Source organism: Ruditapes philippinarum, unplaced genomic scaffold (assembly GCF_026571515.1).
Source record: "Ruditapes philippinarum isolate M1 unplaced genomic scaffold, ASM2657151v2 ctg4819_1_1_1_1, whole genome shotgun sequence".
Classification (NCBI taxonomy): domain Eukaryota; kingdom Metazoa; phylum Mollusca; class Bivalvia; order Venerida; family Veneridae; genus Ruditapes; species Ruditapes philippinarum.
In genome coordinates, this window is record NW_026852608.1 from 28027 (window position 1) to 100115 (window position 72089).

Sequence of the window (72089 nt, forward strand, 5' to 3'; positions counted from 1 at the left end):
ACTGTTAATAAATTCAATTTGTCAAATATTTAAGTAACAGTATGTGTAAATAACATCAACACATGTATATAATTCAGTCCTAATTAAATATCCTGTATCTATATCTTATATAGACTTCACATAAAGTAATACCGCGACTGCCGTTTAATTTCTATTCAAAATGTGGAAACGTAAATATAAAGTTTGGTCGAGTCAGTGACCGTAATAATGTGAAACAAAAATTATAAAGTTCTTATCAATTATTCTTAGACAATAATTGATTAAATGTAAAATAATAATCTAAAGACTATGTTTTATTTTGCCTTAAAAATAAGTAAAATCTGCCGTTCAGAAGAACACGACAATAATGTAGACTAACCGAAAGTTAAATGAAAACTGACTGAAGTTGATCGTTTTCTGGCCTATTTATACCAAATCTGAGAAAACGAACATAAGAAGGTTCGAAAAATGTTCAACTGTACGTTTTGGTCGGTTGACAATGTTCGACGTTCGAAAACTGAACATTTGACGTTCGGAAACGATCAATTCCATACACAAAGAACGCTGTCAACCAACCGAACGTCCGAACATCAACAATTCTTAGCTAAAGTTCTATGAAACTTTACATAAAAATACGATAAATTGATACATATAATATTTATAAAAATGACTAGTACCATGGATTGACTATAAGTTTGTTGCTTTTGATGAAACATAACTTTGAAACGGTTTGTTTACTGAGTTTAGGCAGCAATTGCTATTGACAACGGAAGTCACACAACCCATAATGCATCAGCGAACAACAACAACATCTGTCAAAGTTTACCGAGTAAAATTACGATAAATGCTACTTTCTAGCTAAATGTACGCTGATTATAAGAAAATATGTAAACAATTAATGAAATAAATCATTACTCTTTATAATTCTGACATAATTTATAGTTGTCAGTCTCTCAAATTAACACAAAAAGCGTTTATCGGTATATGCAAAATGTAAACAATGCCGATAATGACATACGACCTGAGTATATAAGTGAGATTATATCAATATATCCTTTCAAAGATGCCGTAATGTAAGTCTAGGTTTAGGTGGTAAAGAAATGAAAAAATGTCAATACTTGGATCTTTAGATATATTACCTTGTTGAAAGATATTGTCATTAAGGCCAAATGGAAAAGGGGTTTGTAAACTTTTAATCTATTTCAACTCAGCTAAGTGTCTGGCTTCTACTTTAAAATTAGACAATGTATCAGAATCGTAAATAATTTGGTCCACTGGTTGAATTGTTACATGTTTAAGAGAATGGCCAACTTTTCTAAAGTGTTGATATAAAAGAGTAGTAAATTTGCTACGATTTCTCATTTTATAGTAGTGTTCTCGGAATCTAATTTTAAGAGAGCGTCCTGTTTGCCCAACATACTTAATACCGCAACCAGGAGCATTTCATGTTAACACATAAATAAAATGCTTTGACTTTCAGTCTATATCAGAGTTAAAAATTGTATTAAATGTTCTGCCATTAACTGTAGAGGTAATAGTAGACCTGTGCGATAAAAAGTTACAACATCAGCACCTCTTAGAATTACACTTGTTTATAGAAGGGTACACTCTAGACCTATAAGGAAAATTGGTCTGTTTGATATTGTATTTCTTTAAAATTGTATGTTTAATTGGTAAGATTCTGATACGGAGTGAATATCTGAAAATGTTAGAATGACAATTAAAAGACTGCGGTATATAAATCGAATTAACTGATAACAAATTTAAAGCGGAGAGAACGACATAGGGTGTATTTCTTGTAATACTGTAATGCTGATGTGAATTAATAGATCTAGAGTGTAATCGAAGAGGAGAAAGAGATCTTCTTTTATTTAAATTGAAACTATTCATGATTGGGTATGCAATAAATGGCTTTCTCCTAAATATGGTGCATCAATTGAAGAACTGAGAGTCTGAATCAAATACAAAACTAAAACAGATTATAAAAACAAAATAAAATTATTAACGCACCAGTGAACGCAGAACTTTCAAAAGGGTATAGAAAAAAAATCAATAGAATAATTGGGAAATGTAGGCAGGGCATGAAAGAGGGCAACAAACAATGAACGCTGAACAATCCCTTGTGGATGAAAATATAACAACATTGATTGATTGATTAACCCTAACGTTTACGGTTTCATAAAACATATTTTTTAATTTTCTATTGTATACATTTAAGGAAAACCCCAGACCACTGGGGTGGGACATGCTTGACACATTGGTAATAATTTGAAAAATCATAGTGGATAACTTACTCCTAAACAATATTCCATGCCAAATATCATAGCTCTAGCTTTTGTGGTTTAAAAGAGGATTTTGAAGATTCTATACTTTGGACTACTATTATAGTGTAAGTTAGGAATAATTCAGACAAGACCCCTGGGTTGGGCAAAATACGCAGTAATACAATTTTCTAAGTTATCAAAATTTAAAGTTATAAAAACTGATCTTTTAATAAGAGAGGAGAGCCATCCATTACAATATAATAGTCAGTGAGATGCAATATAAATATGTGTGAAGATATATTGTTTGAGACCTACCCAACCCCTTTAATATCAGTGAAATGATTTTTGTAATTCAAGGTTCTTCTATGTAATGATACATACCAATTAAATAAGATCTGGCAGCTTTACATTAAGATAATACAATCATGTAAATAACTTTTCCTATGTTAGTGATCCCAGTGGCAGGACTAATATTGATATTTATATAAATTGCCTTTAAATCAATATTTTATATGTATCATTTACAATTTCTTGTTTTACAGTGTTTAATCGTAATTAAGTTAACATAAGTTTAAATGAATAAAATTTTATTATTTCAAAATAATAAAGACATGACCCTTCAAATGCATTACCTTCGCTTTGAAGAGTATTCAAATACTAGTAGGCTAGACCTACTGTCAACTTTATGGGAACTTAGGGCTGTGAGTTCAAATTTCAAAAGAGTCAACATTATTCCTTTCTTTTTTCTTCTTCTAACATAATTTATGTATCTTTCATATCCCTTTTCTTACCAAACATTAATTGGAAATTATTTTCATAAGAATAATATTGTAGATTACTTAATGATTCCTTATTTTTGAACAAGGGCCCTTCTGACATCATAGCTTCAGTTTAGAAAAGCGGCCATAACTTGATTTCCGTACGATAAAGTTGTTTGAATTTTGCAGGTGTCCAATAAGGTATATATCTGACCTATGTTGTCAATTTTCCAGTTCTTTAAAGTGCCCGTTAGGGTGGTCATACCTTATAACATATTAACCTGTTTTCCCCTAAATAATTACAATCTTAACAGAAAATATAATGTAAAGTTTGGTAAAAAACATAATTAAATCATAGATTTTGGGAAATTAAGGGAGGTTACATAACAAATATATTGGGAGGCAACATGTTAATAAATTCAAACAATGCAATCTCAAGTGGAGATATATACACTTATATAAGAATTTAAATGAGTCCATGTGGTCTTAAACCAAAAAGCCCGAACCTGCGGTCTGCACATCATCTTTGTAATAAATATATTTCTGCCAAGTAAATGTAATTTTCTACTTTAGGTTCGAAAGATACTAAACAATCTTTAAAATAGTACATTATGACTAAGTGTAACTTTGACCTTGACCAGAAGAAGGTCAATACGCGCTCGACACATTGTCTAATAACGGTTAACATTTTTGCCAAGTCGTTTCAATTTTGTTTCACCAGATGAAAAGATAGAGAATACCGGATTCAAAAATCCTATATAAGTCCATATAAATCAAATTATTTCAGAGGCGATGCAAATTTTGAAACCAAGAAGCCCGAATCTGTGTTTTCCACACAATCTTATTATATGTAATATTTCTGCCAAAAAGTTTAAATTTCTTTCTTTCTATTAAAAAGATAAAGGGCGGGCACGATCTTCTAAAATTGATACAAAATGATTAAGTTACTGAAGATAGTTAATAGTTGCTTTGAAGCTTGTTGCTAAGGAAAGTCAATACTTGTGCAAATCATATATTGCTAGGTAAAGGCAAAGGTTGCTATGGAGGTTACTGGTTGTTAATGAAAGTCAATGATTGCTACTGAATTCAATGGCTGCTAGTAAGCAAGTGGTTGCTATGAAAGTCACCGATTGTTTTTGAAAGACCCGGTTGCTATGGAACTAACTGTTGATATACAAAAAAGAAAAGAAAAATACATGAACAAAAGATTTTTAATTCAATGGTCAACATGATAATGATACATGCCAAATATAACTATTGCCAGATTTAACTATTTACATAAAAAGGAATTCAATAACCCCTTGGTGCGGGACAAATGTAGACATAAGGGCTATGAATGAAATTAGAGAAACACTAGACAATATTTCATGCCAAAATACTTATTTTAAGCCAATATTGTTTTAGAATAGATATTTTTAAAGAATTTTCTACAAACATATAAGAAAAATCCATGACCCCGGAAGAGGGCCAAATAAGACTTCAGGGTAATAATTTGTACGAACTTGGTAGAGGTCCACTTGATAATGTGAATCCCCACAAATCTCAGGTCTAGCTCTTATTGTTTGCAGATATTTTTTTAAAGTTTTTACTTTATACATAATTATAAGGAAAATTCATAACACTTCGAGTCAAGTCTAGTTTAGACTAAAGGATCATAATTTGAAGTAGAGGTTTGCTAGCAAATCTGCATTCCAAATATCTAAGTTTTAGCCATCGTGGATTTAGAGAAGTAGAATTTTGAAGAATTTCTGCATATTATCAGGAAATTCCATAAAACTCGTGAGCATGGCAAATTTAGACCTCAATGGCTTTTTTTTTAAAAAATTGGTAGACGTCCACAAAAGAATCTGTCATGCCATATTTATCTTATTTAGCCTTCATGGTTAATCATAACTATTATTTTACTATGTACTATTTACATATAACGGAAATATATGACAACGGGGCAGGGTAAATTTTGTCCGAAGGGCTATAATTAAGATAGTTTGTGAAAAAGTCCACTTGGTATTGTTACATTCTAAAAATCTAAGATCTACCTGTTGCAATTTTCAAGAAAAATATTGTTACAGTATATTATATTTAAAGCAAAGCTTTAACCCTATGGAGCGGACCCAAAGGATAGAATTTGGACCTTTCTCATAATGTTTCATTAGATGATGCTACACGCAAATATCTTAGCTCTAGGCCTTGCACTTTCAGATAAGAAGATTTTTAAAACTTATTATAGCCCATATGACTAACGTTCAATAGAGCAGAACCATTTTAACAATTCCAGGGAAATTTCATGAAAAATTCAGCTAAAACTGAAGCTGAGAAGGCCAACCATGTCTTATTTGACCATTAGAGTGTCAAAAATTCTGCCACACATGAATGTATAAAATTCATTTAAGACAGGAACCGTGGTCTTCTAATTATACAAGTCCTGCGCAAGTAAGACAGATATATTGTAGACAAGGGGTGGACGTTCGGACGGATACCGGACGACTTACGATCAAAAAGGTCACATGAGCATTTGCGTAAGGTAACTTCACTTAAACTATTGACATGTTGTGGGGGTGTATAGTAACTAGACAAAATGTGTTGTTGTTTCCAGATTCGACCTTTACTGATCAACAATCATATATAGTGTAAACAACAATACAATGTTAAGTCGGAAGTGACGTTAACGTAAGCGCGGAACGTCACGTTATGCAAGGCGCTATAAATGACGTTACCAATTCCCGACATACTCGGGGCGCGAAATGTTATTTAAAGTTTAGTAATAAATCCATTATTTGAACACTACAGTTGCTATAGTGCCTCATATAAAGTATTATTAATTAAGAGACAGTGTCATAAATATTGAATACAGTCTCTTATTCATGTATCACCTTTCCTTGGAAATTTTAGATTAATACATTTCGAGGGGGTAAAGTTTAACAATTGCGCGATTTGTGAGTCCATTTTGAGTTCGAATTTTAGCACTTCGAATAAGTCTATCTTTTCCTGGCACGAGTTCTTCAACCACAGCAAGTTTCCATAATAAGCGGGGAACATCGTCGGGGACTAATACAACGTCTCCAACGGATAGCGTCTGGTCATTTTTGCCAGTAGTCTGATGACGTTCTCGTAAAGCTGTCAGGTATTCGTGACGCCATCTATCCCGGAAGTGGTTAATTAACTTCGTTTGTATCGTAGCCTGTTTGATAACTGACGATCGGTCACTTGGGTAGGGAATGTACGTGTAAGGACATCCTCATAAGGGAGTTTGGTTATTCGTCTGCCACAAAGTAAGTGTGATGGTGTAAGTTCTTCCGGTTCATCTGAATTACAAGAACAAACATATGTCAACGGCCTATCGTTAATCATGGCCTCGATTTCTGTGATTACAGTCTGTAAAGTTTCGTAGGTTACAAAGGAACGTCTTATTGTTGTTTTCGTCAGACCTATGAGACGTTCCCACATTCCACCAAACCAAGGGCGCGTTAAGGTATCATCTTCCACTCAATTCTTCTGTTGTTGAGATCTTCTCTAACTGTGAGTTAGTGAAACAAATCTCTTAGTTGTTTTGAGGCTGATATGAAGGTGTTAGCGTTGTCTGATATCATGACATAAGGGACAGATTTTCTGCTACAGAAACGTCGGAAAGCTTGAAGGATAGGTTTGAAAAAAGTTCTAGGTGAACTGCTCTCGTAGTAGCACATGTAAACAATCATAAGTAAGCTTTTATGTCTCTTTTGTTACTATCCCGAACCAGTAATGCTCCAGAGAAGTCTACTCCTGTATAAGTAAAGGGTTTTTACGTCAGAAACTTTACACTTTGGTAATGGAGGTGGGTCAGGTGCTGAATAAGGTTTCCCAATAACCTTTACACAACATGTACATTTACGTAATATGTTTTTTACAGTTTGACGAATCGAAGGAATCCAGTACTTCTGTCTAAGTTGAACTAACGCCGGCATGCAATAATCTGGAATGTGCGTCGTTGACACTTAACTTTGTAAAAGGATGCTTAGCTGGTAGTAGGTACGGGAATTTGGTCAGCTCGTCTAATGGAGCATTGTGGATACGACCACGACACTTTAAGATGCCATTGTCTAAGAATAACTGAAGTTGTCTACATAATGGAAGTTTGTTTCTTTTTGATTTTGTATCTTCTTTTTCTGCTTGATATTTGGACATCTGGCAACTCCGTATGCGCATCTCCTCAGCTCTGCGTAGTTCGTCTGTAGTTAACAAATCTAATCTTCCAGTATGACTCCCGCCTCGACACTTGATTATAAAACGCAGGACATAAGCTGTAAATCTGAGCAGCTTTGTTAACGAACTGATTCTTGACATGTCTATAAAACTGATGTTGCTTAATGGTAAAATTGTATCTTTTGGCTTGGTTGTTGGGTCAATAAACGTTGTCAAGGTAACGTAAGTATCTTTTTCTTGCCAAACTGGTCAACTGTAGGGTGTGGTAAACCATGTAGGTCCATGAAACCATAGATTACTGTTCTTGAAGTGAGTCACAGAGATTCCCCTCGTAAGTAAATCGGCAGGGTTTTCTTTCGTCGGACAATAATTCCATTTCCGGTTTTCGGACAGCGCGTGGATTTCAATCACTCTGTTCCTTACAAATCGTGGAAGGGTTTTAGGCGTCTGAAGCTAAGAAAGCACAATCTGACTATCTGACTAAAGGTATATCTGTGCTATGCTGGTGTTGTGCTGCAGATGTTTACTGAGTCGGGATCCAATTACTGCCGCCATTAGCTCTAACCTAGGTAACGTTAACTTCTTCAATGGAGCAACCCGAATTTTAGCCATTAACAGAGAAGATTGGTTGTTTCTACAGATGCAAGCCGTAGCACCATACGATACCAAGCTAGCGTCGCAGAATATGTGAATGCACGTGTTACTTGATGCGTTTAATGTATTTTCGAAGTAGTATCTAGGCAACGTAGTTTTTGTCACGGAATTCAAATCTGTTATTAAACTACGCCATTTTTCTTGAATACTGTCAGGTAATGACATATCCCATTCAAACTTCTGTTGCCATAACTCCTGTAGAAGTAATGTAGCTCTGATGGTAACTGGACTTAGTAAACCCAAGGGATCATAGATTCGAGATGTATGCTGCAATATTTCTCTCTTTGTTACAATCTGGGTATTTGGTATGTTTCTGACCGGATACAGTAAAACGTCACTATTTGTGTCCCATTTCATTCCAAGTATCTTAGGATTTGTGCATTACCTACTACTGAATCGTTGATTGCCTGATTTTGAAGCATTTTATTGTTTGAACTCCAAGACCTAAGGTTAAAACCTGCAGATGACATTAGCTCACGTGACTCGCTGTAGAATTGTAGAAGTTGTTCTTCCTGTTGGAAACTTGATATCACGTTATCAACGTATAGATCTTGACGTAGGTATTCGCTAGCTTTCTTGTCGTTGTTAAATTCAAGGTGCTTAAGTATAGTTGCGCAGAGAATAAAAGGGGACGACGTAGCCCCAAAAAGGACTGCTCGGAATCTATATGTTGTCAATTCGCTGTTGGGGTTACTAGGATCACTCAACCATAGAAATCGCGTCACATCTCTGTCGTTCTCTCAAGAGTGATGTTGAGGAAAGCTTTCTCAATATCGGTTGCTATGGCGTATTTATTTATTCGAAAACGAATAAGAATTCCAGTTAAATCATTCAGTTCAGGTGGTGTCGACATCAAGCAATCGTTCAGACTAGGCTGGTCACGTGACTTACAACTGCAGTCATACACGATGCGGATAGGTGTCGTGTTCGAGTCCTTCTTTACATAATGATGTGGTATATAATGTACAGGGTTTGATGTGGTAACATTTGCATCTCTTTTTCAATAAAACCGCATTTTAACTGATCTATGATTTGTCCATAGTTTATAAGTATATCCGGTTCTGTTGAAAGCCGTTTAATTGTGTTTTCTGTACGCTTTCTGCAAATTTCGTAATTTGTAGGAAGAACGGAATGATCTTCTTTCCAGGGCAGTTTTGCAACATAACGTCCATTTGTACGTGATACAGTTTTCTTTATACTCGTTAAGTATACCGGAAGTAGATTTCTCAGTATCATCTTCTAATATCTCCATAGATTCTTACTTCCAGAATCTCTCAAGTTATGTGGCATAAGGTGGCGCTGTTATAACATTAAACATATAGCTAACAGACGACGCATTTTTAACTTCCGGAAGGGGTCCTGACAGTAAATAACCGAGCTTTGATTTCACTGCCGTAGGTCCGTTGCCCCTAACAACCTTATTCTGCACGATCTGCCAAAAATAGTAGGCTCCAATCAAGAGTGATATCTCGAAATCGTCGTCAGTGTCGGTAATAGGATGTGCAAGTTTAAGACCTTCGATATATTTCAGACATTTCACATTTCTCTGCAAGTTAGGTAATGGTACAACAATGGTTGGTACAATAAGTACGTCAAGTGGTATGATCTCTCTATGTTCGACGTGTAGAAACACTCTGCCTGTGGGTATATGACGACACTGTTCTGATTTGCCACCAAAAGATGCTAATGATATAGTGTCCGAACCGTTGGGCTTTAATTTCAGTTTCTCAGCAAGCTCTTCCGTAATAAATGACCTTTGAGCACCTTCGTCAAATAATATGTTTGTATTAGTTATGGTATGGTCTTGGGAGCTTACTTGAGCGATAGCAGTCTTGAGTAGAATGTTCGATCTTTGATGCGTAGTTAAATGAAGAATAGCAGTTCCTGCATTTCCTGTTTGACCGGAAGTAGAGCTTATAAATGAGGTTGCATGTGGATTCAAATCGAAATTCGATGGTTGGTCACAAATACTAGAATGGTGCTTTTGCTGGCATTTCTTGCACTGAAACTTAGAACGACACTCTGAAACTTGGTGTTTTTCCCAGACAATTATACCACATACGTTTAGATTTAATGATAGTTAGTTTTTCTTCACGTGTTTTAACTTTTTCACAATCAAGCGACTTGTGGTCACCTTCACAGAACAAACATAATTTCTTACCATTATCATTATCTCTTGTGTGCGAAAATTTCTTAGATGGGTATTTTTTTCTTTCCGGTTCCGGTGAATAATGATGCCGTCGGCAAGTGTGATTCTCTTATTTCGTCAGTTATGCCCATTTCTAGGATGTTTATTTCTCTGGCGATAGAAGTTCTCAAATCTTGTATGTGCCATCGTACATTTCCGTGTTCTCGAGCTAAATTTCGTCGTACTTCGGAGGGAAGTTTTTTCATGATTATGGGTATCAATAAATCACCATAGGAACCCTGACTCTCACCTAAAGATTCTAAACCCCGGATGTAGTTTTCCATTTTGTCGTGAAACCTGCGTAGACTCGTTACACTGTTGTCTGGAATCGGCAAATCTAAAAGCGACTGCATGTAACTATCAATTATTTTATGAGACTGTCCGAATCTTTCTTGTAACAAATCTATTGCATTCTGGTAATTTCCGTTAGTTAATGGAAAACCTGCTATGGCGGTATATGCAGTATCTTGTAGTAAGGAACGTAAATAGTTGAACTTTTGGACATCAGACAGTGTTTGGTTCAAATGTACAGCAGCCTCATACGAGTCCCAGAATGACTGCCATTTTTCAACATCTCCATCAAACGTAGGCAAACTCAGTTAAGGTAGTAATTATCAGACGACACCCTTTGGTTATGAATAGAAAAGTTCTCACTTGATAAAGTTCTAGCACTACCGTTAATGTCGTGTGAATTACGGATCACGCTGCCGCAGCCAGTGTTATTAGATTTGGTAATATCTTCCTTCAGTTTTCGTAGTTTCAATCGTAAATCAATTGAATATTAGTCACTCTCTACCAATTCTATTTCCAAATCGTCAATATCTGCATGATTAACAATCTTATCGTTGAGATTCTTGATAATCTCGGCTTTTTCTTCCATGATTTCGAGTAGGGCTGACTTCTCCGAAAGTGACAACTCGTCGTTAAATTTCTCCAGTTGTCTAGAAATAAGACGTCGCTGGCCCTCTCTAGTAGAAATAAGCTTCTGTAAATTCATTGTGATTGTAGAATTTCTCACGGCACCAACAATGTGGGGGTGTATAGTAACTAGACAAAATGCGTTGTAGTTTCCAGATTCGACCTTTACTGATCAACAATCATATATAGTGTAAACAACAATACAATGTTAAGTCGGAAGTGACGTTAACGTAAGCGCGGAACGTCACGTTATGCAAGGCGCTATAAATGACGTTATCAATTCCCGACACATGTATTACCAAGTTCCTTTTTCGCATTGTCAATAATTATCTGCATTGCTTCTAAATCAATGTCTGTCTGAAGATTTATTGGCTTGCCAACTTCTTCCGATAATGCGTCTTGCAATGCAGAAAAAGGATTTCTTGCTGCGTCGCCACTTCCAAACAAATCTAAAGCAGTTTTGAGACTATCTAATCCAGAACATTTGACGGCAACCTTTACGGTTTTGCTACATCCTAAAACAATGACCAACAACAATTAAAGAGGTGTGTTGCGATGGTGATGTCGCTCAAGATAGTGTAACTACTGCAGGGAACAAATCTTACATGAGCGAAAAAAAATGTTTAAATTACTTTGGTAAATTAAGGTACAATTAAAAATAAAGATAAAATAAGATATTTTAAAAGTTAATTCCTTTTGCTAAGCTCTGGTGGCCATTTCGATCAGCAAACCGAAACCATTATTTGTTTTATTTATTTACCTCAAAAGATAACCTTTGAATAGGATATGGTTCAAAATATAGTTCTGTTAATAAAGTGTAGCTCTAGCAGCATATGCTGAAGACCGATTTGTACGAATCGTGGCCGTGTAATTATCACATAAATGGCAGTAATACCGTGATAATCCATGTATTGTCTTATAAATACCCCAAGTGACTTGAAATTAAACCCTTTTTTTCAAAAAAGAAAACTTATCTTCATTTCACATTTTTTTCTGTAAAAAAAAAAAAAAACCACAAAAATTAAATTTCAAAAAAAGTTAAGAACCCCGGTTTAAAAAATTTAAATTTTTTTCTTTTTTAAATACTGCTTCTTGTTTTAAATTAAAAAAGAAAAAGCAAAGAAAAGGGGTTAGAATCTATTTCCCCTTTTATATTTATTTTAAGAATGAAAATTTTAAAAAAAAAAAAAAAATTTTCAATATCAAAAATTTAGTAAAGTCTCTATTTAACATGCCCAAAATTTCCCTTTTCTCTTGTCACAGTTATTTAGACAGCTTTCTTCGGGCTTTTTGGGCTATCTTTCGCAAATAAAAGCTCTTCAAAATTTTAAAAATTTTTCTTTTTGTTTTTAAATTTGCTTCCTGTTTTTTTATTAAAAATTTCCCATGTCAAATCCAAAATTGTTTTTTTTTCACTATGTTGTTAAAGAACTTTTCTTACCAATTTTTTTGGGGTTTTAACGTTTTTAAATTTTTGGGTTTATTAAAAATACAGATTGACATCCTAAAAAATAATATTTTGCCCTCCTTACCAGTTTTGGTTTAAATTTTTTGCCCCTTCCGGTTTTCCCCAAATTAGGTTGAAAACCCGTTTTTAAAAATTTTTTTTTTTTATTTTATGGGCCTTTTTCTTCCGTGTTTTTTTTGTCGGTTAAAATTGTTTGGTACCATCCCTTCAAAAAATGTTTTTGTTAAAGTATATTTTTCTTTGTTCCTTAAATTTCCCCAGTAAACGGTCAGTTAAAAACTTGCTGAAAACCCCAATCTTTTTTTAGTTAGTTCTAAAAGACACCCGGGGTATTTCATCTAAAAGGTTGTTGATAGGGCTATCAAAAAAGTCTTCAGAGCAATTTAAAACTTAAATGTTGGCTTTGATCGGGGGAAAAATTTGACCGGGGGACGTCTTCAACCCCCCAAATTTATCTTCTATCCTTTAAAAGTTGTTATGCCTTCCCAAAAAGTCTTTGGGTTTGTAATGATTTTAAAAGACTAGGATTCTTTTTCACTGACAAAAGGAAACCCCCCCTTTTTCTCATCAACTGCTTTGTTTTTAAAACCTCAATTTTACAAACCCAAAAACCCGCTGCCAAAATTTTGAAATTTGAAATTTTTGTATAAAAATTTAACAAAACCCTTTCCCTAAATTAAAAAAAATTTCTAAAAAAAATTTTGTTCGTTTTTGGTGTTTAAAAAATTTGGGGAGGTTTGGTTTTTTGTTTGGTCCCTTTTTAAGTTTTGAAAAAATCCCCCTTGTAGTGTTTGATTTTTTTTTAAAACCAAAAAATGTTTTTTTTTTGTTTTGGCAAAATTTTTTAAATTTTATAAAAATTTAAAAAATTTGATGTTTACAGTTTGAAAATTTTAAACGTTTTTGTTAAAGGCCTCCCCTGAGGGTGTTAGGAAAGTCCCCAAAAAAATAAATTTTTTACGACTCAAAAATTTTTTTTCCGCGTGTTTGGGGAAATTTAAAAGAATCAGTTTATAAAAAATATGTGTTTTTTGGTTGGCCTTCGATTAAAAAAATATTTTCTCCAATTTTTGGGGGGAAACTTTTAAAAGGCCCTTTTAGGTTTTCAAATTATTTTAAAAAACGGGGCAAAGGGTTTACCAAAAAAAACGGGTTTTTTGGGATTCCCGGAGGGGCGGGTGGTATGTGGCTCGTTGGTTTTGTTTTCGTTTTTTCTTTTAAAAAAATACTAAAATAGGGAAATTTTACTTGTTTTTATGTAATATCAAAATAAGTGGTTAAAAGGGAAAGTGTATGGGACGGGCCCCATTCAAGATAGCCCACGAAAAGTCACTTATTTTTCCCCGGTGCCCTTTTTGCCTTTGAAACAAATTTTGGGAAAGGGGGTTCCTTTTTCCCGTAAAATTGGGGGTTTGCCTAATGACCTCGCCCGTGTTTTGTGCGACATAAACCCCACCCCCCCCCAACAGAAAAAACCCAAAGGGAAAAAGACATGCTTTTTTAAAACCCTAATTTTTTTAAGGGTTTAAAGTTTATTTAAAAGGGTATTCAAATTTTAAAAACTTTAAAAAGTAGAGTTTAAAAACAATTTTTACCTTGTGCTCGTTTGTTAAAAATTCCCCTCCAAATGTTTTATTCCTTTTTGAAAAATCGAAATTGAAAATTTTTTAAAAACTCCAAAATTCTCTTAAAAAGTATTTTATTTTGGTTTTAAAATTTTTATAAAAAAATTTACAGTATCTTAAAAAAATTTTAAAAGGGAAAAAAATTGTATTCTTATCTCGTTTTTTCTAGGGAAAAAGCCCCTTTGGCGTTGCCCCTTTGGGGGGGTTTTTTTTTTTTTAAAAATCCCTGTCTTTGAAAAGTTTTATACGTTTTTTTAAAATTACAAATTTAAAAAAATTTCTAAAAAAGAAATAAACCCAATTTTTTAAAAAATTGGGTTTTAACGACTCCAGGGTCTTATTTTTTGGGGTTTTAACAAACCAAAAAGAGTTTTTTAAAACAAAAAAATGAAAAACCTTTGTGGCCCAAAAAAGAAGTTCAATATCTGTTTGCCCCTGGGAAAATCCCCCTTTAAAAATCCCCTACCTCTATTAAAAAACCCCAAAAATGCTTATGTATTCCCCCCCTTTTTCGGGATATTTGCCTGTCGGTTTTTTAAAAATTTAAACTTTTTTTTTTAGATGATTACTTTTTTTCTGAACTCAGGGCCCCGTGCCCCCTGAAGTTAAACGGTTTTAAAAATTTTTTTTACAAGAAAATTTTTATTTTTGTGTTTCCCGGGTGCCTTTTCCCCTGGCGTAGCGATACCAAACTGTTATTTTTCATTTTATGTTTAAAAAGTTTTAAACCCTTTTGGTTACCTGGTTTTTTCCCTTTTAAAAACCCTTTTTTTGGAAAAACTTTGGGTGAGTTTACAAAAAATACTTTTTTAAAAAGGGGGAAAGACTCTGTAGGGAAAGCTTTGGTTTTTAAGGGCCCACGGCCCAAAATTTAAAATTTTCGTATTTATTGTGTTGCTTTTTAAAACGTAGGTTGGTTTTTGAGAAAAAAATAGAATTTTCCCTGTTTCCTGTTTTTCCCAAAAATTTCCGGGTTTCGTATTTAAGTCAATCTCCATATTTCGTATATAGTCATACCCGATGAATAGTGGGTAACTTCTGTACATGTCTGGGAAAACCAACGTTCATTTTTGCTCAAAAGCTAAATGTGAAAAATGCATTTTCTAACGTAATTTGTTGTTAGAAGGGTTGGTTTAAAGTGTAAAGTTGTTGTTTATTTTAGGTATTAATTTTGTGATTTGTGTGAGAATTTGTTTACATTTTTTTGGACACCAAAATTACTGTCAGACCTCAGTGGAGGTCCTTTAAACTCATTTTTTTTTTTTCCAAATTTATTCGGGACAATTAGAATATTAATCTTGTATGACTTCAATTTAAGTGATTATGGGGGGAAAAAAAGGATAAAAAAAAACCAAACACAACTAAATGGGCAACATTTATTGTTTCTTTCAAGGAGCTCTACTGAGGGAAAAATAACTTTAAACCATTTGCAATTATTTGCATAGATAAACACTTCAAATTACTTATCTAAAAGATTATTACAAAATATAATTCCAAAATTTTTAAATTTAAAAACAATTTATGTGCAAATTTTTGCCAATGTAATCGCTTTCCCGTAAAAATTCACTTACAAATTTTTTGAAAAAGGGGGGAAAAATGACTGAAAATTTTTTAAAATGGTTTGGGTTTAGACCCCACCTTAAATACAGCTTTAAAAAAAAACACCCCGTTCTGAAAAAGATGTATTTTCCATTAAACCCAAAAGAAAGTTTTTTGGCTGGGAACCGAAATTTTTAAAAATTCTTGCCTTTTTAAACCCTTTAAGAGTGTTAATGAAAAGAAAATTTAAAAGAAAAAGAAAAATCCCATTCCCCTATTTAAAAAAATGATGTAAACTTTCAATTTTTTCTTTTGGCGTCCCGTATTGAAGGTAATTTGGTTTTTGTGTTTTTGAGCCCCAAAAAGAAAGTTTTAAAAAGGTTTTTTTTATTATTTTTTTTTTTAAAAACAAAAACAGTTTTTCCGTCAAAATTCACAATGGGCTCATTTTACAATAAATCAGTTGCAGCCATTAAAAAATGAATAATTTTTCGGAGGTTTTTTGGGTTTAAAACCCTTTTTTGTTTTGGGTTTTATTTTTTCCCCGGAAAATTTGGAAAAACATTATTCTCATTTTCCCGGGAAATTAAAAGTTCGTTTTATTTAAAATGTTGGGACTTTTTATTCTAAACCAAAATTTTTAAAAAAAATTTACTGGGGTTTGGGGTAAAAGAAAAGTGATTAAAATTTTTTTTTCTTTCCTAAAATTAAAAACCCGATAAATTTAAAATTTACAAACTAGATATTTTGAATTTGGAAGAAATCGAAGGCTTGATTTGACGTAACAAAATAGTATTTCATTTTGTTTTACCAATTGGCTTGAAAGAATGAAAACAATGCTAAATTGGTTTTAAGTCGAATTTTGTCACATTATTATTTTGTTTCTTTTTGAGACCATTCATGGTGCAACCCCTGGAAAGTCATTGGTTTTATTGAAGAATGTTATAACTATTGATATTACTTGTACTACTTTTTTACTCAAAAGTTCCTGTACTACAAATTTTTAATTTATGCGACCCCTTTGTCGACATTCCCTTGATTTTCAAAAGTTCTATAAAAAGAATAAAAAATTTTTAAAATTTTAAATGTTAAATGTAATTTAATATTTTCTTGAAATCCAAAGGGGTAAGGAAAAATCAAAGTTTATTTTTAGTTTTTCTGCCCGTTTTGTTTTAAATGTTTTTATTTTCCCAAATGAAAAGGGCAGACGACCCAACCCGAAACTGGGGGAAATTTTAAAAATTCCCGGTTATCCAAAAAGTCTTTTTTAAAAGGGAATTTTTTTTGAGAGGGGTAACTTTTGAAAAAAGTGTTGTCCTTGTTAAGTGGGTTTTTAAAAAAACAAATTAAACTAAAAATTTTAAGAAGGAAACCAAATTATTCCAAAAGGAAAAAAATTTTAAAAAAAAAACCCAAATTTTTAAATATACCCTTTTTTACGCTTTAAAAATAACAAAAGAAAAATTTAGGGGAAATTTCAAGTTCAAAAAAAAACAATTTCTTCTAGAAGTTCGGGTTTGTAAAGAAATTTTTCTTTTTAAAATTTTAAAAATATGGGAAAAAGGGAAATTGGGTTAAAAATTTGGTTTAAGAATGGTAATTTGGTTTGGGGTTTGTTTAACCCCTTATATTATGATCGGGGGTTTGGGGAAATAAATGCCCTTTTGAAATGAAAAAGTTTGAGTTTAAAAATTTTAATATTTTTGGAAAAAATCTAAATTCAAGGGGAATTTCTGGGGGAAAAGTTCAGGGTTAAAGATTGCCTTTCCCAAAGTCGAGTGATTAAATTTATTATGAAAGTTTAGGGTCATTTAAAAATGAAATGTGCTGAAAGGGTTTACCCCCCAAAGTCCTTTACCAAAAAAGTCTAAAAAAAGGGGGTTTTTGGGGGATTTAAAATTTAAATGGGACAAAAAATAAAATAAAAAAAATCATCTTTGGTTTAAAAAAGACAAATTGTACAGGTTTTATAAAAATTTTATTGTCAAAAGATGTTCGTTTCAGTTAAAAAACTTCAATTTTTTTCCCAAAGAAATAAAAAAGTTAAATTTTTCCTTCAAAATGTGGCCCTTTCCTTTAAACTAGCCCTAAGGGAAAAAATGGGTTTGAAAATTGGGCCAGGGGGTGAAAGGTTTGGGGAAAATTTTAAAAAAAATTTCCCAAAATATAGGAAAATTAAAAAGGGAGAAAAGCATTTTTCGTATTGTTGTATGTAAATTTGAAGAATTTAAAAAAGGGGGTTTTTTTGTCAAATGCAAAACAAATTTTTTGAAAATTGACCTTCATTCTTTTTTGTAAACCCAATTTCCCTTTAAATTTTGCCTACCCTTTGTGTTTTAAAAAAATTTTACATTAAAAATTGAAAATTTTTGTAATGTTTTTACTTCGTTGCCTTTTTGCCGGGACCGGCACAAAATAAAATAGATTCGGGACAAACCTTTTTGAGGTGAAAATTTTAGTAAATTTTGAAAAAAAATATTCCAGAAATATGGATTTTAAAAGGGGAAGAAAATTTGTCTTTTTAAATTATGTATGGAAAATTTTAAAACTTTTAAAAAGGGGGATAAATTTTTTTTAAAAACAAAGCCGATTTTGCTTGGGCCCCATATCTGAAATTTTGCGCTTCATACATATTTTAAGGGTTTTAAAAATACCCCTTTTTTAGTTTCAGTAAAATTTTAAAAAAGGGTTAAAAATTTAAAAATGTTTTCTAAGTCAATTTTTTACCTTTAAATGTGACCTTTCCGCGTGCAAAACGGGACCCCGGGGTTTTCCTTTAATTTAAACCCCTTTTTGGGGAACATTTTGAGCCAAAAAAAGAAAATTTTTTTCCAATTAAATTAAATACAAGGCCCAAAAATTTTTCAAATTTTTTTATTTTTTTTGATATTTTCCTTCCCCCTTTTTCTTGATTGAGTGAACAAAAAAACATTTTGGTTTTCACCATTCCTTTTAAGGGCCCAATTTTGGGCCCAAATTGAAGAAAAAACTTCAGTAAGTGTAGGTTAAAAGAGGGGGCACAACTACTGGCAAAAATGTAATTGGGGTTTTAAAATTTTGGGCCCCTTCCTTTTTGACCCTTTTTCCCTTTTTGGTGACGCCCTGGGCCCGGGGTTTTGCCCTTGCCTTTTTGAGGTGGGAAAATTAAACCAAATTTGTAGAAAAACTTTTAAATTTGGGGGATTACAAACGGCAAACTTTGTCTAAAATTTTATGTTTGTATTTTGACCCCTTAAAATTTTTGACATTGACTTGGTGAAAATGGGTTTCTGCAAAACTCCCTTTTTGGGTGAAATTTAAACCCTTTTTAAGAAAAATTTTCTTAGTGTAGGACTTACAAGCGGACACGAATACTGTTTTAATTTTATTTTTTGGGATTTGACTTTTTTTCCTTGCCCTTTAGTGAACCCTTGGGGAAAAAGGCCCCTGGTTTTATTTCCTTTTTTTAAGTAAAAATTTGAGCCAAGTTTGGAAAAAAAATTTTCCCTTTTGTAAAAAAATTTTAGTTTTGCACCCTCCCCCTTTAGGTGAAAATTTAGCCAAAATTTTAAAAAATCCCTTTAATTTTTTAAAGGGTTTATAGAGCGGATACGGACGGCGGACCCACCCCGGAGGAGCGACAAAGCAATCAAATTTTAGCCCCCCCCCCCCATTTTGTGGTGGGGGTTAAAAAAAAATCATTTTTTTCATTTTGGGGGAAAAAAATTTTTTAAATTTTTAAAGGGGGGGGGGTATTAAATTTTGATATTTATCCGTTTTTAAAATATGTGTGGGGTTTATGGGTCAGAAAATTTTTAAGTTTGAACTAAAAATCTTTTAAAAATAAAAAACTTAAAATTTAAAAAACGTAAAAAGAAAAACGCTTTGACGGGGCGGCCCCCCTTGGGGGGGTGGGCAGCCCCTTTAAAATTTTTTTGTAAGGGGGAAAAAGATGTGTTTAATGTCCCTATGCCCTCTATGAAAATTTTTAAATTTCATTTAAAAAAGTTTATACTTTTTTTAATTTTCAATTAAAACAAATATTTTTACTTGCCCCTTTTTAACCCTAAATTTTTTCCATAGCAACCCTATCTTTCAAAACAGGAAAAAAAAGATAAAATTAGACGTTATGCTATTTCAAGTTTTTTTAAAAATTATTTTTACTTTTTTCGTTTTCCCCGGACCCGTTTTGTATTACAAATTTCCCAAATTTTTTGGTCGTTTTGTTTTCCCTAAGAACCTTTTTCAACATGAAAAAAAAAAATAAAAACGTGCCGTATCTCCAGACTGTCATCTTCCCTTATTTTTTTTGTTTCATTAAAAAGTTTTTGTACTTTTTTCGTTATCGCTTTATCCCGTTTTTTGTGTTAAATTTGCCCAAATTTTCGTCTTTTTTTCCAAAAAACCAAAATTTTTAAAATATGAAGCAATAAAAATGCCCGTTTCAAAAAAAATTTTCAAAACTTTATTGTTTGCGGGGTTCAATTTTTTGGGGTAGGCGGAAATGACGGACAAAAAGGGGGAAATTTTAAAAAGGAAAATTTAAAAATGTGGGTCCTCTTTTTTTTTTTCTATTATTCTTTTTTTCCCACAAAAGAAAATTGGCCCATAAAAACATACGGAAGTTAATGGCATTAAAGGGGGCCCATTTCCCCTTTTGGAAAACCGCTTGTAAATGGGGTTTTTTTACAGTGATTATCCGAAAACCCAAATCAAAATTTTGGTATGTTGCTCGTTTTTTAATTTAAATTTTTTTTGGAAAAGGGGCCAAAAAGGCCCTTATTTTACCTGCCCGCAACCCAACCCAATTTTCTAGGGCAAGCATCCTGGGAAATTTCATGCGTTGAGTAAAAAAAGGGCCCCTAGAGTGTTAAAAAGTTTTTCTTTTAAATTTTAGGTTTTGACCCAGTTTTTTCCCCGGGGGCCCAAACCCTTTTCCCGAAAACTCAAAAAACCTTTGTCCCTTCCCGGTATTTGGATTTAAAAAAGTTCATAGAAAGGGGAAAAAAAAGTATTTTTTTTTTAGCTCCCTTTGACCAGATTTTACCATTGAGGGGCCCATGTTTTAAACCCCATCCAGCTTCCCGACATCATTTTTGAACAATTTTTATATGACGGGGTCAAAAAAGTGCCCTGAGTGTTAAGAAAGGTTTTTATATTTTTGGGGGTGTGAACTGGTATGATCGGCGGGTTTTTATGATGTTTTTGATTTAAAATGTTAAAAAGTACGATATGGTCTTCTTAGGGAAAAACCCCTTGGGGAAAGGCCAAAACCCTTTTGGTTTTTACATTTTATTTTCTTCATTTGGGGTCAAAAATAAAATCAAAGGGAAAAAAAAAGTAAAGGGCAAATTTTTAAAAGTTGTGAAAGATTTTAATTTTTTAGGGTTTTCATTTTTTTTTATAAAGGGAATTTTTTTCATCAAAAGAAAAACTTAGTAGTGGAAAACTTTTAAAATCAAAGTTTTGTTTTATTTGTTAAAAAATTTTTTTTAAAACCCAAAATTTAATGTCTTATGTGTGGGTTTCTTTGGTTTTTCAGGTATGGGTTTGAAAATTTGGGGACTGAAAAATTAATTTTTAATTGGAAAAATCCATAATTTTTTTTTTTAAAGTTTTCTTAATTAAAGTTGAACAATACTTGTTTCCCCTTTTTGAGTTGGGGCGTTTCCCCTGTAGTGATTTGTTACGTAAAAAATTACGTTTTGGGAAGTTTAAAAAAATGATAATTTTTTTAAAAAATTCCCGGGTTTCTTCCAAAAAGTCAAAATGCTTTTCCCCCAAATTCCCCGTAAAATCGGGGGAATTTTTAAAGTTCCGTTCAAAAAAATTTTTTTCTTTATCTTTGGGGTTTTAAACCCCCCTTTGGTCAAAATTTGTGTTACCCAGATCCGGGTTTTGTCGAAAAAAATTTTTTGGGCCCCTCAATTAAAAATACAACCCTATTTTTTATCTTAAAATTTGTGAAGTGGGAAAAAAAGGCCCCCTGATCAAAATCGGCAAAATCAGGTTTTTTATTTTTCCCTTTTTTATTTTAAACTGCCGGGCTCAAAGTTTTATTTCATTTTTAAAAATGGGTTTTTAAAAATTTCAAAAATTTTTGCCCCGTTTCCCCCGTCTGACAGGGGTTAATCAAATTTTCGCCAGGATTGAAAGTGTGTTTTCAAAGTAAAAAAAAGAAATTTGTTTTTTGATAATTTATATATTCGGTTTTTATTTTGTTTTGGGCCGGGGTTAAAACATTCAAAAATTTAAAATTGTTGAAATGGAATTTTTTATTTTTGCTTTTTTTGAAAGAATTGTTCATTAAAAAAGTGTTTTTTCTGAAAAATTGCAAATTTTTTGTATTGCTACGAATGTTTTGGTTTTTGTTTTTATAAATTTTTTTAATTTTATTAAAATTTTTAAAAAATTTTTTGTCATTTTAAAAATTTTTGTTGGGAAGGGTTTTCAATTTATTGGGAGGGATTGCCGCCCTTAAAAATAAAATACTTTTTTGCGCATTCAAACAGGCACATGGGTTTTACAGGGGCGAATGTCCCTTAAGGCGGCAGATCCCGTTTTCTCGAATTTGTTTTTCTCGAAATAAAATGCCCCTCCCTTTGGGTTTCGGAAATTACGAAAATAAAATGGTTTTTTGTTGGTTAAAAGGGCCCCCGCAAATTTTGTTTTTTAAGTGTTAAAAAGTTACTTGTTTTGGTTTTTCTGGTGGGGTTTTAAAGGAAAATTTTCGTTTTGCCAAAAATATTCCTATCATTTTTAAAGTTGGTTTTGCATTTTTTAAAAAGAAAATGAAGGGTACGTGAAAAACTGCCTTGTTTTGTTTTTCTCAAGAATTTTTTAAACTTAATTTTGGGTTTTGGGAAAATTATGCCCCTTAAAAAAAGATATTTTTTGTAAAAAATATGAAAAAATAAATTAACTGTCCAGGTAAAAATTTGGGAAAAAGAAAGACTAGATTTTTTGACAAAAAAAAATGCGCATTAAAACGAAAATTAATTTTAAGGGGGGATAAGTTTTACTTTAAAAAAAAAAAAAACTTTTTTAAAAAAAAGGTTAAAAAATGCACAAATTTTTAAAAATTTTTAACAAATATATCATGTTATGTATTGGGGAAAATTTAAAGGGAAAAAAAAATATCAATTTTTTTAAATGTCGCCAAAAAAAGTTCTTCATGCTTTTTTAAAAATCACTGGCGATTTTGTTTTGGGGACATTTTTAGAATTTGGAAATTTCCTTTTTTCCAAAATTTTTTTTGATAGGAATTTTTTCCCAAATTTTTTTACAAAAAAAATCCTTTGAGATATTATAAAAACTACTTTAAAATTTTTTTTTCAAATCATTCGGGTTTTTTTTGTTTTTCATTCATTTTGCTTTTTGAAAACCCGGTTTTTAAAAAGGGTTTTTACAATAGAAATTAAAAATAGCCAAAAACCGTCGAAAAATTAAAATTAAAAACGATTGAAATTTTTTTACGTATTAAATTAAAAGAAAGTCAATCAAAGCTGTACAAATTATTTCGGGTTTTAAAAAACCGAACCATAATTAGACGCTATCAAAATTTAAAGGGGAAAATTGTTTTGATATGAATATAATTTACTCTTGATTAAAAAATTTTACGCTATTGCGCCCGGTTTTTAATGTACATTTTCTTCTGTTTTGGCGTTTTAAAATTTCCCTTTACTATTATAAAGTCATCTGGCCCCAAAACTGATAATACAAAGATGGTTAGAATAAAAAATGAAAGCATAAAATCTTAAAAAAGAAAGCCCCACTCATCTTATCAATTGAAGATTGTCTTCTTATGAGTCATGTGGATTGAGAAGGAAAGTATAAAATAAAAAAACAACAAAGGCAAATGAAAATGTTACTTATTCCTTACTCACTCAAAATGGACAAAATGCCTCTTAAAGTCGTTGATTAATTCATGTCACAATTATGATAAACATGCATCCTGTCGGAGGTCACCCCCGCCCATCGCCACCCATCCCTCCCCCCCCCCAAAAAAAAAAAAACATGGCCAATTTGCAACTGATCATTTAAACTATAATGTGGGGATAACGCAAGAAATAAAAAAAGTAAACCTGATTGTTTTAAACATTGTAGTAACCCTATCCGAATCACAGGTCAATTCTAACGACCAGTGTGCTCTGTTTGACATATGTTTCCTTGAGAAATGCTGTAAGTGTCTTATCCGAGGAACTTAAGTTGTACAGTTAAAATACCCCTAGTATCGTTGAAAAAAAAATTAGGAAAATTTTTTGGGAAAAACGCGGTTCCCGTACTTTAATTATTTGGGCCAGGCGTAAAGCCTCAGTTATATAAAATTTTTTACTAAAAATTTTGGGCACTTTCGGGAAATTAATTTTTGGGTGGCAATTTTCCCAAAAGTAAGTTATCTTTTATTTTGTGGGGGGGGGAGGGGTTGTTGTTTTTCCCCCCTCTTGTACAAATGTTGGAAAAACTTCATTAGTCTTCCCGCCAAAAGTTTTGGGCATTTTCTAAAAACGGTATTTTATAGGGTTTTGGGCCCGGGTTTTTAGTCCAACGTGCTTTAAAACGGTTTTTAAACCCATCCGTTTTTCAAAAAAATGGAGCATGATTAATTAACCCCCTTTCCCGTAAATTTTGTTTAAATTCAAAAAAAGCTTTGCGCTGTCTAAAATGCGCTTTGGGGGGAAAATTTTTTTCAGTTTCCTTAAAAACAAGTTTGAATTTAAACTAGGGCCGGCCCTTTTTTATTTTTTTTTTATTCATTTAAGCTACGTACTTTTCTGTTGGCATTTTATATTAATAAACGTAGAGCTATTTTGTTGATATAAATTAATTTGTAATCACGGAATAAGGGACTTATTTAACTGAGAAATAAAAACTGTTTAAAAGTTGATTTGAATTAGTGTTATATCAAAACTTGTGCTGTTGTAATAAATTCCACTAGACACAACGCGAAGTACACAATTGTTGTGCTATACGATGACTGGTTTGCCTTTTTTAGATTCTTGATAATAATAGCGCAGACCAGCTTACAATATGTGTTATTAAAAATTGCTGAAATTAAAAGTCCATTTTTAAGATGAAATGTTTAATTTTGGTTTGTTACTCAGACTCACTATATGTTTTGAAGCGACCTTTAACTTAATGTTGGGAAAGACCACATATACCATTTGAAAAGACCACAAACACTATTGGAAAACTACCATATATACCATTGGAAAAATTGCACATATACCAAGTCAATGCATAACTAGAAGAACTTTGAGGAACTGTATCGAAAACAAGGGTCTCAGCAACTTACAAAATAAGTTCTTCACATGAAATAAATACAGGTCGTTTGCTAAATTCTAACAGATTGCGGAGACGGGCTAAAAATACGTTGCACGAAATTAGTTAGTGATTGTGAATGAAAGTTTTGAGGTGAACAACTAAAGAATACAAAAAATATATGAATATATACCTTGATGGCAATATTGCACAGCTTGGTCTAGTTGGGTAAGTCGTATGTTTATGTTTTCATTGAATTCATCAGTTTGATCTAATGTTCTCAAGGTTTCCACGGCACTATTGATATCAAGGGCATCGTTTGACAAACGTTCTATTGTTTCCTTGAATCTTTCACGTTCATTTTCTGTAAAGTCATGACTCAATGTCAATATTGCCATTGACAATTTACTCCAGATTGAATTGAATCGTCTTGCGTCAAGTGATGCAGTTTTTGGATGAGCAAAGAAGTCATTTCTAAATTTCTTGATAGTGTTTACAGCTTTAGATTCAGATGATCCTTTTGTGGTATAAAATTCATTTAATAAATAAACTAGTATAGAAATGTCACATTTGTTTAAGTCTGGTGGTTCTTTAGATACTGGATACAATAACTCTAGCTGTTTCTTTGTAATGTGTTCAGCACTTTGAATTTTAACCTTGACTTGTGATAAAAAGTTTCCAAAAGTTACTTTTTTCTTTTCAAGATCATGTTTTAACATCCCCCGTAATACATCTGTCCCACCTTCTATCAAAAGGAGGACAAAACGAATGTAAAACTCGTTTTCAGTGGTGATCATCTCTAAAGTTGAACTCCGGATGCTGTAAAACAAATGAAAAATCAAGATTGCAATGAACATTTTACGATTTTTCTTTTCCACTCATCATAACAATAAGAAACAAATTTAGGCAAAAATTTATCATTCTAATATAATAAATATACTGACATCTATTGAGAATTTTCACATTTTTCTTCTTTAGGTGATTCCGCTTTGTCAGCCATGTTTGTTTTCATTAAAGTCTGTCTAAAGTGAAAGTAGGCCAAAATTCATATAACAACAAAGCTCTTATTGTAAAATGATGAACCTTTGAAAGTACACTTCCAGGTTTATATTTTAAGGACAATTATAAACAAAAATAAAAATGATAACAATAAGAATATTTACCTTGAATGTGCTACATTTCTGAAGACCGAAAACATTCTGTTGCAAAGTTTTATGCACATTTCATGAATGGCAAAATCCTTTTTAAAGTCTGTTTTAGTGCCCACAAAAGCTATTTTTTTGCAGAAAATACAAAAAAACTTTAAAAAACATAAATCTTAGGAAAGTAGTTTATCTGACCTTGAAAGAACATGGCCACCATGACATTTGTAAAAAGGTAGTACCATGAAAATAAACATCATTTTATTTTTTGTTTAAAATAGTCTTTAAAACATAGAACTGAAAGTGTACTTGCAAATGGCTCATCATAATTATAACAATGTGAGCTTTTTTGTTATAAGAATTTTGGCCTACTTTCACTTTGGACAGACTTTGTGAAAACAAACATGGCTGACAAAGCAGAATCACCTTAAGAAAGGGCAATTAAGAAATATATAAAAGTAGCAAAATTTAAAGAAAGTAGTATTTTGCCTCCCATACAAAATTCTTTTTCAATATTACTCTACTTGCCAAAAAAGAAGCACGTGAAAAAGATGGTTCGGATAACTGGACAATGAGTAATGTTTTAGACACAATAAAAGTACACTTAAAATTCAAGAGCTTTTGAGAAATAAAAAGTAAACGATTTCCGTTGCTATATGGGCTGTTAACGTGAAAAAAATATGAAATTTGAACAGCTTAATTGACTAAAGCAAGGTCACGAAACAAAATGGCGGCGACCATATTGATTTATTTAAACCAAATTTTAAGTGTAATTGATATCTGATCATTAAACCACATCTAAAATGATTTCTTCATTTCTTTTAAGTTTCAACCATTTGTTGTTGTTGTGATATTTAGAAGATTATTCGACTCAAAAAAAAATATAAAATCATTTCCTTACTTGTTTATTGAGATTTACATCTTATCCATTCAAAATAATCTTACGTTTGACTATGATCTTGTGTCTACCCGTTCCGGTTATATGCATACTGTGTTCACAGGGACTCGAAAGCTTCCGCGGAAATCTTATTTTCATCATTATGAAAAAGCAACGTATGTTATAAAATGTATGCCTGAAGTACATAAAATACATAAATGATACAAAATAGTTGGTTGCCTACTAATTTCTTTTTATTAGGATAAAAGAAAAAATAATTAGGCTTTATTATTACTTATGTTTAAAATCGTTTTAAAAACATCTGTAAAACAATTCATTTTTGATACCCCGTCTATTTCACGTTCATTCGTATCAATTTGTATTTTACCTGGCCGCCGGAATTAACAATGGACCAGAATATCAGCGTACCTTAGGCGACTATTCATTTTATATTTCTATATCATCTCATCGTTCGTTGGTGGTAGCACTATGCGGTTCCAAGGCTTTTCCCTTCAAAATGACGCTTTGGAGGACCACATATACTCTCGTGTGCATCGGTTTTTGTTTGAAGGGACGGTAGAGTCTTCAATTAGCTGCTAAGGGAGCGTCGACTACACCTCAAGAAAAATCCTCCGCAACAAGTATGCTTATAAAATAGCTGATACAATGCTCTAGTAATTATCATGTGGTGGCTAATTGATTCTAAGACTTTTTATTTTTTGTTTTTACCAAAAATAAAATAAAATAAAAATATATGCAAAAGTTTGACAATGTCTTATCTTCATGTTTCTTGAGGCGAAAAAGCGAAAAATATCATTTATAAAAACAAGACAGTATTAATATTGCATGTATAATTGGTTAAGATTATAAACTACACCATAACATTAGTATTTAAAAATTACATATTGATTAAAAATGTATATAATTCTACATGTAGCCCTAGCATACATCTTAATACTACTTCAAAAATATTTTTACAATGATAATATTGGAAGAAAAAAAGAATGACAAGCCTTAAATTCAAGATAAGAAGACGTTTTAATAAAGTTGTTCGCAGAACTAAATACATATAAGTTTCTTTATTCGAAGTTCAAACACATCACAAGCCCATGTGAATTTACACAGTGAAATAAAAACGACTTAAATGAATTTTACTACGGTAATGTTAAAATACGTGAACAAACTTGTTTGAAAATGGAATGCATTAAATATTCAGTCATGAAATTACCTAACGAATTTCCGCCTTACACAATCGCAGAAGAATGCGCAAGTTATCTGCTTAAGGGTATGTTCTATTGTGCAAATTGTATTTAAAGTTTTTAATCATTAATCTCAATGTTGAAGTATCGTGTATTGCAAGTTAACATAACATCAAGGGATGATATCCGTAAGTAAAATATGTTACGATTTCTCTAGCAGCATTGTAACTATTATGACTTTTGACTGATTTGCCAAGTATGCAGACGATCCTGGGGGTAAGTGGGGCTGACTGAATTATTTAAAGAAAAATGAGACTTTATTTTATAGATCTAGATTTTTTTTAATCTTTTTTTTGCAAAGCCTATTTTTAGATTGGAGTTTCCATATTCCGTGTCTATTTAAGATCGGAATTTCTACTGCTAAATTAAGCTAAAATATTGCATTTTTGTATATATAATGTCCTTAGCGTACTATTTATAATGACTTGTCAAAATGTCGACACACGACAACGAGAAGTGACATCCCGATATACGATACGACGGTAATTCATGCGAAGCGACCATGGGCAATGCAAAACCAAATATCGAATGTCGCGTTTAAAAAGAGTGGCATTATTCAAATGTCAATTTGCATTGTTGCAATTTCGTTGCTTTTTTTTCTGACGGTCTGACGGTCGCACATACACCACATCGCCAAAAGTGAAAAATGGAGACTAAATCGACCTCACCACAGGCGTGCTGAACAATTCAAAAATCCTAGAGCTGACCACAAAGGATAATACTTCAAAGCATAAGCAAGATACAGCGCCCAGACACAGATTTTGATTTTCTTGACATTTGACTTCCTGTGACCTCGACCTTCATACGCTAGACGACTCAACTCAAAATAGAGAACATTTGTGATAAGTTGTATTAATATCCATCCATGTATATAGAAGTTATACACTAAAATGAATGTTTTATTGTCATTTGACTTCGACACCTAAGTGTGACCTTGACCTTTGCCCATTACACTAAGGACCTGAATGTTTTGAATTATTTTTAATTCTTCAATGATGGTCAAGATATATACCGGACAAATCCGGATGACGGACTGACGCACGGATACATCGCCTTCAGGCCCCTTCCCCTACTCCCTTTTACTTGGTAGGTATAATGATTATTTATCTTCCATAAGTTCCTTCTCGTTTTTTATAATTTCCTATTTTGAAGTAATTAAAGGAAGAAATTGCTTATTGTCCTCTATCTCGTGATCTACGTGGGACACGATAAAAACCAATACATACCTGTATAGTGAAATAAAATACCTACACAATGATGTATAAATGTGCATGTTAGGCTAAGTGTAAGACATACAATTTGCCATTTAAATACACACAGTCATTGACCACTGTAGTAAAAATGGTTGGTAGAAGCGTAGACAAAACAGATGAAATACGGGCTTACATCAAAGCTCGCTCAAACCTGGGTTGCTCTTTGGAGCAGTTGATGACTGAACTCAATAGAAAAGAAGTATTTGCAGATAAGGCCATTTCCTACAGAATTGTCCATGTATGACTTATCCACTCGACGCATCTGATCCTACTAAGCCTTTTCTTGTAGTAGTACCGTAAGGAAAGGGTTACAGCCCTATGCCAGAAATGTCACAGGATTTAAAGTCTACAATTAGAAGGGAAAACCGAGCGGTTAACTCTGAAACTTGGAGATATGTATGATAATATCATCTTTTTAACAGGAACATTTTGCATTTCTGTCATAATAATAATTTGTTCAGTTTGCGGGGTAAACTTTTTCTCTCACGTGTTTATTTATCGCATAGCAATGTTTTTTTTTCAAATTATCTTTATTAAGTAGTACTTCAGCAAAATTGGTAAATGCAGATTTTGCAGTACTAATCAAAGATTCTCTAAAAAATTGCAAATGTGCTAGAGAATTATAATGTCCCGGTCTTAAGCCTATCGATATATTGAAGAAGTCAGAGGATGTATAACAAAGTTTTAAACCAGATTTTACGAATAATCACATTTTAATTAAGTTATACCACAGCGTATTCTGAAGCCACAGGTGACTTTATATCAAATTTTCATTATAGGTTATTGGAATATTTTGATTACTTTTATGTATTTTTAATTGCCCAGCATGATAAATGATTGTGATATTATCTCTAACGATTGCAACAGTTGCGTAACTTTGTGTTTTTAATGCGTAGCCACGATTGATGTCGACCTCGCGTAAGTAAATAGTTTTTTGTTACTTTAGCGGTAAGTACTCAAGTATAAAAAAGAGAAATAAAAAAGTTTTACATTGGTTCGATAGATAAATTATTCGACTACATATTGCATAATTCCTTTTTATTTATTTTTATGGTATAAAACACTGCGAGGCAAAAACTCTGGCATAGAAACCTTCGTTGGGAGTTGCTACCCTTGTCTATATATTAATATATAGTGTAATGGGAATGGACTTAGAATTCATTTCAGACTTAGGATAAATGTTTTCTACCATCAAACATATATCTCAGTAAGAGTTTAAAAAAATTAAAAAGATTCAAAGATTTAAGTAACACTGTTACATTGGTCTGTACGATTGACTGATTCACAATATTTCTACTGCGTGACTAATGCAGTAAGAGGTATTTTTTGCAAATTTTGACCTCTTTTTATTACTAACGGGGATTGCAAGTCCCATTTGTAATGTGTAAATTACTTTCTTTGTTCACTTCACAATGTTTTACTTTTTATTATATTCCACAAATTTCATTTATAGTATGATTTTCGGCTCAATGTCTGCAAAATACCAGAGTATTCCGGACGGACACACCTACACCAGTGGACACACGGTCAGAGCCCCTTACAATCCCGGAATATTGGGTTCTGCGCCATTGATGTTGTGTGTCACAGGGGCTAGCTGGAACTTTTGAGATATGAGCTGAAATGATCATTTATATTACGATTTCTTCGGCTCAACGTCGGCAAAATACGGGAGTATTCGCGACAGACAAACCTACACCAGCGGATACATGAATACACCATGCACGACAACACACATATGTAATTTGTCGTCGGTTTTTTTCTCTCTATTATTTCAGCCAGATGTGATAAGTAATTTTAAACTACATTATGGAATAAACCAATGTTCTTTTGCACAGGTTTTACTGTGTCTTCTCTGGCTAGCCGATTCAGCCGGAACCGGGTTCCGGGTAGCCGGAGAGGCCGGAACAGCCGGACTAGACGAAAATATGTTCCGGCTGCTCCGGCTGTTCCGGTTGTCTGGCTAACTTGACGAATATGACATTTGCATATGTTTGCAGCGAGTTTTGAATTTTATATTTATCTATACATTCAGTGTCATGTGCCACTGAAATGAAAGAAATGTTTTACAATGCCTATCTGACAAATGTCTGAAAATTATAGATCAGATTATGACGATTATGTCTTTCCTCTTACAGGAAATTGGCAATTCAGAAGTAAACTTTTTGATGGATTGACTGATAAGCGCATCCATTTATACGCCCCTCAAATTTGTTTGTGGCAGTATCAAAAATTCTTAATAAAACATAAGGTTTTACACGCGTGCAACAATATAAAGAAAATTTTCCTATTTTCTTATTCTAGTATTAGCACATAAAAACTTTTTCTTACCATGTCTGCTAATTGCAATGCTATCGAGGGACATTTCATGTATTACTTTATTTAATTTTTCAACACAGACATACATGAACGTAGATCTCTAGATTTAAACCCTGAACATAAATAGAAAAAAAATATAGTGAACCAATTAAGTGTGTATCGTCAGTTTAGAATTTAAGATACAAAGATACTGTGGAATTAGATATATTTCAAAGTAATGACATACATTGTTAAATACAAAACAAAATCAAAATTCAATATTCTGTTTATCGCAATACCATCGTATAGGATTTCAACGGAAAATCAGTTTAAATATTACAATGTCTTTTTTCAATAGTTTACTGAGGCATGACAAAATCAGATCAAACATCGAAGCAAAGTATATAAAGACGCAAAGTGGAGGATAAATCTTTTTAAAGTAACCGAACAAATTTGAATAATCATGTTAAATAGCTGTCAGACCCATACAATATCAGATAGTATCGATAATCAATGACAATATATTGTTCGTATAGCCATAAAGATATATATTTATTGATTCAGAAAGATCTTCACAATATACACGTAATTATTTGACATGGTATTTATAAGGTAATTCAATTGGATATTTCGTGTCTATCTTAATGTTTTAAAAATTTATGATTTTTTTGTTTGGACACTGTAAATCACTTTTTATTCGTGTGATTTTTATTTTCTGTAATGATCTTAATTTTGTCCAATTAAGTGACAGGTTTTGGTTTCATTTACCAATATTGTTTACTACATTTTTCGTTTGACTATTCCACGCCTGCCAGCATCCAAATTATTTTAGATTAATCAATTTGTGCTGTTAAAAATATTTTAATGTAACTTCATTGTTATTGAAGTTATCAAATTCAACTTCAAATATACATGTATGTTCTTTAACATTTACCATCATAATTGACATTCAGTGTAATAGTAATATTTTCAAAATTATCTCCCCCTGAAGTAAGTAGTAATGTACCGATTTTATTTCATAGGAGGTTTTTACTTAAAACGTTAAATATATATCATTATTATCAACCACATCATAAGTGACCAGAAGGGATTAAATGAAGATTGTTAATTGTTGTTTTCCCTTCGAGCATAGAAATGTCTGTTCAACGTTTATTGACATGGTCACATGCATGTTATTTGGAGCAAAAATATTGAACATTTAAGTACTGATACAGAAATATATTAGATATATATTTAAGTCATGATATAAAGTTTTTTGTCTTCCTTACTGTGTCCAGTATTTAATTAGTCAAACATGTTGTCTATTCTGGCAGCTCTTGTAAGTTCCTCTGATAACAGATGTATGGCATATTGGGGGAAGTAATTGATCACCTGTGCCTCTGAGTGAGCTCTTATTTTGTCATTTTGTACTTTTATACACTTGCTTGGAAAAACAGTCCTATCATGATTGTGAGGGGCAATACAGGATACTTATATAACCTGTCACAAATGCTCATCATTATACCCCCACCAACAATGTTTAGTGAGATGAAAGGAGTCAGTTTGTCGGACGGTCGGTCTGTCGGTCGCACCACTTCTTAGTTTCCGGACAAAAACTAGAGTTTGGAACTAGTTATTGTAATCAAACTCGGTATATAGCAACCTTATGTGAAAACGCCTGTTGGTATTGCATTTGGACCCTATGAGGTCATCGTCAAGGTCACTGTTACTAAAAATAGAAAAATGGTTTCTGGATAATAGTTAAAGTTGGAATGAGATATTGTAATCAGATTTGATGTAAAGCAAGCTTATATGAAGACCCTGATTGGTATTACATTTGGACCCCTGGGGTCAAGGTCAAGGTCGTTATTACTAAAAAAAAAGAAAAAAGTTTTCCGTACGATATCTACTGTAGAATTCCTAATAAATGCCCCTTCCCTAATAAAGGCCTCCAGGCTTTATGATATAGAACAAAGCTATACATCAGTGCTGAACTCATGGGTAAATCCATAATTTTATTCAAATCCTTCAGCATCCATTTTGTATTGTAGTAAACACAAAAATGTTATTGCATTTGGACCCTCTGGGGTCAAGGTAACCATAACTAAAAATAGAAAATGTTTTTTGAATAATAGCTAGAGTTGGGAATGATATATTGTATATTGTAATCGGATTTGGTGTATAGCGAGCTTATATGAAGATCATGGTTGGTATTGCATTTGGACCCTCTGGTGTCAAGGTCAATGTCATTATTACTAAAAAAACAAAAAATGTTTTCCGGACGATATCTAGAGCTAATAATGAGATATTGTAAGCAAACTTTGTGTATAGCAAGCTTATATAAAGACCCTGGTTGGTATTACATTTGGACCCCCTGATGTCAAGGTCACCATTACGACAAATAGAAAAATATTTTTCGACAATTACTAGAATTAGGAATGAGATATTGCAATCAAACTTGGTGTAAAGCAAGTTTATGTGGAGACCCCGGTAGGTATTACATTTGGACACCCTGGTGTCGTGGTCACTGTTACTTAAAATAGAAAAATGGTTTCCGTACAATAAATATAGTTCGTTCTGAATAAAAAATTGTAATCAAACTTGATCTATTGCAAGTTTATATGAAGATCTTGGTTGGGAAAATAATTCTTTGTACACAGTTGATACTTCATTTACATAAGGTTGAGTTCATTTTTTTTCAGACAACTTATTTTTCAAAAAGTCAAAGTTGCTGGTGGGAGTATTTATCACCTTCAGTGATAGTTATAGTTTCGAGTCAGAGTGGCTCAGGAGCGTGAGTTTTTACAGGATAAATAAAGGTAATATAATAATATGCAAGGTCACAAGGGTTGTTGAAATGTCCTGGTTGCATTGTGATTTGTTAAAAGCGTACATCCTACATGCAAATGTGAATTTTAGTATTATATCACAAATGTTCAAGACTTTTCAGGATCCCTTCTTCCCTTTACCATGTTCAACACCATTAAACATTGAATTGCACCCATGAACCAGGTCTCTAGAACATATGTCAAGGTCCAACTTAGCGGTCAAAGGGAAACGCTATTGTCAGGTGTCTTTCTTTGACAAAACATCACCTTTTTGAACAGCAATTCAAATATGGCCTTGTTTATCGAGTTATTTAAATTTGCTGAAATTGTGATTACTTTGTAATAAACACATATTTTAGTATTTGATTCATACTATGACAAAATAACACTATTGACAAAAAAGTCATTATGTTTTCCCTTGACAATGAATATCAAATTGTTTATTTTCAATGGATTGGATTCATTCTTGTTCAGACAAACACATATAACAAAACTGACTTAGTAATTCAAATATGACATTGACTGTGATGTTAAATGTATTTAATTTCACTAAACTGTGTATAATTTTGCTTAAAACTGTTTTAAATTTACATTTTGTAAGTTTTGTTATTATTATTTTTAACAGCTTCAGCTTACAACGGCAAAATACCACCAGATTTATAATTGTTTAACTTTGACTTTATTTCAATAACCCTGACTGTCAAGTTTCTGATTTTTGCTGAAATTGCCATGATTGTTTTGTTGATAGACAGATTTGATTCCATTTCTAACAAAATAACGTTAATGAAAACATCAAAATGTTGAAGAATTGAATTTTTACCTTTATCCATACATAACGTACTGACAAGTTCAAATTTGAAATTTTAATTAAATACCATGTATATAATTATATATTTACATGAACACGTACGGTATTCCTGTACAACACTTTAAATGTATGCCGATGTTTATTTACACATAATACCATTTATGTTAATAATCACAAATCTGTGCTTTGAAAATGTTTTATCTTGTTTTGTTACTTATAGTGAAAGGGATTGCTTCGAACTGGTGCATTAACCTCTTGAATGTATAATATGTATATGACGAGAGACATATACTCTTTATGGAAAAAATTATAATTGTTACTTGTAATTTGAAATACCCAAGGGTCATTGATTTTCCTTACATGTATAGTAAAAACAAATAAAATTCTTCTATTATACCATAGAGGTTTTAGCTTGGATATTTGATATGAAATATTGTCTGGTGGAACTCTATGAAAATTGTTAAATTTATAGCCCTTGTGTCAAATTTGAGGAACATAAATTTTCATTGACTCCTATAGCAACCATTGACTTCCAATAGCAACCATACATTTCATTGACTTCCAATAGCAACCATACATTTCCATTGCACCAGTGACTTCCAAAGGAACCAGTGAATCTCCATGGCAGTCATTGACTTCCAATGCAACCATTAACTTGAATAACAATAAATGATTTACGAAGCAAACATTGACTTTCCATGGCAACAACTGACCTCTTTAACAATCGTTGACTTCAATTTCAGCCACTTACTTTCCATAGCAACCAGTCACTTACTACAGCAAATATTGACATTCCATAGCAACCAGTGAATTTTTATAGCAACCATAGACTTCTAAAGCAACCAGTGACTTCCCATAGGAACCAGTGAGACGCATAGCAACTATTACCTTTCCAAAATCGTCTTAAGTGTTGAGAATTGAGTACCGCTCAAGCCGGTGCTAGGGGCGTGAGGGATGTTGCAATTATTCATTATCCCTCATGAACAGACTCAATCAAACCGAGTCTGCAATTCTTATGTTATTTTGTTGTGATTAATGCTTCCGAGGGATCACTTTGTTTCCAGAATTTTGTACTTCACAACAGCAGGTGTCAAGTGCCGTGTGGCAGCCGTAAAAAGTTGCCCCGTACTTCACTTCAGTGTTGTTATATTTTCTGGTCCTTCGGGATCATTGATGCCAACCTATATAGTGATGAGAATTGAGTAGCGCTCAAGCCGGTGCTAGGGGGCGTGAGGAATGTTGCAATTATTCATTATCCCTCATGTTCAGACTCAATCAAACCGAGTCTGCAATTCTTATGTAATTTTGTTGTGATTAATGCTTTCCGAGGAATCACTTTGTTTCCAGGATTTTGTACTTCACAAAAGCAGGTGTCAAGTGCCGTGTGGCAGCCGTAAAAAATTGCCCCGTACTTCACTTCAGTGTTGTTATATTTTCTGGTCCTTCGGGATCATTGATGCCAACACTATAAAGTGTTGAGAATTGAATACCGCTCAAGCCGGTGCTAGGGGGCGTGAAGGATGTTACATATATTCATTATCCCTCATGTTCAGACTCAATCAAACCGAGTCTGCAATTCTTATGTTATTTTGTTGTGATTAATGCTTCCGAGGAATCACTTTGTTTCCAGAATTTAGAACCAAATGACTTGCAATATCAGCCATTGACTTTCCATAGGAACCATTTACTTTCCATAGCAACCATTGCCTTCAATAGAAAAGAGTGACTTCTATAAAAACCAGTGACTTCCCATTACAACTAGTAATTCACATAGCAAGAAACTGACTTAAAATTGCATCCAGTGACTTTCTAATGCAACCAGTTGTGACATTCCATAGCAATCATTTTCAGTTCCATAGCAACCTGAGACTTCTTTTACCACCATTGACTTCCCATAGCAACCATTTACAACAATAACAACCACTGAATTTCCAAAGCAACCATATAAATTCATTGCAAACGGTGACTTTATACTGCAAACATTTATCACACTTTATTCAGATTTTTATACTTCACAACAGCTGGCGTCAAGTGCTGTAAGGCAATTGTGAAAGTTGCCCTTTACTTTACTTCAGTGTTGTTTTATTCTTCTGGTCCTTCAAGATCATTGATTCCAACACTTGTTAGTATCAAAAAATGAGTACCACTATGGCTGGTGCCAGGGGGCGGGCGTGAGGGATGTTGCAATTTTTCATTATCCCTCATGTACAGACTCATTCGAGTCTGCAATTTCCATGTAAATTTGTCATAATAAGTGCTTCCGAGGGATCACACTTTTTCTAGATTTCCATAGCAAATGGGGCATTCAAATAGAAGTTAGTAACTTTCATAGCAACTATATGTGGGTTATTTCGGATAAAGCAATAGAGTTGTTTCCTTTCAAAGAATCTTATGGAATGGTTTGAGGTCATAACCTCAAGCAAGATTGTTTGCTTTGCAGGTATATTTATGAAATGATCTGAGCACATTATAAGGACATTTTAATTCACACCATTAATATAATGATGTTTAGAAAAATAACTGTAACTCTATTTCAAAATTTTATACAGCTATATAATACAGTCAATAGTTTTAGCAGTTGCGTCCTTTTTTATTTTAGAATATATAAAGTATTGGTTATGTTATTGATAGTCAACACAGAACGTAAACACCACATGAAACAATGCTGTTATACCCCCGAAACGAAGTTTGTGGGGGGGGGGAGGGGGCAGGTGATAGGAGTCACCTGGTGGTCGGTCAATGTTCGGAGCATAACATGAAGACTGATGATTGGAATTAAATACAACTCCATACAATGGTCAAGCGCATTGAGAAGAAGTGCAGTGCACAAGCACCATAACTCTATCTTGACTAATTACTGAGTTGTTTCCCTTTGTTACATTTACTAGTCCGGAGCATAACTTGAAAAGTACTGTTTGGAATTCAAATCAACTTCATACAATGGTCAAGGTAAAGTGTACTGCACAAGAACCACAACTCTATCTAAATTATTGATAGAGTAATTGCCCTTTGTTACTTTTTCATTCCTCTTTTTTGTTCGGTCCATAACTTGAAGACTAATAGTAATAGTTGGAATTCAATATAACTTCATACAATGATCAAGCACATTAAGAGGAAGTGCAGTGCGCAAGAACCATAACACCATCTTGCTTAATTAAAGATTTATTGCCCTTTGTTACTTATCCTTGTCCGGAGCATAATTTGAAAACTACTGGTTGGAATTCAATACAACTTTATACAATGGTCAAGCACATGAAGAGGAAGTGCAGTGCACAAGAACCATAACTCCATTTTGACAAATTACAGAGTTATTGCCCTTTGATACTTTTCCTTGTCCGGAGCATAACTTAAAAAGTACTAGTTGGAATTCAATACAGTTTGTTACAATGGTTAATTTATTGAGAGGAAGGGCAGTACACAAAAACCATTACTCTTTCTTGACTGATTTAAGAGTCTTTGCCCTTTGTTACTTTTTCTTGTCCAGTGCATAATTTGGATAAACATGGTCGGAATTCAATGAAACTTCAATAAAACTTCATTTAATGTTCAAGGACAGGAAGATGACATGAAGTGCACAAGAACCATTACTTTATCTTGACTAATTACAGAGTTATTGTCCTTTGTTACTTTTACTTGTCCAGTGCATAACTTAGAAACTAGTAGTTGGAATTCAATACAACTTCATACCATGGTCAAGTGCAATGAGAGGAAGTGCAGTATACAATATCCATAACTCCATCTTCAGTATTTGTAGAGTTATTGCCATTTTTTCCTTTTCCATGTCCGATGCATAACAAAAAACTAATGTTTAGAATTCAAACAATGATCAAGTGCAATGAGAGGAAGGGCAGTGCTCAAGAAGCGTAACTCTTTCTGGACTTTTTCATAGTAATTCAATTAAACTTCACCAACTATCTTTAATTGCCTACAACCATAACTCTATTTCAATTCTTTTACAATGAATTTTGTTACTAGTAACTTCCTCATTTCCGAAGCAGTCTTGCGGGGGAGTATTAATCACATTTAGTGATAGTTCTAGTTTTTAATTAATTTCAGGCTAAAATCTTTTGTTTTGCAAAATAAAACGATTTTACGTCAAAGGCAAGTCTAAGTTTATTTATTTATAAAACTGTTTTCAGTTATCAGTTTTAGGACAACACAAGGGGCCTGGGCCTTTTCAAGCCTTGATATTTCTGTTTAGATCAAACAAACAAACAAAATGATTATCATTATGATAATTTTATTGTGATACAAGTATATATACGTATTTTTTTAAATACATAAATTAAATATTTACATTCAATTTATTGTAACATAAAGATGTGAATCACTTTAAACTATTGACAGTTCTTCAAAGAATAGATTAATTTATAAAATTCTCCGACTAGTTAAAAAACACACTTAAGTAAAAAATAATTCATAGCAACCAATATGTAACTTAAAATGTTTAAATGTAGTAAAAGTCAATTCAACTCCCCATACAACGCATATATTGTTTATGTAACAATCAAAAAGGTCAGCTTTTTATCTAACTTATCACTTTGTCCTTGAACAATATTAGGGAAATTTAAATTAACTTTTCTAATCTCATATCCTATCTATTGTTGAGGGGCAGCTATTGCCAAGTGGTAAATGCTTTCATCGTTGTTACTTTAAGTCCCGTCAGAAACATTGAATTATTTCATATGGGGAAGCTATCCAGCAAGCTGAAGAAACGTCGGTAATTTAACTGAGATACCCACTCGTACCGTAAATAATGCATGGATGTCTCAAATATAGTAGAAAAGTCGCCATATAAACATAACAGTGCCCTTGTATCCGATCATGCCACCTGCAAATATTGTTATTTTCATCACGTATATTCTCATATCTATATTTCTTTTAACTTCCGATATATCTGATTCTTTCATCATAAGTCATGTATATATTAAACGTTTATTTGAATTTTTCTTAAACTTCCATAATAAATGACAATCTATAAAAAAATATCTGATCACACCACCTTGCAAATATTGATATTGTCTTCATATATATCATCATGATTAAAATCCTTTTTTCCAATATAAATGATTCTGTCGATGATGTTTGACAGTAATTGTTTCTGTTTTCCTTTGAAAAATATTATACTGATCTCACTATAAACGCCAAGTGTACTATTACTTAACATTTGTAAACTTTTAAAGTATTCTTATATTTTGCTTCACCACTTGCACTACTGATGTACAGATGTTGATTTTTCTTATTCAAACACGTTGCATGCGGAAACTTCAATCCATCTCCTGGTCCCAGTATCACCATAGCTTCACTCAGGTCTGACGTCATCTTGTACACGATGTCCTGATTTCTATTACAGACGTAGACTGATCCAGACGGAGAGGTGATAATACCTTGCGGGAGATCTAACTCACCTTGAAACAATGCTAACATATTACCATTCATATCAAGGGACATATCTTTGTTAGTTTTCCATTCGGATACATAGATCACGCTCTCATCATGACTCACGGCAATATCACGAGCTAATGTACAATGTTTGAGTATCTCATTATCAGGTTTGATGGTCTTGATAATTGCCCCTGTCAGCTGTAGTATCTGAAACTTTACAGGTTGCCACAATGAAACATATAACTGATTGTTGATCATCTTCACATCTACACAGTTACCATTTGTTTTTATTGAACGACCTAGTGTCAGTTTTTTACTTACTTTCACTAGCTGTATCTGATAACTGTTTTTTCATACAACAGCGATCTGGTCATTTGATATCGTTGTAATTCCAAGGTGTTCGCATTGTAATGATAAGACGTCCTTGATTATTTTTTTGTTGATATCAACGAGTTTTAAGCATTGATTGTAATAATCACATAGAACAAGTCCATTGTCAGAGACTAACGTCATGCCTGTAATATAGCAGTCCTTTCCGTCAGTATCTGATTTAACGTTGATATCTTGGATGAAAGTAAACTCTTCGTTCTTGTTTACTCCGCTAGTAATATTCTCTTTTACCGTTATTTTTGAAATAGAAGATGCAATATCTTGATCTACTGCAACAAGTGTCTCGTCCTTAACAATCACGTGATGCCTTGTAAATTTATTTCTATGATGGCCTTTGAAACAATCACTACAAAGACAGTCGCAGCAATCTTCACAGTAACCAACTGCCTTGATATCGTCACCAGCAACTTTACACGGATTGCAGAATTTAGGAGATTTTCTCGGCATGTCATCTTTGCTCAGCAAAACGTGATATTTTGATGTTTTGCTTCTTGAATGACTACGAAAGCACGTACTGCAAAGATATTCGTTACAATCAGTACAAAACCCCTCAGCCTCGGCATGATCTCCGGCAGTTATACAAGGATCGCACTCGTAATACTCCTCCGAACTTTTGTAAACTGATGACACCCCTGATTTCTTGTCACTTAACGTTACCTCCTCAGAGCTTAGATAAATAGACGCCACGGAACTTTTTATTCCCCGCATTCGTGATGTAGAGTGTTCAATTTCTTCTTTTGGTTTTTTTTCCTCTTACTTGTTCCGCCATTTTATTATAACTGAATAAATTTTACACAAAAAGAATTAATTCATTAATACTTAAAAGCCGTCGTTTTTTATACAAATGTTACTATTATTGCGTTTATGTATTAGAAATTATAGACAAAGAGTCTTCTTATTTGCACATTTATATTTCACATATGTTCTCTTCCTGTTTGATTTTTAGTTTTCTTAACGTACCATTCGGCACGTTGCTATAGTAATTATCAAAACCTTCAAGATAAAAGAACTACTTTGATTCTTCAGTCTACACAAGTACAGATCTATTGCATTGGTCCTGCTTGATATCGGTCAACGATAAAAGGCTTTACATTTTTAAAGAAAGAAAGCCGTGTTAAATAAATGTATATAAATTGAGCAATAGATGATAAGAATGAACTCGGTATGTTATTTTGTTTTAAACAGGCCTGAATTTATAAATAATTTTTGTCCCTTCCCGTGTCTCCTTCACCATTTTGGGTAATGTAAGTAGATTTTGTTATCCATATTTTTTTCTATCTAAGATTATAATTAAAAATAAATGTGAATGTTAGTATCGGATTAAAGTTTAGTTTGTATATTAACTTTGAAAAAACAGATAAGACAGATATGTGCATATCATGGACAGACATTACTTCTATGATCTATAAAATAGAGAGAAATAAAGAATCCCTGAAAAACGCACAAAGCGAAAACCTTGAAAATACTGCAGTTTCGGTTTGGTTGAGCCGTCCACGCTCCCCAGCACCGGCCTTAGCAGAATTCAACAACAGAATTTATCATGTAAGGGATAAAACACATGTAAGTAATTCTTGTTTGGACAGCTGTGATTTTTGGATAGGTGGGAGGGGAAAACATTATCTTATTTAACAGAAAACATATGGTACCGCAGAAAGTTTAATACTAGTACGATAACGTTTATATGGCTTATAGTAAAAATTGATTAAAGCATTATAGAGGTCCTTACACATGTATGAACATAAAGCACTAATTTGTTATTCCTTTCATTGTCTGGTTACACCAATATTGACAAATAGGGGTGTCTATAAGTCTTATATTAAAGCATACTATTTATTCATCGCCTAAATCTTAATAATTACTCCTTTTTATCAGTTCGGTGTAATAACCTTGTGGTGGATCGAATGTTTACTTCGTGAGTGTATAGACCCTGTCTCGATACCTCGAAAAGGCATTTTTGTTTTGCTTTTTATATAATTTACAGTTACTTGTGAATTTCTTTCACACTATACTAACTGTACAAACATTCGCTTTCAACAGATTAGAGACAACATAGTTAATTGTGATTAGGCTGATAAATCAGAAAATTTAGATGATCCAAAATTGATTAAAATGTAGCAAAATTGAATACAGTCTGAATTCAGAATTGAGTTTCGAATAAGAACATTAAAATTGATAATACTGTTCAATCTGTTCAATGACTGTTAAATTCGACAAATACATTCAGCTTTTTTAACCGTCATCATCTATTTTGCAATAAAAAAGCTTTATGTATAACTGAACAACTCACAACCAATTATATTATAATGGTACGACATAATCGTGTTCGACTAATACTGTCCTAGGATGATAACTTAAGCCTTTGTTTACCTAACAAAGAATATCAATAACACTTCAAAAAGTAGATAAGGTAGATTGAAATCTCATAATACAAAATCAACATAAAATTACATGTTATCTCATGTCTTGTTAGCGCAATCGTAACAGGGATGAGTGATACCCATACAAGTATAAGTCCGACTCCTAGTAAGACTTAACTATTTTTCTTCAATTCAGTCAATTGATTTGAAAAGATTTTGATTAGTTCTGTTAAAAACAGATTTAAAAAATTGAAGAGCGTCATGGATAAGCGATACTGCGTTAGAAGAAGGTTTAGAACGTTTCATTAGTCATGTGAGTGACAACGAAGGTACCGATACCGATAATGCTTCAGAAGTGGGCCAAATAACACGGGTACTCAATAAGAAACACCTATATAATATGCATAAACATATACCTAAATATCGAGAATATCAGACAAATTGAATTTCTATATTCAGTATATGTACTGTATTATCGTTAAAAAATGAATTGTACAAATAAAAAATAAAGAAGTAAAAGATATATAAGCAAAATCATCATAAAAAGAAAACAAGAAAAAATATTTAAAAGAAGAAGAAGAAGATTCCCAGATGCAAACCTATGCAGTAAAATGAGAGATGATTTTCAATTATTCAACAATATCTGAACTACTTTTCATTGTTTTTGTTGTATGTGTTTTTTTGTCTTTGTTTTGTTTGTTTTCTGTTCATACAAACATTAAAACAGGTCCACAGCACAAACCGGCACTGGCATTCGGCACATTTGTCTTGACAAAAAGGTCAAATTATCAAAGAAACTTCTGTTAATCATCTCCGTAACAGAATAAGAATACATTGAATTTTGTAAGACATCGAAGAGCGTCATTTTAATTTCAAATTTTCTGAAATTTTCCTTTTTGTAAGCTGTCCAAATGTACACAAAAGCACGTGCCTCGGTTTCCCATATCGTACCTTTGACAGCAAATTTATTTTTTTCAAGCCTGATGTCAAAATATGTTGCATTTTATTACGACATTGTCACGTGCTTGAACATGGAACTTGTTTTCTGCCATTTTCACAACGTTCAAAAACATCCATAAATATCATTTTATAAACACTTATGTGACGCGTTTCAAATTCTTAATCTTAATCTTTGTCAATCAATGTAATACTACAACCTACTAGATAAATAATAATAATCCTAACATATTGATCACTCTTCTTTGTAAAATAGCCCCACATTATTACTCTCCCTTCCTTATAAAAAAGTCCCATATTATTACTCTCCCTTCCTTGTAAAATACTCCTGCATTATAACTATCCCTTCCTTGTAAAATAGTCCTGCATTATAACTCTTTCTTCATTGTTAAATAGCCCCACATTATTATTCTCCCTTCCATGTAAATAATAGTCTTTGTAAATTGTAAATCACTGAAACATTGTACAAAAATTAAAAAAAAATAATTAAAACATGTTCTTCTTAATTTCCCGATCAAATTGCTGAAATAGACATAATCCAAAGTGCTCGATGCAGCATTTAAAACAATTAAGATATGAATCCAAGACTAAAATATTGCTAAAGAAATTGAAGATAAAAGCTGTCACAGTCCTTCAAAAAAAATTAACAATCGATTTATAAGATTATTTGAACATGGTTAATAGTCTTTAGATAAAAGTATTTGATTTAAAACAGTTTCACTGGTTACAGTTAAGGGAAATAATAATAATAAAGACAACAAATTCATCAAAAATCTACGGTTGGAGTTTCCATTGTTTTATTTTGTTCTTTTTCTTTGATGATAACGTTATGATATAAGCAGAATGATAATTTTTGTATACTTTTACTCGTGTTTATACTATGTTAAAATGCTTCATGCCTTCTTTTAGATTTTTTAAATATACGTTTGATATTGCTTATAACTTACTAATGTTCCCTATGATTTATTTAGCCATCAACAGTCATGTGTACATTTCATTAAATAGTGATAAATGCATGCATTCAAGGCATTTGACAATATACAGAACTACACTTTTTTGTCAAACCTATATTTATAGGAACGAAATGTTTGTTTAATAGCATGCCTACTTAGTTTGTACCTGAGAAGAATCGCACACAAACTAATGTAAAAGTTTTCTTGTTTACCAACGGTCAGTTTCATTTGAAAAATAAAGAATGAATTCTGTGTTTCTAAGAATTTGTTGACAAATAAAGAGATGAATTTTGTATTCCTAAGACTTTATAAGAAACTAAATAAATGAATTATGGGAAAATGTCTTTAAAATAAAAAAATATCAAGCATATTTTTTTTTCAAATATTCAGCATAGTATCTATATTCTAAGCATTAGACGTTATTCTTTTATAACAGATGTTTGAATTTAATGCGTCAGTATATTTTTGTTTTTGACTCGCACTGAGACATTATATTCACACATCTGCAAATACAATAAAAAGTAATTGTTCATTATTTTGATAAATATTTAATGGAAAAGTGGCCAATATTTAAATATTGGATACTTTTTAGCAAATATTGTATAGCTTTTCATCTGTCAGTACAATAAATACATTAATGTACAATTACAAGAAAAGATGTACGATGACGTCACAAACATGAGATGTCATACGCTCCACGTACGGTGTTACGTTTAAGGTTGGAGACCCCTGATTGACACTATAAGAAACTGTAAAATTGACAACATATATCCTTACAGGAGACCTGTATGCAATATAAAAACAAAATTTACAGTCTTGTTTATCAGTTATGGACTTTTTCTGAACTAAAATTTTGCTGCCAGAAGGGCTTTTTCAGAAATGCGGAAATTCTAAATAATCTTTAATATCATCATAATGAAAAATGTTTTCCTATTGATACATCCTATAAATACATTTACTAGAACCTCGTAATTGTAATTGCAATACTAGAAATAATCTCGATGTTGTAATTGTAATACTAATAAGTTGTAGTCGTAGTTGTAAAATATTTACTTTAAAGCACAATCATATGGACTATAGAGTGCTTGTTTAAATAAAAGATGGTTTATGCACTTTTTTCGAGCATTATCAAATGCAGAAACACGATCATGCATTTAAAGCCCAAGCCCGCAGGCTGAGGGATTTAATAAATCTGAAATATTATTTCCAGATCAATGCAATATTTGATTTGTACCAATAACTTGTTTGCAAATTTCATATAGATCGTTCTGTATATACGTATTTACCCGAGTTGTGAAAATTGACGCAAAAATAAAAATCGCGTTTATCGGTAAATGCATTCAATTAAAATTTGTTAATTGCTATTTTCAATTTCATTCTGAGTATAAATTTGATTTCTATTGAAGAAATTCAAATTTCACTTTTTCGGCTTTTCGACTACATTTGAGTTCCTGTAAGTAAAGGAGCCATTTTGACTATACAGTTTTAAGAACTAAAAAACCACCAAAAAATATGATAAACAAGATCAACAAGGAAAGGCGGCGTTCAATGAACGCAGACCCCACCCGACCCAGTAACAAGCGCCAGTTGCAAGGAGCCCAGGAGTCCCCCAAACAAAAATAGGACAGGGCCTAAGGTAGAGCAAGGGCAGGCAAACCATTACATAAGAATAAATAATTAGTAACTGATAAGGAACTAAAAGATACTAAATAAGTGATTGAATATTAGGCCCATTAAAACAAAAGGCACAGAGGAAGGGGACATGAGACCCGGGGAAGGGGGGATAAATAAAAAACTAGGGGCAACGGGTAAGATACTTACCGTAGACGAGAAAACAACAAGAGACACAAAAGTGTCACAAAAACAGTATAAAACAACAAAGACATACATCTGAGGAACATAGAGGGGCGCAAAAAACACAAACATCCCTATATAAAGTTTTATTATTTTTATCAGCTTTTGACAAAAGCAATTGACGAACTTCTTTATATCGCGTAATCAAGTTTGGTGACATTATTTTATCAGTTTTTGATGTCGCAACACACCGATTTTTCATATACTAAGATATTCACAGGTATTCAAAATTGTAATACACGTGTAAACAGCCCTATTTGCGATACAATATAATACAGACGCCAATCAGCTTTGTTTTAAATCCTAGCACTTAAATTGATTCTCACAAATAAAGAACACTTATCGAAAACTACATGTTCAAATCTTTATTTTATTTTATCATTTTTTTTTTTCTTGGTTAATCGGCCGAATCTTGCTAGCTTGTTAAACTGAATGACATATATTTGTTTACATCACAAGAACCCTAAATTCTATCAAATAACCAATATTTACGTGTTCCAAATACCCCCTATATAATAAAAATAAAGAGAAAATATCTTCATATAGTTCATGTATAAATAGTGTTTATTTATAATTTATAATGGATAATGATTGGATTATCGTTAATATTGCTTATTTGAAGAGATAGAATTTCTAGTTCCTGTGTTTACATTGACAACTCTCCGTTTTTTAAAACGGGCGACAATCAATTTGTTTTAAATTAACTATAGATACTCAACATTAAGCCTACCAGATTTGTGCATTGTTATCTGTTAAATGTGTCAAGGTTAAAATCTTACTTTGATTAAATGTTTGTATATATTAATCAATAATGAATATGTACCCGTTTTCTATTATTCATAGAACACAATTAGTTTTAAAGTTTCTATTTAGCATTGTGAAGTCCTTAACTAATGATAGTCATCTTTGCAATGTTGTGCTTAATAAAACGCATAAGTAATGTGAAATGTTACTTCTTTAATGAAATGTTGTGATAAACGATCTTTTATAGAATAAACTGGACGACTTTGTACGGCCTCCACACAACACAAAGCTGCTTTTGTTTTTCGATCATAATTAATGTGTCTTTTCTTTCGGTAGCTACATGATGACAACTTTGGCTTTAATCAGATCGGAATACTCTGAATGGCTGTTTAACAAGGGGCATTATCCTGAAAGCAATAATTTTAGGAGTTGCGTCACTTTTTATTTTAGAATATATATAAAATTGGTTATTGATAGACTAGTCAACACCGAACGTTTACATCACATGCAACAATATTGTTTTTAATTAATTTCAGGCTTAAATCTTTTGTTTTGCAAAATGATACAAATTTACGTCATAAATATCAATAACAAGTGTAAGTTTATTTACTAATAAAACGTTTTCAGTTACTGTATTCCTAGAAATGTTCCCGGATACAATATTTCGCGTTTTTCACAACGTCGGCATTTTGGCGAAGACAAACTTTCGCGGATTTGTAGTAACCGCGAATTCCGCGAATATTAAGTCGCTACGGCCCAAATTACAGTTTCCGAAGGCAACGGCTGAACAACGTACGGTAAAAACCTACATGTATTTGACGTCCAAAACATGAAAAAACAATATTGAAATAAAATTATGCCCAGTCTCGACCCCTATATATGCGCATGCAGTATAGCCTACCTTCCATTTATGAATGTCACATTTATGATGCAGCAATTCCTTCGATTTATGATAGACCTTAATATCTATAAAATAGAACAAGTCTATTACTTAAAAGTAGCAGGAAATTTACCGTGTATTTTTCGGTCCAGACGTTTGGATTAATTTAACGGTTATGTCGTGCTACTTTAACAGTTTCATACTGTACATCGCTTTCATTGTAACAACATAACAGCTGTTTATCAATGTAGCAGTTAATCGCTATTGTACTTTTAACAAAGGATTACAAATAAAATCAATGTACGCTAACTGTAAATGCTTTTGTATACGCCGTGACTAGCGAATAACATCAATAAGCATGATAATTACTAATAACTGACAACATTTTTCAGGGTCCAATGAACTTTACATAATTCTTTATACGTTTCTAAAGCACCTGTGTTTATATGTTTTTGTGTGAGTAGATTATAATAAATATTCTGCACGTTTTTTTTTGTTTTTATCGGTTGAAGCTAGAAATGTTCGCGGATTTGTTATAAGTGACATATTCGCGGCTATAAAGATTCGCGGAATCATGCCTACCGCGAAAAGCGCTAACTTAAAACGCGCGAAATCTTTTCTAGGAATACAGTATCAGTTTTTAAACACGGGGTCTGGTCCTCTTCAAGCCTTGATATTTCAGTTCAGATCAAACAGGTTTATTGTACCTGGATCAAACAAACAAATAAAATGAACATCATTATAATTTTTTTATTATGATACAAGTATATATACGAAATTAATTTGAAAATATATATAAATTCATTATTTACATTCCATTTAAAATATGAAAAATGTGTATCAGTTTTAGCAATTGACAGTTCTTGAGAGAACCGATTATTTTGTGAAACTTGTCCTTCTAGTTCAAAAATAAACATTACAAAAATATGAGTGTTAAAATAAACTCATAACAACCAATAGTTGATTGAAAAAATGTTTTATATCGTATATATATTAATATAGTCAAGCCAATATTCGTACTACGAATATTTGTTTATTTAAAAGTTAAATATATGTGCCTTTATCTCAGTTATCCTTTGACTCTCACCAAGAACAGCAAAGTTTATATACATTTTATAATCGCATATGCTATCTATTGTTTAGCGGACAATTATAATTCATGATTATAAAACGTTCATTTGCAAATTATTTTTTTTTAATTTCCGATATAACTGATTCTTTTATATCTAACGTATAAAAAGTTTGTTTGCATATCTTTTTTAAAATATCCAATATAAAATATTCTGTCGATGATGTCTGATAGTTATTGATTCCATTTTTCTTTAAAAAAAATATTACACTGATCTCAAAATAAAAGCCACGTGTGTAAGTGTACTATTTCTTAACATTTGTAAACTTTTAAAATATTTTTATATTTTCCCTTAATACTTCCAGTGCTGATATACAGGTGTTGATTTTTGTTATTCAAATACATTGCCTGCGGCAACAACAATCCATCTCCTGGTCCCAGTATAACCATAGCTTCTCTCAGGTCTGACGTCATCTTGTACACGATGTTCTGATTTCTGTTACAGACATAGACTGACCCAGACTGAGAGATTATAATACCGTGCGGTCCTTCTAACTCAGCTTGATACAATGCTAACATATTACCATTGATATCAAGGGACATAACTTTGCATGTTTCAAAGTCGGATACATAGATCACACGCTCATCATGACTCACGGCAATATGCCAAGGTAATTTACAATGTTTTAGTATCTCATCATCAGGATTGATCGTCTTGATTATTGCTCCTGTCAGCTGTAGTTTCTGAAACTTTACAGGATTCGAGAACGAAACATATAACTGATTGTTGATCATCTTCACATCTACACAGATACCATTTGTTTTTATTGAACGATCTAGAGTCATTTTTGCACTTACGTTCACTAGCTGTATCTTACAACTGTTGTCTAATAATACAACACCTATCTGGTCATTTGATATCGTTGTTATTCCACCTGGCTTAGCTTGTAACGCTAACACATCTTTTATTATACTCTGATTGATATCAACGAGTTTTAAGCATTTATTGTAATGATCACATAGAACAAGTCCATTGTCTGAGACTAAAGTCATGCCTGTTACAAAGCAGTCCTTTTCGTCCGTATCTGACTTAACGTTGACATCTTGGATGAAAGTATACTCTTCGTTCGTGTTTACTCCGCTGGTCATTTTTTCTGTTACCTTCATTTTTGAAATGGATGGTGTAACATCATGATCTACTTCAACAAATGCCTCGTCCTTTACAATCACGTGATGTCTCGTTAGTTCATTTATAGGATGATCCCCGTAACAATCATTGCAAAGAAAATTGCAGCCATCTTTACAAAATCCAACTGCTTTTATTTCGAATCCAGCAATTTTGCACTGATTGCAGACTTTACTAGAACTTCTCGGCATATCATCTTTGCTCAGTAAAACGTGATATTTTGATGTTTTGTTTCTTGAATGGCTTCGAAAGCAAGTTTTGCAAAGATATTCGTTACAATCATTACAAAACCCCTCAGCCTCATAATGATCTCCGGCAGTGTTACAAGAGTCACACAAATACTCGTAACATTCCTCTGAACTTTTGTTAACTAATGACAGCCCTGATTTATTGTCACCTAATGTTTTCTCCTCAGAGCTTAAATAGACAGACGCCACGGAGCTTTGTATTCCTTTCTCTACGGATGCAGATTGTCCAAGTTCTTCTTTTGGGTTTCTGTTCCCACTTACTTGTGCGCCCATTTTATTATAACTGACAAACTTTTACACAAAAAACTACTTGTTTAAACATTTAAGCCGTCGATTATGTAGTGTATATGTGTTGAGTTATTAGACATAAAAGTGTGTTTATTCACATATTTTTTATTCCTGTTTGATTGTCCTCTTAAAAATACCTTCAATACACCTCTAACTTGGGCTACAGCAATTTTCAATATAGAACAAGTTCTTTTGTTCGCCAGTCTTATGTTTACACGTACACATTTAAAGGTTTTGCATTATTGGTTTATCTAACCTTTTTAAGAATAGGGCCGTATTGATTATATCGATTGAGCGTTAAATGATAATGACTTTGGAATTAAGCTAACTTTTGGAAGCAATTTTTTAAATTTGTACTGTAGACGCCAAAAGTATTAAAATCATTTAATCGGTCCATACACACTTATAAACCTACATATCGAATCTTTGTAAAAGACTTTGTTAAGAGTTTCACGCGAATGTGATATTTGTTGTATTTTATATATATGTACATTTATAAATAGGGACCGTCCGTGACTATGTGGTTAAGGTCGTGTGCTTCAAACCACTTGTTCCTCGTCGATGTAGGTGCCACTCCCACCAGAGAACTTTGATTCTTTCATGTAATGAAAGCTATCAAGCCAGGTACGGAACGTCGATTTCTCTACTGAAATGCCCGCTTGTGCATCAAATATTGCATTAAATGTCACATCTTCTTCCTCCACAAATAAAGCCGGAAAATCGCCTTATGACATATCCATGTAAAACCAAACCAAAAAAGGTCCCTCTACTACAACTTTCATGATTGTGTAAACTGTCTACTGGCAATTAAAATACGATAAATAAAACGCACACAATATGATGCAATGTATTATATTGCAATAAAAATTATATGAAAAAGAACTGAGTAACAATTGCTCGCCAAAGCAACGTTAAATAAAGCTGTTCCATTAATACACGCACTCCCGCCGATAAAAAGATTAACAAAGGCAAAATAATATATTATTTTTTCTGATATTTTCTTTAATCTTCCATGGCGTTTATATCACGCTAAAATAACACCTCATAAACACTTGCAAATGTTTGCAGCGAGTTTTGAATTTTATATTAATTTATATATTCAGTGTCATGTGTCATGTTGGTATGGAAATTCTATATTACGTATGATAATGTTCACGATTAACGAGACTTAAAATGAACGCTAACACATCAGACGTGACGTCAATAAACCATATGACGTCTTGATAATTACTTCTCCCCTCAATAATATAGTTCAACGTGTGTTCATCAATTATTTTCCTATTTACATGCTAGAATGCAATATGTCTGAAGTTCAGATCTTCTAGTGTCGACATTTATCGTTATTCGGGAGCTGATATTGATTAAATTAGATCTAGAATGGAAATGAATACCAAATTTACTTGCATTTAGGTAGTAAAATTATGTTTAATTGCTTTGTAATTAATCGTTCAGGCATTTCGTCTTTCACTATTTAATTACGCGGACAAAACGCACTCTGCGTTAATTATACGAACATGAGACTGTAATAAAACGGAAAAAAGAAAAAAAAGAAAAAAGTTATTATTATAAGTACATCATCGTACAGGTTGTATTTGTTAATATATGTTATCTTAACTAAAACTTTATTTAAAACACAGTGAAATATTTTAGTGATAAAGAGGGTTGATTGAACGTTGAGATGGGTTGGGCATAATATTTTTAAGTACTGCTTAAGAGTGGGTATTATATAAAATATCGAGAATTTCTAGAAATAGAATAAATTGAATGAGTATAAGTTCAATACTGAATTTATTGCACGATTTAAATAAAATTATATTATGCGAGCCTCTGGCTAGCTTAATATTATTTTATTCAACGAGTTCAATAAATTCAGTGATGAACTTACACGAATTTAATATTCTATTTATCACATACCCAAAATAAAGACCGTTTTAAGTGAGAAAGAGTCAATTTTTCATTGACGCACTTATAGTGTTACGCTAACATTATGTGTGTCTGTTACGCTATGTTTGTATAACACTAATGACGACACATTAAAATATATGCACGGCCGTGCAACACTATTTTTACGGAGTCGCAATATCGTCACAGGTGTGTGATAAAAATATTTATTAGGCCCTGGTCAGAATGAAATTACTTTCAATATTGGTTTTAAATGTGTAAAGTATTAATTCATATTGTATAGGCCGAATAAAAGCTGTAGGAATATTGATTTCTAAGGCGAGTGCAACAGGTTAATTCATTCAGACATACATATATAGGCAAAACGAAACCCAATGTATAAAGAAATCGTTTTAAACTTTGCAACGATCCATAGAATAATGAGCGAAGAAAATATGTGGGGGAGGGGGTGTCCCCGGTAAGCTTAATTATTTCCCTAAAGAAATTTAGGCCAACCTTTATTTTTTATGTAATGGATTTTCAGATTTCGTTGATAAGTAAATAATAAATCAAATACAAATTGTGTCTTTAACACGTAATATGTACTTTTAATCCCTGAAAAATGAAAGAAAATGTTATTCAAATGATTGAAAAATGATAGATCAGATTATTTCTGATTATTTCTGTCCAGGAAATGGGCAATTCAGAAGTAAATTTTCTGATGGACTGTTTGAGAAACGCATCCATTTATACGCCCCTTAAGTTTGTTAGTGGCGGTATCAAAACTTCTTAATAAAATATAAGGTTTTACACGCGTGCAACAAGAGAAATAAATTTTGCTATTTTCTTCTTCTAACATAAGCACATAAAAACTTTCTCTTACCATGTCACACATTTGGGGACATTTCTTGTATTACTTTGTTTAATTTTTAACATACACATACGTGTATGTAGATCTTTAGACTTAAACCCTGAACAGAAATAGAGAAAAAAATAGAAGTGACAAATAAAGTGTGTATCTTCAGTTTAGATTTAGAATTCTGTGAAATTAGATACATGTCGCGGGCTTAGCGCAAAACGGTTGTAACTCATTTAAAGCAAATTTTACAGGAGCATGAAAAAACTTTTTAAAACTTTTGTTAATGAATAAAAATGTTTTATTTTAGGAAAATATATACATTTTAGTCAAGGAATTAGAAACAAAATAATAAAAAAGAAGCAAATTATTTTTTGAAAAAAGAGATATTTGGAATAAGTTCAAGTTGCAACTGTTTTTTTAGCCAAAATAAAAATTTTGATAAATGTTACATATTTTTTTGTGCAAAAGGGTAGTAATCTCAAAGTTACAACTGTTTTCCGCACAAATTTTTGAGCAATTTTTATTATTGTTCTTGTGCAAAACGGGAAGTATGCTCAAACTTCTATCTTTTTTAATATGATTTAATGAATTTGGATAAAATAAACATTACTTCTAAATGCACAGAAAATATTTGTAGGCCATTATAAAAATAAGAATATAAAAATAAGTGCATAGTCATGTTTTTGAATGACAATGAAAATAATGGAAAAGTACAATATAATCAGTGATAAGTTTGATAAGAAGAATGAGTGTCCTCTAATAGAGAATAATATATGCCCCTTTAAATAAAACCACTTTATTTAAAAAAATATATTAAGGGATAAGCTAAAATTATTTTTGATGGTTAATTATAAATTCTATAGAATGGTACAAATGCTATCTTTAGACACATGTTTCATGTATTTCAAAAATAAAGAAAGTAAGGTTTAGCCACCTTTTTTAGCTGCTGGGCATTTAATCCTTACGCCATATCTGATATTATAAAAATTAACGGACTGTCAATTTTAAGTCAAAATCATTCAAAATCTTTTAGTTTCAAAATGTTTTAAAGGATAATTACGCTTACTTGACTCTGATCTTTACTGGTTGCAATGGGTAGAATGGTGTGACACCATTAGCAGGTTTAGAGTTTAATGCTATTAACAATTTGAAAAATATTTGTTTGGGAAAATATGACAGAGACACCATAACAATCTGTTGAATACAGAGGTCCCTCCATAATGAGTCTTGACTTAAAGCTACAGTCTCACTGACATCCCCGCAGAGCCCCGGTAGACGTACGGGCTCTACCAGGAACAACCGGGGTACATCCGTAACTCTGCCGGCAACGTTTGGGATGATCCAGAAACATCCGGCATTCGACCCTGGATGGAATAAAATATTTAATATCACTGGGGTGGTCTGGGATGATTCGGGCAGTAAAGCTTTGCAGGCTTCATCCTAAGCTCTGCAGGGAACAACCAGGGTTACACCGGGGAAGAACCCGTAGCTCTGCCAGGCACAAAACCGGGGATGATGCCGGGGTATGATATAGCCACGTAGAGCTACGGTAAGAGCCCCGGTAAATGCCTGGCAAGAGCCCCGGTAAAAATGCCGGCATGAGCCCGGGAGAATGCCGGCAGAGCCCCGAGGATGGAAAACGTTGGAGCGACGGGTTGATCAGGTAGAAGCCCTGGCAAAGCCCAGTTCATTTCAAAAGAATTACGACAATTTGCGATGATTGCACTTGTTTGTATTAAAACCCTTCCCATTTCCCTTCTATCTGGTATTGCATAAGGATTTTTCAGAAAATCATCATGAATTACTGTTCTGGAACAATAGATATTATATTAAATAAAAATTATGTATCAATGTTATCATTTTTGCGGTTTTCAATCTACCGGGGGTCTGCCTGGATCGACCGGGGAAGCACCGGCATGAACCGTAGCTTCACCTGGGCTCTGCCTGGATGGTCCGGAGCGCATCCTGGTTGGTTAGTTTGGAATTACCGTAGTGCTGCCGGGGTTAGTGGGACCACAACAATTATTTCACCCCGGATTGTCCCGGATCATCCTGGTAACTTACCGGGTTGGTCCTGGGCTCTGCCGGGAGCTAAGTGAGACCATAGCTTCAAATTGGTGGGTGCTGATAAATAAATTTCTACTTGTTATACCTTTATACCTTTCAATCTGACAGCCACTGACCAGTTCACATTAAATTTGCAGAAGTTGTACATTTTATATCCAAAAAAAAAAATTCTTTTATTTCTGGGCATAATTTGGTTGGTAATATTGTCCAAGAATATTGTCCTTGATCTTCATTTACTTTCATAAAGGTCATTGAATAAACACTTGTTATCTTCATATGTCAGTTAGGTGAGGTATGTTTGTATAGATGCCGGGCTACTGATCTGAAGGTCTCTGCTTTGATTCCTAACCAACACTGCATTATGAAGTCACACTACTTGTGTTTTTTGTTGTTTTTTTACTTAATTATTGCAAGAATTGAATTAATTTGAAATTGTTTTAATATATCTACTTTTAGGATAACTTTTAAATAGTGTGGTGTTTCCTTTTGCTTTATCAAGATGTTTTCGTAAGTACTCAGACATACGGACGTGGACAATCGCAAGTTTTTCTCTAGAACGCATATTTTTGAATGGTTTCTTGGTGACAATTATGCAAATGTATATGCTTTAGCGCATACACACTACCGATGTAGTTAATAAAAAAGTACACAGATAGTATACAAAAAATGATTTGCACGAGTTATTAGAGAAGGGCAATTTTAAAATTAAAAGAAATAAAGTGGCTGAACCAGGATTGGAATCTATGAGTTTATAATGTCTATAATATCTTGAAGCAATGTCTTAATTACTGCTTGTGCTAAGAGGGATTCTTAATTAAGACCATTTAACAACTGGTTATATTATTAGTTATAAAGATTGTTGACAGGTTATATGGCCCTATATAAACGGTTGTTTGTAAATATAACCCAAGCCGCTAGGCGAGGGTTATATTGCAAACAGACGTTTATATACGGCCATATTACCTGTCAACAATCTTTATAACAAATTTATAATACAGCAAGCATTATTTTTTAGAGAAAAGTAAGATGTTTTTATTAATCGACAGCAGCCGTGTATATAAAACTATATAAATGTCACGATTATCCAATGAAAAGTGAAGTTACAAACATGCAGTATTATAAACATTCATAAAGATTTAAAAGTAGATCAAAAGTTTACCGAATTAACTGCAAATAGGGTCAAATGAAGAGTTCATGGTCAATATTGTTGGAAAAAAACATACCCTGTCTGTCTGTAAGTGAACAATTTGTTAATAAAAATAAACTGCTGAATGTCTGTAATGGATTTGCTCCGATTTGTATTCGGAAAAGTTAATCAAATCAATCAATCAATCAATATACAGGTACTAAAATTGAGCTGTCCACAGTACAGAACCTGAACTGAGTGCACAGGTGTTCAGGCTGGCCGGGATCTATACTTGTGGGAAGAACTTATCATTTTCTGTTCCAATATGTCAAGGGTTAAAAACTTCATAGATTGCCATAACAAATTAATTCCAGAATTAAAACTGGATGTTTATAATATTAAAACATGGTCCTCTTCAAATTTGGTCTTACCCTGAATTTGTGATATAGAGTTTAATATGGACTTCTTTTAGGCAAGTTCTACATTGTATGTAAAAAGAAGCTTTTAAAAGGCTTCATATTCTGCGTAGATAGCCGCAAGTGTCAGACTTCTACGGATGGTCTCATTTTCCTGTTTGCCCATGTCTAGTCCAGGAATAGCAAGTGCCACTTTGACTGCAGACAGGTCATTTGCTGTAGGGTTGGTGATGTCTGCTCGGCCCAAGGGAATTGTCTGAGTGTTTAGTTCAGCTGCATACTCTCTACTCAGCTTCTTTGCTTGATGTACAAAGCTGCAGCGCTTGAGGCGGTTCTTGGTGAATCCCTCAAGTCTGCTGTTCATGGGGTGGTCTGGTAGGGACTGGTACTTGTTCGCCTGGAGAAGGACCTTGGTTTTTCTTCTTTCGTGAAGTGTTTGTATTCCGGTCAGTTTCTCCATGAAGGCGATTGGTGTAGACTTGGTGGCCCCTGTGATGATACGAAGTGCCTGGTTCTGTACTTTATCCAGGGCTTGCTGGTTTGTCTTGGCTGTTGTGGACCATGTGGCTGAGCTGTACTCCATAGTGGGTCTTACTGTGCCCTGATATACAGTCTTCAGTATTTGCTCATTTGCACCCCAGGTTGTCCCAGCAAGTTTTCGCATCATCCCAAGTTTCCTTCGTGCCGTCCCTTCTACACGGCTGATGTGTGCTTTCCAAGTCTGCCGCTTGTCAAAGGTGACCCCAAGGTATGTGGCTTCGTCTTCCTCCTTCAGTGGAGTTCCAGTCAACATGATCTTCCCAGCTCTCTGCTTTGTTGACAAGGTGAACAGTGTGGTGGACGACTTCTCTTTGTTGATTGTGACACACCAGTCTTCGGCCAATGCTGCGAGTGTGTCCATAGCTCTTTGCATTCTGTATGTGGCCGTAGAGGCGTGTTCTTCTTTGCACCATAGCACCAGGTCGTCAGCATAAAGAGCAGCATGAACTCCTGTAGGCAGTTCAGACACCAGGTCGTTGATGAAGACCAGAAAGAGTGTCGCGGACAGGACTCCACCCTGTGGGACGCCATGGCGTAGCAGAAACTTCCTACTGTTGGATTGGTTCAGGCTGACTCTGGCTCTTCTATTAAACAGATAAGAGTTGATCCATTTCAGCATGGCCCCTCCAACTCCATTCCTTATGAGCTTCACTTGTAGCCCTTCTGTCCAGACTTTGTCGAACGCTCTTTGTAGGTCAATCCATGCTGTAAGGACCACCTTTTGCTCTTGGAATGCGTCTTCGACTTCCTGCGCTAGGTATGTAGTCTGGTCTTCTGTGGAATGAAATTGCCGGAAACCAGCCTGTTCAGATGCCAGCAGGTCATTGGTCTCCAGGTGCCACTTCAGGCGTGCGTTCACAATCCTCTCCATGGTCTTAACAACACAGCTGGTGAGGCTGATTGGACGGTAGCTGGCTGCCTTTTTGAGGTCCTTCCCTTTCTTCAGTATAGGGATCATCGTTGCCTCTCTCCAAATCTGTGGTAGCTGTCCTTGTTTCCAGCTGTAGTTGTATATGTCCAGGAGTTTGCACATTGCTGTATTGCCCAGGTGTGTCAGCATCTCATTTGTAATTCCGTCAGGACCGGGAGATTTTTGGTCTTTAGTTGCCTGAGAGCTGCCTGAACCTCATGAAGCGTCAGGCGCGAGTCCATACACACTGACGTAACCTTAGGTGTTTTCCTGTCCCTTTGTTCTCTTCTTGCTTTCCTCAGTCGTTCACTGTTGATGGGGATGTCGCTGACATCTGTGTAGTTTTGGGCAAAGACGTTTGCTGCTTGTTTGCCCACCAACAGCTCTCCCTCCTCTTCCAAGGTAACTGAGCCTCTCGCTTTGTCTTGGTCGTCGTTCAGCTGTTTTGTTAACCTCCACAACTTTCGGCCATCTCTCTCGAGGTTCAATGAAGCTGTCTTGTGTCTCCAGCTCTTTCTTTAGGCCTCTAGCTTGTGCCTTAGGAATTTGGCCTTGGCATGCTGTAAGTTGTGGTTTGCCTCCTGTGAGGGATTGTTTTCGGCTTCAACTCTGGCTTCGGACACCTTGGTTTGCAGCTCCTCTAACTGTTCACTCCAGTAGGGCTTGTAGTCTTTCCTCGCACCTCTAGGGATGGACTGCCGTGCTGACTTGAGGATGCATTGGTTGAAGTCCCTGATTATGTTGTTAATGTCTCTGCCTTCAACTCTGATGTCTTTGCAGAGTTCGTCACTCACATACTGAATAAGGGGGCAAACAGCCTTTTTGTAGTTCCATCTGGGTAGGCTAGATGACATAGAGACAGAGCGGTCCAGTATGATGAGGACTGGACGGTGATCACTGCCTCCAAGTTGATCAGTGACTTTCCTTTGGACATGTCCGTGTATGTCGTCAGTACAGAAGGCAAGGTCAGGCGTTGATGTTGAGTGCCATCTTCTCGAGTAAAAAGTTGGAGGATCCTCCGGCTGATTGATGAGGTTCAGCCTGTTGTCATCCTGCCAGGTCTCCACTTCCTCTCCTCGGTTGTCCATGTGGTCATATCCCCAGCTTTGTGAGTGACTGTTGAAGTCTCCAACAACCATGAGGTTTGTTGCTTCCATTGGGATACTGTCTAGGGAAAGAGCTTTGTCATTTGGAGAGTACATATTCACAAGAGTCATTAAGAAGCCGTTCAATCTGAGGCTCAGCACTTGGAATTCCGAGTCATCCATATGCATTTTAGTCTGGATAGCATTGATGTTGTTCCTGACTAATGTCATGATGCCTCCTTTCTTTCTGCCAACCCTGTCGCTTCGGAAGCACTGGTATCCTCTGATCTTAAAGGATTTAGCTGGTTGCAGGTGTTTTTCCTGAATGCAACAGACATTGATGTCATTCTCATGAAGGAAGTGCTGAAGTTCAGTCTTTTTGTTGAAGACTCATTCTGCGTTCCAATGCATCACTTTGAAGTGTTGCTGTTGGACTTTCCTCCTCCTTGGCTTGTTGTAGCCCTTTGGTCTTCTCTTGGCATGATGGAAGAAGTGACCCCCAGTAGCTTTGGGTGGACTCTGTCGAGGCTCAGAGCCCAGCACTGTATCTCCCTGGAGGGATTCCAAAGATCCAGCACCACATCGATGAATACCATTGTTTCGTGTAGTCAAAGCGTTGGTTACGTGATGCAGTGGTTTGTTAGAGAGTGCCAATGGCCCAGCATCTCCGATTTCAACTCTCTAGGTTGCCGACCCAACGACTGACCACAAGGCAGTGGTGATTTTGAAAGAGTTGTCTCCCTTGGTTTGGTATAAGAGTTGTCCTTCTCCACCGTTCCCATCTAACTCGGGCTGTTGTGCTCAGAGACCACTGCTGGATTGCCGTTTCACCGGTTATGATGGTGCTCGCCGCTCCAGCTACTGTCACCCAGGTTGTGACAGGCCACTTGTTAATCCACGAGGCTATGGAGCTATTTTGACCCATAGCTGGGTTCTAGGTAAGCAGGCTTCAGGGCATATCCACACACCGGTGGGCCATGCAAGCCGTGCCTTTAGGGGCCTAGATCCTCCAAGACCGAGTGGTTTAGCCTGGGGCCGCAAGGTGCCCAGTTTCCGTTTGCCACCTCGGGGAGGTCCCATAAATGGGCCACAGCGGTCTTACTGCATGAGAGGCTATAACTGGGCAGGGAAGGCTTACAAATGGCTCCCCGGTTCCCACTAGGTGGTAGCCAGCGGTGAGGCTGTAAGCTGTAAGCAAAAACACGAAGCTACTCACTACAACAACACGCAGTTGCTATGAGCATAAACTGAAGATATTCTGAATTAGATCTACATGTACTTGCATTATTTTTCAAAATATGGAAACGTTTGTCTGCCCTGTAAAAAAAGTGTGGCGCTAATTTTCAATCCATAAGGGGCCAAATCTGTCCACCTTGTCATTTTTAAACTGTATGTGCTATTGGGGTAGGTGGGGGGAATATGGACATTAAATTTTGTCCTTCAATATTTGAAAGTATTTCATTTACTTAATATCAAACAATTGCTGATTGTGGCAGTTGATCTTTTTCATTTATTGGAATTCATTTATGAGATTGAACTATAGTGTAATATACATTTAAATATATTTCATGAAGATAATATGTGATTATATAAAATAACAATTTAGTTGGGTTTTTTACCAATATTTAAGGTTTATTTAGATATATCAAAAAAAAATCTTTTCTACTGTCTATATATGTATATCCTCCTATTCATGTGATGATTCAAATAAGACAAACAGAATGCTAATTTACTTCCATTGCACTATCAGAATTTTTAGCGCAAAAAGGTTGTAACTTGAGATACAACCATTATGCGCTGAAAATTAAGAGCAATTTGAGATACACTCTCTTGACAAATATTGATTTAACTTGTTAATTTTCAGAATCCGTTTAAAATACGTACTGAGGATATGCATAACCACAAAATACATTGAAAATGTAAAAAATGTTATTTTGTGGAAAAAAGTGAGTTACAACCGTTTTGCGCTAAGCCCACGATGTACATGTATATTGCAAAATAATGAGATACACTGTTAAATACAAAATCAAAATTTTAATATTCTGTTTATCGCAATACCATCGTAAAAGATTTCAACGGAAAATCAGTTTAAATATTACAATGTCTTTTTTTTCAATCGTTTTCTGAGGCATGACAAAATCATATCGAACATAAAAGCGAAGTATATATAAGTGCTCAAACGGGAGGTCAAATCTTTCAAAAGTAATTGAACAAATTTGAATAACCAAATTGACTAGCTGTCAGACCCATACAATATCAGAGAGTATAGATTATCAATAACAATATATTGAATGGATAACCATTAAGATATATTTTTTGGCTTTTAAAAGATTTTAACAACATACTTGTATACTTATTTGCCATGGTATTGAAAGGGTAATTTAATTGGATTTTCAATGACTATGTTTAAACACAGGCTGTATTTGTTAAAATATGTTATCTTTACTTCAACTTTAAAACACAGTGAAATATTTTAGTGATAAAGAGGGTTGATTGAACGTTGAGATGGGTTGGGCAGAATATTTTTTAAGTACTGCTAAAAGTGGGTATTATATAAAATTTCGGGAATTTCTAGAAATAGAATAAATTGAAATTGAACTCGTTGAATAAAATTATATTAAGCTCACCAGAGGCTCGCATGATATAATTTTATTCAAATCGTGCAATAAATTCAGTATTGAACTTATAAAAAAAAGCTGTAGGAATATTGATTTCTAAGGCGAGTGCAACAGGTTAATTCATTCATACATACATATATAGGCAAAACGAAAAATGTATAAAAGAAATAGTTTTAACTTTGCGCGATGTTAGAATATGATAACGCGAATAAAATGTGTATACGTGTGTATGGGGGTGTCCCCGAGCTATTATTTCTAAAGAAATTTAGGCCAACCTTCATTTCTTATCTAACCCATAAGTTATGTATGATTTCAGATTCGTTAATAGTATAATAAATTGCAAATACAAATTGCTGTCTTTAAACGTATATCGTACTTTTATCCGCTGAAATGAAAGAAATGTTTTACAATGTGTATAATATGACAAATGATTGAAAAAATTACAGATCAGATTATTTCTGATTATTTCTGTCCAGGAAATGGGCAATTCAGAAGTAAATTTTCTGATGGACTGAATGATAAGCACATCCATTTATACGCCCCTCAAGTTTGTTAGTGGCAGTATTAAAAATTCTTAAAAAATATACAGTATTACACGAATGCAACAAGAGAAATAAAGTTTGCTATTTTCTTCTTCTAACATAAGCACATAAAAACTTTCTCTAACCATGTCACACATGAGGGACATTTCTTGTATTACTTTGTTTAATTTTCAACACAGACATACATGTATGTAGATCTCTAGACTTAAACTCTGAACATAAATAGGGAAAAATGTGGTGAACAATAAAGGGTGTAGTTTCAATTTAAGATAAAGACATACTGTGAATTGGATATATTGCAAAAAATAATGAGATACATTGTTAACAAAACAAAGACGCATGACAATTTTCTATTTATCGCAATACCATCATATATGATTACAACGGAAAAACAGTTTAGATACTACAATGCCATTATGTTTCTTTTTCTTTTTTTCAATAGTTTATTGAGGCATGACAAAATCAATTCTAACATAAAAGCAAGACATACTCGTATAAAGGCGCAGACGGGAGAGAGCAAATATTTATTAAAGTAATCGAACAAATTTTTATAACCAGGTTGAATAGCTGCCAAAACTATACAATATCAGAGAGTATAGATTATCAGTAACAATATATAGAATGAATAGCCATTAATATATATTTATTGATTTAAAAAGATCTTAACAATATATACTTGTATACTTATTTGGCATGGTATTACATGGGTAATTTAATTGTATATTCAGTGTCCATGTTTAAACATTTTTCTTCTTTTGAAATATATCAATACATAATACATACAGTTTTGTTCCGGAAAGACACATTAAATGAACATTGTACCAGTCACAAGCTGTGATAGTCCCTCATCTTTTAAACTAAATTGAGATGAAAAGGTTAGTTAAAAAACCTACAGGATAGCTCTTTTAATTTTCTAGTAAAATTGCTCAGATATATAACTTCTGTTTAACTCAATCATTTTTAAACTGCGCTAAGATCTCATGATATTTCCTTGGGAAAAGTTTATTTTATATAAGATTTTACTGAGTTAATTTTACACAAGAACTAACACAGTTATAAATTTTGCAAAAAATACTGAGACCACCAACAACGTTCGCGATCCTGTAAGTTATCTGATGTACATGAACATATCGAGAGAAAAATCCAAGCATATCAGGTACACTCAGTCAATGATGTTTAATAAGCGTCTAATATATGATCATTGTATTAAACTGATATAATGTTTTTATTTATTTTTTTTATAAAATTTTGCATATTAATCAAGTATTTGCAAATACAATCCCTACTTAAATGCGTAGGTAATGACATTTGGAATTGAGTGCACTTACCGAAAAACGACCGGTTCGTTTAGAAACACATGCACATCACAAAGTTAACGTTTTTTTTTAAATTAATAACCCTACAACATATCATTATTTCATTGTTATGCAAGCATTGCTAACATTTCTATATGTATTGAACAAATATCCAGTTTTACGTGGTATCTGTTTTTTTTTAAAGAAAATTCTTGTGAGACATTGAAATTTAAAGAAATATTTTTCAACGCCTATATTTTACCTTCTTTTGATTATTGTTACAAATTGGAATTCATCAGAGGAATGTATTTGTATGTCTCGATCTTTCAGTTAAATCGGTCCTACATAATTTCTCTCAATTCCTTGAGAAATAGTCCTACATTATTTTTCTCCCTTTCTTGATAAATAGTCCTACATTATTGCTCTCCCTTACTTAAGAAATAGTTCTAAATTTTTGTTCTTCCTTTCTTGAGAAATTGTCCTACATTATTTCTCTCCCTCCCTTGAGAAATAGTCCTCTATTATTACTATCCCTTTCCTGAGGAACTGTCCTTGATTATAACCATCCCATTCTTGAGAAATTGTCCAACATTTTACCCTACCTTCCTTGAGAGTCCAACATTAATGAACTCCCCTTCTTGAGGAATAGCTCTACATTCTACATTGTTGGTCCATCTTCCAATAGTCAAACATTATTTGTCTCCTTTTCTTGAGAAATAGTCAAACATTATTGCTTTTCCTTTCTTGAGAAATAGTCCAACATTATTAGTCTGCCTTTCTTGAGAAATAATCCAACATTATTAGTCTGCCTTTCTTGAGAAATAATCCAACATTATTAGTCTGCCTTTCTTGAGAAACAGTCATATTCAGAAATATAATATAGAAGAATAATTTCAACTTAAAGCATGTGTTTGAGTAATTTGTATTCAAAGAACTTAAGAATATAAACTTTAAACTCTGATAAGCCCCGGGAGATGCTTTGGTAGTTTAGCGCGGAGAAAGGTAGTTTAGTAATATAGTTTCTTTGGTTTGAGCAGACGAATTAGAAAGAAATTATTTTCCCTTCAATCGTGTAAAGTCTCCGATAGGGGTCGCGATTAGCGAACGAAATTTTCGTGCGTAACGGTAGTCAATTTATGTGTCAGTTCAGCTTTGGGTTACTGACCATTCTACACGTCGATTATTTTTTACGTTTTATAAGTAGATATAATGGCGAAACAAATCTTGTGTCTCAATTTAAATCATTATGTTTATAGTATGTGACAATTCTTGAAGAATTTGAATATTTATCTATAAATGTGTGATGAACGTTTTTAATATACCACATAAGTGTTATAAGTTCGACAATGTGTTTCGCAAATAATGAAATGAAATGAAGGACAGTAGTGCATTTAATAAAAAACATTATAATGACAATGAATATATATATATATGTGTGTGTGTGTGTGTGTGTTTGATATTATGTACAAATGTGTGGTTTGGTCAGTATAGCGACCCAAGTGCTTTCCGCAATTAAATATGAAATTATGAAATGATAATTGTGTTTGTTTGTTTGTTTCTTCTTAGTTAAGGAGACGATATAAGGTTTAAGGGAACTGATGTAACTCTCCAGGTACGACGGTTAGAAAACTACCCGCCTATATGACTGAAATACTGTTTGGAAAAGGCGCAAGAATGAAACAAACAAAACAAAAACTCTGAAAAGATTAATGGTTTAGAAGAAGTTCCTGCCAAGTTTTTAAAAGATGCAGCTTCTTTTTATTAAATTTTTATTAATGTTCTGTTCAGAAAAAAATTGTATCGGATGACATGAAAATAGCTAGGGTGAAACCGTAAATTTGTATAAGAAAATAAGCAATCTTGAAGTTTAATTAAACCAATAACTTGTTTGCAAAATTTGGGCAAAGAATTGCACATAAATGCTATTTTCAATTACATTCTGGATACAAATGTGATTTGTATTTAAGAAATTCAAATTGATTTTTTTTCGTTTTTCGGCTTCATTGGAATTCCGATAAGTAACGGAGCCATTGACTATTTCATTTTGAAAACTCAAAAAAAAAACTGGACATTTTCACTTTTTAAAGTTTATGACATTTATTCATCAGCTTCAATTTGACAAAAGTAATTAACGAACTTCTTTATATCGAGTAATCCAGTTTGGATAAGTCATTCGCCAGATTTTCAAAATTGTTATCAAGTTAAGCGATACAATACAATTCGAGATCCAATACAATACTGCGATATAATACAATACTGCGATATAATCCAATACTGCGATATAATACAATGCTGCGATACACCTTTGTGTTAAATCCTTCAAGTATATACATGTACTACAAATTTTTAGGAAGAAGTCCGGCTTGTTTCCGTTTATTGACAGCATTGTTTAATAATTCATCAAATAATTTATGAACACCATCACCTGTAGCAGCACTCGCCTCGTACAAACTGAAAAATATATAAATAAAAAAATGAAAAACTATAATTAGAAATAAAACCAATTTTCTATAATATAGTACAATACACTGATAAAATAAGAAATTACAATGTACTGAACTTCATACATGTATAACAATCATCGTTTATAATATTTTTTTACTCAGTGTCATAAAATATACACTGAATGTTAAACAATGTATTACTTGTTGTCACACAATACTGAATGTCACACAATGTATAATGAAATGTCATAAAATATATCACAATATATTACAAAATACTACACAATTTACCGGTATACATAATGGCACACAATATATACTAAATATCTCACAATACATTATTAAATGTCATACAATATATAGACAATGTCACACAATGTATACAGAATGTCACACGATATATAAGTATTGGATGTCACACAAAATATAATGAATGTCACACAATATATACAGAAGTCCTGTGTATGAGTGCTTAAACACTTGGCACGTTAAAGAACCAGGAGAAGGTTCTGGAATTAGGGTATCTTTCTGTATCTATAATTACACTATCCTCCAAAATATAAAATGACTAATACTATTCTGGAAGACTCGCCCATATGGGCAACCGGTGGCGAGTATAAATAAACTCAAATTTAAATTCATATGTATATATATGTAAAGTTATGTATAGTTCTGTTCGAGTCACCTTTTTCTATCATCTTCCACCCTGCCAATAGTCAATATACTTGAACAAAGCATATTAATTATTATAAATATTTGATCCCCGGACGGTCCATTTCACTTCAATTGTGATTGATCATGAAGTCCTTTCTACGCCATTTGCACCGCACCTCTGCCCCCGCATGTACAGGAGAAACTAACTAGTAGTTCGTTGCAAAAGTGTAGACATGAAGTACTGGTAAACTGTTTGACAACTTGTCCTGGAATATGCGATGGCTGATGAACTGTGTTCGGGTGAATTCGATGTGGCTTGCTGCCGTGATTCGATCGGGTAGACTAATGTCACTTTTTAACACCAACATGTCACTAAGATTTTCGAACACCGGGAAATCAAACTAGTGACTACACATTAACAATCTGTGCCACAGTAGGTTAAGCTAGGAAACCCCACAATAATATACCTTCACAACTGGAAGATATCATTTTAAAGATATTACCATAATTGGTTACCGTGTGACAAATACTGTATTTCCGTAAACGTTTCTTATATTTAATATTTTATTTCCCAGTGTCACCACGGGTCATTCTTAATCTTTAAAAAAGAATTCCCTATTGAATTCTCGTTATCAAAACGGACAAATTTAATTTGCTGCAGTTCATTCCAGTATGGTATCAGACAAGATATTTCCTAGATTTCACTGTCAAATTTTAATGTGTTTTTATGCTTTGAAATTATATTTGCATCGCTTTGAATAAACAATTTTGCACAACTGAAATTACTATGGTAAAAAATGCATGCAATTTTAAAAGGTACCAACTATTTTTCCCAATTCAGCAATTTTACAACACTGGACAAGGCACTTATTCCCAAAATTGCTATTCAGTACTGTATCAGGAAACTAACTCTCGTTATATAATACATGTATATACAGTAAATATATAGCAAGCTTACTTTATCTTATGGCTAGAAGCCCATTTTTTCGCCTCTTGTGTAGAAATTAATCTCTTCCCTGACTTTGTGTCTACCTTTTGAAGAAAGAAATACATCCAAACATAAACCAGACGAAATAAGTTGATACTTTACTAAAATGCAACATTAAACTTATGAATAAATTTGGACACAAATCTATGTGACGATTTAAAATAGCGTTCATTGGTTTTAAAAAACGTTAAAGATAGTTAAATGATTAATATAATATAGTATCATCAATTTACAGACTCCTTGCAACAAAATAAAAAAACATTGGCCAAAAGTAGGATTTAGAAAATGTTTAAATCTAAAAAAGCTGATATGTCGTTGCGTAAGACTAAGTACTTTAATTTGACAGTGTCAGTAAATTTCAGTCATGTTTATAAGACATTAATAAAAAACAATTAACGAAAGGATAAGCTGAGAAACCGTGTGATGTGATCATATAAGAATGAACAACTATCTGAAATTATTTATCATAAGCATCAATGGAATATCTTTTCGAACTTACTAGAAAATAACTGATAAAAACAGTTTAACAATCATATTAACAAAAGAAAACTACGTTACCTTAGATAAAATTATAAAGATTTAATCGATTGCCCTGAATGGTTTAAAATGTCATAAATGTTTTCTAAAAACCAAAAATAACAACCACTCGAAGACATAACAAAATGGTAAAAATCATGTAACCGTACCTTGTTAGCAACAAGAACAATTTCCTGGACACCACCACTGTACTTATTGACCTCTTTTATCCATGTTTCTAGGCTTTCAAATGAGGCTTGGTTGGTGACATCAAACACTAAAAATACGGCGTCCGTCTGTCCGTACAACTCATTCCTTACGTCGATATACTCGGGTGCTCCTGATAAGTCCCAAAGATGTACTCGCACTAAAAACAGTAAAAAAAGGAATAAATAGTTCAATTAAAACATGGGATTCTTTCAGAATGATTGAAATTTCAAATAAAAGGCTTTTTGTATAAAATCACTGATGTATGTCTTAATAGTTTATGATCATTGTTGTATGTCTTACAAGTATAAGATCATTGTTGTATGTCTTACTTAATTGTGTGTCAATTGGTTTGTAGATGCGTCAAGTATAGTGTGCTGTGTGTGTTGTGTGCTTGTTTTACCTTCCGCTTTCAGCCTCTGCCGCTGGCTAGCGCAAAGCGAAAAAGAAGCAGATTGTGTAAGTCTTCCCTGTCAACACAAAGCCTCTCTACAGACAAGCTCTTTTTAGTGCCTCCCTGTGGAGGAGTACCTCACGGTCTCAGGCTGAACTACAGGACACTCGGAGGTGGTCTGCCCCTAAACGTACGTGTATGCTAGGCCCACCGGCGTGTGGACATGCCCTTATGCCCATGAACAGACCCCCCCCCAGGTATGGGTAAATAGCTCCACTGCCTTGTGGATGCTTCGGGAGAGGCTAAGGCTAACGGAGAATACCCTGACAGAAAACAACCTTGTGCTTCCAATGATGGTTCTTTAGCCAGAAGCTAAGGGTGGGGAAACCCCTACAGAAAACCTAAAGAGATGAAGTCAGCGTTACTGGGCCAAATGGCGCTCTCTAACAAACCACGGTAATATGCATCTACGCCATGACTACACTGTCATCTACAACATATCGATGTGGCGCTGCTTCTTTGAAGACCCTCCAAGGAGAGACAGTGTCGGGCTCTGAGCCTCGACAGAGCCCACCCAAAGCTACTAGAGGCCCTTCACCTCGATTTGGAGCCAGGAGACGAGGGAGATATTTTACTGGCCACACTTACAGACAGAAGAAACCAAAGCAGCAACTTTTCAAAGTAATGCATCTGAATGCAGAAGGGCTCTCCAATAAGAAATCAGAGCAAGAGCATGTCCTGCATGAACAAAACATCCAGGTCTGCTGTATACAAGAAACCGACCTTCAAGAGGACAAACCCTTCAAGGTCAGAGGTTATTAGTGCTTCCGCCGTGACAGGATAGGATGAAGAAAAGGAGGAATACTTACACTGGTAAGGAACAACATTGGTGTGACCCAAACCAACACCCATATGGTTGACTCCGAGTACCAGGTTCTGCGCCTTAGACTGAGTGACAAGGTGGTACATGTTGTCAACCTCTACTTCCCAAATGACAATGCCTTGTCTTTGGAAACTATCCAAACTGAGGACACAAACTTCCTCATTGTGGGTGATTTCAACAGTCACTCACAAAGCTGAGGATATGATCATATTGACAGACGTGGAGAAGAGGTTTAAACCTGACAAGATGAACACAACCTTGTCCTGATAAATGATCCTGACGACCAACCGACATTCTACTCCAGACGTTGGCACAACACATCTATACCAGACATTGGTTTCTGCACAGAAGACATTCATAGCCATGTCACAAGGATAGTAGGTGAACAACTTGGAGGCAGTGACCACCGTCAAGTGTTCATCAACATGCAGTTTACCACCAAGACAGTGTCTAAAGCCCCTAGATGGAACTACAAAAACGCCGATTGGACAGCATACATGACACTCACTGATGAAATCTGTAGAAACATAGGAGTACAGGGACGTGACATCAAACGAGTCACCAAAGAATTCAATACAGTTCTTCTCAAATCTGTTCATGCATGCATTCCCGGGGAGCTAGACGTAACTACAAGCCATACTGGAGTGAATAGTTGGAGGATTTGCAGAATGATTTATCAGAGGCCAGGAGAGAAGCTGAATCTCAACCATCTCAAGACAACAACTTGAGGCTCCAACAAGCAAAAGCCAAATTGCTTAAAACCAAGATCCAGACCACCAGGAGAACCTGGAGAGAGAAAACTGGATGGCACCAAGCTTTGGAGACTGGACTTTGGAGACACGTTTGCAACCAATACCCTTCTTGAGATCTTCAACCTTAGCTGGAAAGAAAGCAACCTACCACAGATATGGAGAGAAGCAATCATGATCCCCATCCCCAAATATGGATAGGATCTCAAGAAGCCTTCAAGCTACCGTCAAATAAGCTTAACCAGCGTGTTGGCAAGACCATGGAAAGGGTTTTAAACCAGCAAATGAAGTGGTATCTAGAGACCCATAATTTAGTGGCACACCAACAAGCTGGCTTTAGGCAGTTCCGCT

General features: G+C 33.6%; 3 protein-coding genes across 3 annotated transcripts in view; all 3 read right to left on the reverse strand.

Moving 5' to 3' along the window:
* Window positions 1–7660: 7660 nt before the first annotated feature.
* LOC132718918 (uncharacterized) lies at window positions 7661–8191 on the reverse strand. The gene has a single exon (XM_060702624.1). It carries the CDS (start codon window positions 8189–8191, stop codon window positions 7661–7663), a length of 531 nt encoding a protein of 176 aa, XP_060558607.1.
* Window positions 8192–40989: 32798 nt separating this feature from the next.
* On the reverse strand, window positions 40990–41736 carry LOC132718927 (E3 ubiquitin-protein ligase TRIM33-like). The gene has a single exon (XM_060702634.1). The coding sequence runs from the start codon at window positions 41734–41736 to the stop codon at window positions 40990–40992; it is 747 nt and encodes a 248-aa protein (XP_060558617.1).
* Window positions 41737–66968: 25232 nt separating this feature from the next.
* Window positions 66969–72089, reverse strand: part of LOC132718950 (dnaJ homolog subfamily C member 27-like) — a gene marked incomplete at its 5' end in the record, with an annotated part of 13057 nt that continues 7936 nt past the window's right edge. The window contains 3 exons of the mRNA XM_060702667.1: window positions 66969–67354; window positions 68960–69033; window positions 69676–69872. Coding sequence (XP_060558650.1) covers window positions 67240–67354; window positions 68960–69033; window positions 69676–69872 — 386 coding nt within the window. The remainder of the gene's footprint in view (window positions 67355–68959; window positions 69034–69675; window positions 69873–72089) is intronic.

What these genes read in the sequence shown, in the direction of transcription:
- LOC132718918 (XM_060702624.1), bottom strand. Translation starts at nt 8,191, where the DNA reads ATGAAATGGGACACAAATAGTGACGTTTTACTGTATCCGGTCAGAAAC.
- LOC132718927 (XM_060702634.1), bottom strand. Translation starts at nt 41,736, where the DNA reads ATGCGGGGAATAAAAAGTTCCGTGGCGTCTATTTATCTAAGCTCTGAG.